This window comes from Diadema antillarum, unplaced genomic scaffold, assembly GCF_040938485.1.
Source record: "Diadema antillarum isolate AM-2024a unplaced genomic scaffold, OU_Dant_1.0 seq00002529_RagTag, whole genome shotgun sequence".
Lineage (NCBI taxonomy): Eukaryota > Metazoa > Echinodermata > Echinoidea > Diadematoida > Diadematidae > Diadema > Diadema antillarum.
The window spans coordinates 58610-125072 of NW_027273132.1; the positions used below are offsets into that span (position 1 = coordinate 58610).

A 66463-nucleotide genomic window follows, 5' to 3' on the forward strand; every position below is an offset into this window, starting at 1 on the left:
AACTCACGGTGTCGAGGACGTCGAGGGAGTCGGCATCGATCTTCTTCAGCTTGGGCGTCTCGGTCATCACGAAGTAATCGTCGCCGAGTTTCATCCAGTTCACGTTGCAGTTGTCGGGAAATTCCAGCTTGAAGAGGGACAGGAGCCGCTGGAAGAGGGTCTTGCATGGGTCCGGATGGCGGGCCACCGTCCCGAAGCCGCCGAAGGTCAGTCGCTGATGTTTGAGGGCGGCCGCGTACATATCGCTCTAATGGTAATGACGTACAGAAACGAATGTATTATATTCTTAATATAGAACTGTTTTATAATCTCTCTCCCTCACTGTAGACAATAGACGTTAATAGAACGATTTCAATCCTTGCTACTATTTACGTGCATTTTTAACGATCACCGGGCAGTGTGGGTGGACTATATTTCATATTAATAGTCGCATAATATGTTCAATACTATAGTTTGTTATTTGGTAGTCATGCTTCATTTTCTTCTTAAAGCTGAGAAAAGGGGAGGGATCTTCGGGAACGGCTGGATATGGTAAGTACACTGTTTGTGAAACTGCAATAAATCCCTGTATCATTTTTAAATAGGAGAATCGTTCTTTCGAACGAAGATTGATTATGGGTTTAACTATACTGTATAGCTTTTGCACAGAGTTTGAAAATCAGATGCACTTTCTATACGCGGCAAGAGTTTTGGTGTACCCGGAGAAAGCGTCCTTGATACTGGATCCGTCCCCCCTCGTGGATAATAAAGCGATGAAGAAAAGCCAACCCATCGAAGAGGTGGTCCATTTTGTCCGGTCCGACTTCAAACATGCCTGGCCCGTTGCGGAATAAATTTCCCCTCAGCCATGGCGGTACCTTACCTGATCAGATAATAAATATTCGACAATATCAGTAATAAACATTAATCTATACAGTCATCTTTATAGTCATTTCTTATATGCAATCTTGAGAAGAAGATAGTGGTTATAAACAGCACATCTGCGACACCCGAACAATAATCACGCTACATTACCATCGAGCGATTATAAGAGCAATCAAGAACCAGCATTATTTCTCAAGCGCCATAATCAAGATATAGCATCCAATGTAACAGTGCCAGAGGAAACAAATCAAGCAAGCAAGATTCAAATTAGGGAGAAAAAGAAGTTAAAAATGGTGTTACCCCCTATTTTTCTCCATATAGTCTTCATTTCTTTCTCTCATCTCTCCCTCTACCTCTCTCCCATCTTTTCCTCTCTCTTTGGGTGTTCATATTTTATGTCCATACAGGGACCTGTTTCATAAAGCTGTTCGTAAAGTTAAGAATGACACTACGAACGACTGGAATATGGAAAGCCAAGTGGGTTATATCGTAATCATCGCTAATTTCAATTGCTAAAGTTGAAATTTGCAGATGATAATGATTATTCTTACATATTAACGCGCGTTTTTCGTTGAAAGTGTATTTTTCCCCAATGTAGATGAAATATTAACCTATAGTCGTACTTAAGGGGGGAAATGAGCACACATATTGGCACTTCATATTCCAGTCGTTCGTTAAGTCATGCATAATTTTACGAACAGCTTTATGAAAAAGGGCCAAGGTCTGATGTCAGTCTGAATGCAGAAATGAATACTGGGATTAGAAAGTTATCAATGCACTCGGGTGAGCAAACGAACGCATCAGAACCGTACTAACATGAGTAATGTAGGCCTACTATCTCTTTGGCAGGGAAGGCTTTCAAAATCCATTTAGGCCTACACGACGTGTAAACATGCGGGCATGTACGGTGTGCTTTTAATACAGACTGACGGCCAATAACCCTGTTTCCATAGAACAGACTGCTCCTTTTTTTCCAAGAAATTTGTCAATAGCAAACATTCTGATGGTCATATTTCCACGATTACAGTATGCAGTATGCTGGTAGACCCTATATATGATTACTATAATGTTACGGTGAGAACACGGTATGTACGTAACAACATTGTGTGCACATGACAGTGATGCAACCACTCGCAAGCCTTTGTAACAGACCGCTTGTAACAAACTGTTGTAATAAATATGATTACAAGAGAAACAGCTAGACAGAGGGTCGCCACACTAGCAAATGACCAGCAGGGATGCCAAGTTCAAAAAATTTTTATGAGTGAGATTTTCATGACTCGGCATCTCGGCGAGCGAATGTGCGCGCGAGCGAGGGTGTGGGAGGGGTTTCCCCCCCTGTGGCCTCCCACGGTAGGGAGCTTTTTCAATTCTTAGCTCTTAATGGTGCGATCAGGTTTTACTTATTTTGAAAGACAAAAGGAAAATATACCTTCGATTGCAACCATCACTCTAATCCTTTGAGATATGCTCCTTATTATAGGCCCAAGTGGCAGACTTCGCCCGATGCGCGAGAAAAATGGGTGCCATGCGTGAGATCGTGAGACGGCCCCTAAATGCTTGAGTCTCACGCAGAATGCGTGAGACTTGGTAGCTCTGGACCAGTGTTTCACTACTCTCCAAAGAGATACTTTGGAGCAAGAAGGTACAAGAGATGGAGTCTCAAAAGTCGTATTCCCTTTGAACTCACTTTGATGCCGCCACTCAAAATATTCAAAGTACAAATGTGCCAAAATTGGACCTGCCCCAAGACTCCATGACATTTGCTCCTGCGACAATATTGTTCCAATTAAATATTTGTACGCTAAAACCAAACATAAATTCTACACACCAACACAAACTAAACCCTAATCCTAATCCTCACATCAAACTAAACCTAAAAGAATATCACAACCCTAACCCTAACCCTATACAACCATGAGTCCTTGGAGAAAATAAGACCGGAGCAATTATCGCAGGAGGAAATGTTGTGTCACCCTGGCCAACAGATAGGAAGACAATAATTTCCATTCATTTCTCATTGCATTAACGATTTAGACACTCTTTAAAGAAGATATGAACAGTTTCATTGCAAACTGGGCCAAGTGCCATTTTGAAACATTTTAAAGTAGACCTATATGTCCATCATTAGATAGAGCTAAATAAAACCTTTCCGGTGATACTTCACTTGTTTAACATAGCAGGGAGGGATGATTAAAAATATTCCATATTTTCTTACTATTTTCTTTGGTGTTTTTTTAGCGACTTTGATCACAAATATCTCAACTTATCAAGAATGGAGTTAGCTCGTTTTGCGACAAAACTCTTCATATTATGTCTTTTTGATGGGGATTTACTTTTCGGCATCCCTACACAATAGGATGAGCGATGCATAATAGTAAAGACACGGTGATGCCAGCGTAGAAATGGTGTAAAGATTAAGAATGAAATGAAAATTACTCGATTGACCATGCCTGGTCACGGATTTTTATATCAGGCCCAATTCATAGAGAACTATGCTTGGAAATTATACCCTGTCGGTTTTATTTGCGGAAATTAATCGCAAAAGGAATAAAATCGGTTTTCCAGGAGTGCTATATATACAGTTTCAAACACTTTCATTTCATTTTCATTTCGTTTATTTCATTTTGTTTAATTTCATTCCCGACAAATATAATTGTAACATTTTGAATACACATTCAGCATGACAATGCAATGAAAAACACACAAAAAAACCCCAACAACTGTGAACTGAGAAACAATGTTGCAAATTTCATGACAAATATACCGAAAGTAAATTTTTGGACATGGAGGGAACCGCTAAAGAGCAGGGCTTATAGTTTCCAGTCCCCGCATAAAAATATCTAGTAACGAAAATGACAGAACTATAGGCAAATTGCTTGAAACAAAAGAAGAAAACAACGACAGAAAAGAGGTACACATAATATAGAAACATAAACTTACATGAGAGCTGGAGGCAGAGAATTATTGAATAAATATCAATGAATGAATAAATAAATAAATATATAGATAAATAAGTAAATAAACAAGTAAATAAATAAACAAATAAATACATAAATAGATAAATAAATAAATAAATAAACAAATAAATAAACAAATACATAAATAAATAAATAAATAAACAAATAAATAAATAGATAATTAAATAAATTGTCTTAAGTGCAAACAATACAAGTCACTAATCTTTAAAATGTTGTTTTTTTTCACGAAATAAAACATCAGAGTGGCATCTCCAGGGTTCAATATACCAAAAAATACGAAGAGCTTTTTTTCTGTAATAATATTCTTCCTAGGTATCTATTATGACAGTTTTCCCATGGGAGTATATGCCATACTTTAAAAGGGTAATAACAAAGTAGAGTATCAAATGAAGAGGGTGTTTGTGGAAGACAAACTTTATCTTATAACACCCTTTTTGATATTCATTTTACAGCACACGCTTCAGATTATGCTTATGAATACAAATAATTATGTCTGGACCGTGGACGGGGTTGTTTATAATATTGTTTATATATTTATATCATATATTATACATTTATATATATTATTTATTATATATTGTTTATATTGTTTATAAAAATTTAATCATGTGGGGGAAATTTTATTTCAACTAATGAATAAACATGCAAAATATACCCGACATTATGTTAGAGTTCGGATTGCTCAAAGAAAGATGGCGGGCATTAACACCGATCATCAAAAACACACAAGCAGACAAAATGAACTTCGCCTATACAGAACGAACGTGACCTCCTTGCAATAAATTAAAGCAACGATATCTATGGGATATGCACAGTGAGTGCATGAACCAATATGCGTGTGCATGACATGTTTGTGGAGTATGATTTTGATAACCGTTCTGTCACATGAACGATTTTTTTATTTACTCTACGACCATTAACTCAGAATTAACACTAAGATAGAGACAGGTCAAATGAAGTTGAATGAACGTTCAATCGTCAAGTTTTAGTTGCGTTAATTATTGACCGGCAAATCATCCATAACACAAGGCCGCTGCTTCAACTTTTTCTTCCTCGTCCGACGGATTATTTTCATTACGCTTTCCTTTGTTCATTGACCATGCACAGCGGGGGAAAAATCCTCTTGCTTCGCAACTGCTATACTCCCTGCGGAGATGAATCCGGTGCACAAATCAGCGAAGCCTTCCCAGGTTCGCCTACCGAAACGCTGATCGTAATCATGGTAATGAGTCCTCCGAAGAAAAAACAAAAACAAAAACTGACATGTCTGTAAGACACAATGATTCCCACGAACGAACAATGACAGATTTTGTGCTCTTATGAATAATTCCAAGGGACAGCGAAGCCTTATGAATGCAAAGCTACGCAGAGGTCTGGAGCAAACGTCTTTTCGCAATGGAATAAAATACATGTTTATTTCATACACCAGTATAGGCTATATAGGGCCTCACATCGTATGATACCAGTACAACGTAGACAGGGCAGTTTGCGGGGCTCCACACAATACTTTGCTATTTTCTATGATATTATCAGTACCACACCTATCTACATGTTGTATGTATATACATGTATATATATATATATATATATACCGGGTGTCCCAAAAAAAGCGGAACGGTGGATTTCAGTACCTTGCGTTCTAAAAGTGATATATTTTTTGACATCATTAGAAAGAGCATCTTCTGCAGAAGACCATGATACCAAAATCATTAAATTTGGTTGCGCACTTTTTATTCTACGCCAATTTCTGTAAATGCAGTCATTTTCAATTTTTTGCGACTTATGAGATAATAATTTGGGCGCGACTCGCGTTCCATACGGTGAATTGTGTTAGCTCGTTGATCCATGTCAACAAAAGATAACGCTTTCATATTGGGAGCGCACACACACACACACACACACACACACACACTATTTTTTTTTCCTGGCCCGTGTCCAATGTGAAAGCTGTATCTTTTGTTGACATGGATCACCGAGCTTACACAATATTCACTGTACGGATCGCGTGTCGCGCTCAAATTATTATCTCATAAGTCGCAAAAATCTGGCGAAATTTGACAATCACTGCATTTTCAGAAATTGGTGTAGAATAAAAAGTACTGAACCAAATTAAATGATTTTGGTATCATAGTATTCTGCGGAAGATGCTCTTTTTAGTGATGTCAAAAGATGTATAACTTTTAGACCGCAAGGTACTGAAAATCCACCGTTCCGCTTTTTTTGGGACACCCGGTATATATATATATATATATATATATATATATATATATATATATATATATATATATATATCCATATACATGAATATTCTACATACATGTACGTATATATATATATATAATATATTATACTATATCAATATTATATCTCGGTCTCATGAACGTTCGGGCCACTGAAATCTTCCAATCTATTTTTTTTTTTTTTTTGTGGCTCAAGATCAAATGATAATAAGGACAGGAAAATCAATTTGATGGACAATGAATAGTTATTGTATAAAAGTTATAAAAAGGTATACAAGTTTTGTTGTACTCATTGGGCACTGACCAAAAGAAGAAGGTGAACTAAAGAAAGGTGGCACCTTCACGTACTGTATATTATTATTTTCTCTCTTTTTTTTTGGGGGGGGGGGGGGGGGTGGGGGGGGGGGGGTTGTCTCTGCCTTGCATTTCATGGACATTGAACATGCATAACATGTTTGCACTCTGTGTGATCCGCTCGGGGCAGAGATCTCGTATCTCTGGAATGTTATTAACATTACATATGATTTGGCACGATAGGAAATGGGAACAAACATTGATAGCAGTGAATCAAAACACCTCCCACTTTTATTTCCGATACATTCGGTGAACTGTACCTCACCGCTTGTTTGCAAAGCACTTAAAAGTTTGGGTGGCGGTATAATGATAAATCCCCTTTTATCGTCACTTGCGATTCACTCTATTTCGATCCATCACTTTTTAATTTATTCTTGTTCCATATTCCACATTTTCGGACATATCTTATATTCCAGTTGATTAAAAAAAAATACGTTCTACATAACAGGCAATTCACTCAACTCGAAGGTGCAACCATTGATATGACTGTCATATGCCTCCACCTGAAAGATCTGTTAGGATCAAATTCACGATATATCAGAACTGAGTGTCATTTATAAATTACACATTTTACTGAGGACCATTGAAAAACATTGTGTTGTCAACTGAATGACTGCCATGAGTGGGTATACGTATTATGAAATTATGTGTATCATTGTACGTATTATAATTACATAACTTCAAGAATATTCCTTGATGTGCAAAAAAGACCAAGTAAGGTAGGCATATCGTGGCAAAGGTTTTGTTTTGCTTTTTGATGATTGATTCATATTATGATTTAATATCGTTATAATTGTGTTGTCAACTGAATGTTGACTATGTACAAAACATTATGACTATATGTACAAAAACGTGCCCACCTAAACGCAGCCATGTTGATGTTGGTGCTGATATCATGAATATTCTCGCATTCGTCGTCTTGGCAACGTGAATTATAGTGCCCTGATTTACGTCATAATGAATCGCTGTGGCTCAGCGTCTTTTCCATTGCATGCAGATAATTATTCAGTCAGATGGCCTTCAGTGTTAGAGACCTTTGACGACCTTAACGGCACAGTCCCGTAGAAAATGATCCAATTTCAAAATTCAAAAGTAAACCTATTAAAATTAAAACGATTGCATATTGCAGTGCCGACGAACAGATATATCGATAGCACCTTATAAACACGCTGTCGATAAAAAACACAAACGAACGAACAACAACAATAATAACAATAATAGCAGCATTCTGCAGCAACAACAACAAAATTGGTCGATTCCATGTCTGTGATCAGGGAGGTGGGAAGACCTCCCTGCTATGATGCAGTATTCATGGCATATAGCCACCATGCCATGACTTATGCACCTCAGTCTTGCACGGTATAGGACATTTTTGTCCACCGATGATTTGTATTCATTATCATGAAGATCATCAGAGCAATGTTACGTTTGAGTTGAGTTTGAGCTTATTTTTATCTCTGGAAAAATGAGCAAAGAAAATGGGGTTCCATCGGGATACGACCCCGAGATTTCCGGATTACTAGACCGGAGGCTCTACCGACTTAGCTATAGAAAGCCATCCAGTGCATTGTTCATCCCAGAAATCCTTAATTCTCGATGCTCGGATGGTCAGAAGCTATAGATATAGCAGTGTGTATGTGTGTCACACACACACACACACACACACACACACACACACACACTTGAACCTGACATAAACCCGAAGGATAATTCAACTTGGGGATAAATGCAATCGTCGAGGGATCACCGAAGTTATACAGCTTTTTAAGTATGTAACAAACGCAAAAAGAAGGAAACTGATCAGAAATGAATATAATTTATTAGTCAAAAAATAAACAAAGAAAGCGATTCCATCATCCATTATTTTATTTGGACACGGCCTCACTTCAGCCAAAGGCTGTTCTTCAATGAGTCCGTTAAGAGGCAAAAACGAAGTAACATATTACAGCATTTTATATATACATAGTACAAAATCATAATGAGATAAGAAAAAAATAATCATACACTGTAAAATCAACGCCATATTCATTAGTAAGCACGAGTAACAGACTATATTTTGGTAACATTCATCGATTTCATTTCGACAGATACAAATAAGGAAAGAAGACTATTATTCATACTGTACTTGTACTGAAATAATTTGATTTTTATAACCTTAGTTACTTAATGGCTCAGCAGTGCAGCAGCGGCACCATCGTAACATCTATGATATCTGGCCGTGGTCACACAGGCAAAAGATCGCGAAGTTGAAGATTGCGATCTCGAAGTTCTGCCAGTGTGGCCGCAAACTTCCCGCCACACTTCTCGCGAAACTTCCCACTCAAACTCGGGATATTTCCCCCACCCCGCCATCTTCTCGATATTTGGGCAGTGTGAACGCTAACATTAAGTTTGTCTAGTCTACCACCTGTTTTGATAACATATTTTGAAGAAAATCATCATATCATAAAGTATTATTATTGTTATCATCCCCATCATCATAATTATCATCATTGTAATTATGGCAAAAAACAAAGTCATAACGTGGCTGAATTGAAATTGAGATTATTAACGGCGATCGCTGCATATAAAATTTTGGCCACCAAGAAGGCAGTGTGTTTCTGCAATTCATCTTACAAATACGAGCATATCAAGTGACGCTACAAAACGCCATGACCCAGGGTCATAATGACGGCAATCCGGGGTAAGGCATGGTGCCTCAAGTAAGGGTTTAAATGTATGATAAAACATAATATTTTTCTATTTTCCTTTAACAAAAACAAATTCATGACATATCTGTACGGCTCCGAAAACAAAACAAGTAGCATCCCTGTTGGGTTCTCTCACGGAGGATATGCAGTTTGAAGTATTACATAGATTTAATGGGTGTGCTCCGCTTTACTCCATGTGTCTCTTAAAATGGGGTCCTTGCTTGTGGCAGTATAAGCGTCTTGTGTTCATTAGTCATGCCCTATCATTCTGTGGAGGGGGGGGGGGGGGGACAAGAGTGATAGTCAAAAAGAGAAAAAATAAAGAATTACGGATACGACTGTTCGCTCAGAATGGTGTCTCTTACACCCCTACCATCAATAATATCGTGACTATTGCTCATCAAAATAATCATGTCGACCTTTGCATTCAAACATTCAGAACCATGCTACTTTAATTCATCAACATCGATAGGCTACGTGAACACAAATAAACATAGTCTGAATGCTTTCCACGTATACGCATCGTTCTAATACAAATCCACACCATCTTACCACCTCCCAGATCTTACCATTTATGTTCCATCTAAACCAAGGCTACCCATCTCTTTTTCTCCCTGGAGAGAAACATTGAGATTTTCTAGTAAGGAATATGAATGTGACACGACGACCGACGTATCTTACCGATAACATTGGCGTCAGTCGGTTCGGTTGTCTCTCCCTCGATCGAACGATAAATCTTCGAGCTCAAAGGAGCTTGACCATCGCCTGACTTGACCTCCTCGGTCGATGAAATCCCTTTCTCCGGATGACCGTTGTATCTGGCGACATTTTCGTCAGCATCCATGATGGATGTGAGGTACTTGGGCACCACAAGACTTGTGTTCGACTTGATACAAGGAGTAGGAAAGCGCTGATGGCAGGCAATTCGTCAATCAGTTGCAGTAGAAAGCGTGATTCCTATATGGAGATGAACATCAACCACGCGTCGCCCCTCATTCTGACCGCGCCAGTACGTTGTTTATGGTTTTATTTGTTGTTAAACGCCATCTATAGGCACTGTTTAAAGAGCTGACTCGAGCTCGGTAATGAAAACACCACACCACAGTGACTGAATACCTGGAGTGTCCGGTTATTTTTGCAAGAGCAAATGCGTCTCAACAACGAGGTGCCGCGACAGAATTAGCCTTTTGACAAGGCCTCCTGGCTGAGGCTACGACAGAATATTATGATAATAAGTGTCCAGGGGGCGTCCAGGGAAAGGAGATGCATTTGGTCAACTCTATTATGGCAAGTCAGCGGTCAGTGAGCAGTTTCCGATCGAGTTGGCTTTTAGACTGGTTGTTATTCGCTGTGCACATCTCGCAACACAATGGGTTGAAAGAGTTTTCTTTCCTAATACAGTGTACGAAAGGATACAGAACACAGAGCGAAGTCGTCAATTCATGTGCAGCCGCTTTGTTCCGGTGTGCTGTGATCAGACATGAAAATATTCTATTCTATTCTATTCTAAGACACAAAAGAGAGAGCTGGGATCAGGTTTTCTTCAGTCACCCGAATAGTATACCACTCCCTGTTACCGTAAAGCCCAGATACTTTTGTTTTTCTGTTTTAAAGGTCCTATATACCTCTGGGAGCAGTGATTTGAAATATATAAAAAAAATCAAGATATTACATTTGATGCATATGTGTAGGTCAGTTGTATCACAAAACATTATACCATGTAAAATGTGAACAGTAGTATAATAAAAATGTTTCCAGACTAAACCATCTACAGTTATGGTTCATTGAGAAAAGTACTGATATCTCCTTATATTTTAGGCTTTATTTTCCTCAAACTTTCAATGATGTGTTCTACTAATGTTGCTGCTTTCACTCAATCCACATTGCTCTTTGTGTTTGGGTTCCCTTTAATCGAGCTTTCGGCCTGCCACGGCCTTCGTCAGGATCTACCAACAGAACACACGTTGCAGTAATTGATTAGATGGCATAATGGGCCGTGATGTAGGCCTATGCAATAATTGCAATATCATATTGCGCAATATGTATTGTAACATATAATCAATCATTTACAGCAACACAAAAATACAATCCAACATCATCTCACCATTCTATTGATGAGATGATATTAGACTGCATTTTTGTATTCAGTGTGTGTTGTGTACATATCGTATGTCCCAAAAAAATTACAACGGGACCTTCCGCAATGATAACTTTAAAAATAGTGAATCAATCCAATTATACAGTTTCAGGGTATGAAACTATAACTCATTGCCCACATCTTACAGAAAACCCAATTCGATTTGCTTCAGTGGCCAAGAGAAATTAGGAATTTTGTTGAGCATGTCAAGAATCTCTTCCCTCCAAGTTGTGTTCACACACAAGAGCATCCAAGTGCTAAACTTGGAAGAATCAGACTCATGACATGCTTTACAACAATCCACATTTCTCTGTGACCGCTTAACCAAAAATTGAATGGGGTTTTCTGCAAAATAGAGCTAAGATGTTATATTTTAAGATCCTGAAGTAGCATTTAGACAGTCTAATCATATTGGGTGTTATCAATGCGAAAATCTGATTGTATTTTTTTTTTGGGACATAATGTATAATATACCAGCTTCTGCCAATGATTGGAAGCCGTATACATGTACACTGTACTTCACAACAGTCATGGTTTTCAATACAATTTGTGCCGTGAATTTTATTCCAATACATCGTTCAAACTTGGACACATACAAACTTATTGATGGTTGCACCTCTATCTTGAGTGAATAGGGGATGGGGGTCATAAAAGTGCAGAATTTGTCATTGTACTGTCATCCAAACATAAGTATTGTTTTCCAAACAATAATCAAGTTCTATTGAACCATCTGAGTGTATCGGAAAGTGGGAAGTGTTTTTGATTCACCGCTATCAATGTTTGATCGCATTTCCAGTTGTGACATTATTATAATCATGTTAATAACATTCCAGGGTATAACAGCCAAATCTATGTACAGATCTGGTAGCGTGCAAACATGATGTATTCAGCGCGAGCCTAGGGCGGGGAAACGGATGTGGGGGCGCCCCCGCTAAAAACCAAACAAAGAAACATACATGATACTGCCTCCCACCTTCATGTATGTTTGTAGTGCTGTTTTGGTATGTATATCCACTGATTGCAATGACACTTTCTACACGTCTGTCCTCCCTGACATTGATTTTCCCTTCACAACTAATTTTGAACGATTATATTTTGGATAGTATTACGAATGAGAAAATTTTACGTGTCAAAAAGGCTTTTGATCTTCTTTTTTTTTTTTCAAATTAACGAACCTTCAGAATAACGAACTTTTAAAATAACGAACTGTACCACCCGAAACACAATGCTTGCACTTCCACGCCTTATTCTTATAGGCCTATTATGCGCTCGATAAAGAATCATCTTATACCATTTACGAGCTGAAAGGAATAACTGTTGATCGCTAAATCCTCCATTTAGTATTCCAATTAACTCACAGATTTGAGTTTGATTTTTTTTTAATAGTTTTGTGCAGTAACATGCATTCTTTTTCTTTTTTAACAGAATGAGTGGTACAATAATGATCGCAGGTCCCCTAATGTGTAGCTTACTACTTGTTCTCATCTAACATTCCTCGTACATTGGCCGGGTGTGACTAGTGTATAATAGACACGTGTAAACTTATTACACAGGCATGGGACATGTCACTGCAGCGTCGTTGAGGGGGTATTTGCCTTGGCATTTACGATCACTCGTCATTTTTCTTCAGACATACATTGTGATTCGATTTTTCCAATAATGTGTTAGGTTATACCTTTGTGCAGGGTTGAGTGAACTTCTCTGATACATAAAATCGACGTTTCGCTGTTTTTGTTTCTGGTCATAAGAAAGAAGTGACGTTTGCAATAAATGCTGAAGGCTTTTTACTTGAGACTGTAGCTTCCAGATATTCCGTCGCTGTTCCCACGCATAAAAACATTTACAGTACTGGCGTGCATGTTGTTCACATTATGTTTGGAGCTCAAGGAATGTGACTGTGCATTATTTTGACATTCTTTTGATCAGAAGTCTACGTCTTTTGTGAACATTCTTGTCTATACCGGTATAATAATAGTGTCCATTGTTGTTCATGTTTTTTTCTTATTCGTCAGTGGATGCAAATGATTAGAGATAATGAGAAATCGTGATTCTAATCATTTAATTAGTGACAGGATGAGGGTCTTTTATTTTTTTCACCATTCATGCTGCATCATTCATGCCTATTTATAAAAGCATTCATGGGGATCGATGGGAAGAGTAAACACGCGCGAAAAGAAGGAAACGCTTATTGCTCAGCAGGCTGTCAGAGTACGCATAAAAACCAATGCATCAGTATTCTTCACTATTACAGAGTCTACTGCTAATCATATAATTTCGTCCTTTGCCAAGCATTCAGAATCACTACTGCCAGCACCACGCACCACCACCACCACCAGCATCATCATCATCATCATCATGATTATCATCATCATCACCACCACTATCATTCTTGCTGGAAAGACATGTAGGCTTTTGACTGTTAGTGTCAAACACAGTGTGTTTTATACGTACGTGTGTGTTCATGATCGGCTTTGTGAAAACACTCGCATTGAACATTGTTCAGGAGGATTTCAGCACTGTAATGTGGTATTTCACGTATACACAGTTCACATATAGTAATGTTGTTTCACATTATATTCACAGTGTGTTCACAATGTTAAAACGCTTGAATTTGTAAAAGTGTGGAGAGATTTCACATCGTGTTCACACTCTGTTCCACATTGGTGGAACACTATGTTCTCTCCAGTAGGGTACCATCATCATCATCACCATTGACATTGTCGATGTAGATCAAGATAATAGGCTAGTCTAAATGGTAACAATTAAAATTTAAAGGAGGCCTCCGGGTGATTTTCAGACTTTTACAATTTAACAACCTATAAATCATTGTTGCTGAGTAGGCCTACAGAGTCTCAGAATTTATAGTGATAAGATTAGGGTGAGAAATAAGAATGTTTTCAAAACTGATAACAAATTGCAATGAACAAGGATGATGACATAACAGCTAGCCTAACCATAAGAATGCATGAGTTGGGGCTCAAGAAGCAGAACAAAAGAAGAAGGCATGCATAGATTTCATACAGGTGAAATTAGCTACATTTCTGAAATTATGTGAGGCTCTATGCTCTGTATTCAACGCTGTTCAGTGTAATTTATATTGTTTAAGATTTTTCTATTCAGAGTAGGCTTGACTTCTCTGCTCAAAGACCACTATAAATTCCACAAATCTAAAAGTGGAGCAGTCGATTTTGTACTACATGACGTGATAATCATTATACATGTATAAATGAAAATCGTCTGGAATGCCTCTTTAAATGGGAAACGCTATTACATTATGAAATTATACTCTTGCGCATATTATCGTCAGACAGATTTATACCATATCTTCCACAGCATTCCAGCTGTTGCTTGGTTGCAAGCAGGGTTTATCAAATCGCTTGTCTATCAGTGGAGTGAGACACTTCATTAATAGATTTTTGCAATGCATTGATTAATAATATTATGTCGATGTAACGGAAAACACGATATCCAGCGAATCTTACCGACTACATTAGCGTCAGTCGGTGCGGTCGTCTCTCCCTCGATCGAGTGAAAAACCTTCGAGCTCAAAGGAGCTTGACCATCACTTGGCCTGACCTCCTCGGTCGATGAACTCCTTGCTTTCTCCGGCAAAGAGCCGTTTCCTTCAGCATGATTTTTCAAATGACCGTTGAATGTGGTGACATTTTCGTTGGCATCCATGCTGCCTGGAGTGAGGCATATCTCGATCGGCACTCAGATTTTAGTGCGAATGAAGCTAATATACAGGAAGCGCGCTTTCTGGAGAGGAAAATTACTCGTGTGTTAACCGTCGTGTCGTGCCTCACATGGGCCGCGAGAGTAGTGTCCAGCGGAGGTGTCGCAAGAGAATGGGAACAATACACTATCCAGGGGCCGGAGATGTGTCAGCCGTATGTATGGAAAGTAGCTGCCGTCTGTGAACGGATCTCGATGACCATCAAGCTGGGTGCCTTTTTACCGAACTCTAACTCGCGCGCACACGCATCACAATGGTTTGAATCATAATGGAGCTGTGCGTTATAAGAAATGTATAATTATAGCTCCATGGTTTTGAGCATGTTTGGATGTCGGTCATAGAAAAACTTGGGAGGGGGAGGGGATCTTCTAAAAGAGAAGAAATATGGCTCAATGGATTATGTAATGAGTGAAGTGCAGAGGTATGGCAGTGCATTCCTATAACATTAACAAGACATGTTTCAACCCCCCCCCCCCCCGCCGAAATAATGTTATTGTTCGGCTTTTATTGCTGATTTTTTAATGCTTATGTAATGTATATACTTCAGCCATATGGGTGCATGGGGGGGGGGGGGGTGCTTCAGCATGCCTAGCAATTGATTTATGTACTAACATCAATGCACCTGATTTATTGCATATAATCCAAAGAGCCATCTTTTCTTTTTATTTTGGATTGACAAGTCCCCCCCCCCCCCCCCCCCTCCCTTATGACCTACATTATAGTTGAAGTATTTAAAAACTGAACAGGGCCCTGTTTTATGAAGAGTTAGAATTGACTATATTGTTGATTGCAACTGTAAGTCTATGGCAGCCTGGGTGGTAAGGAAATTTAAAATCGTTTTTTATCTTTTGATAAAACGGGGCCCAGATCTTTTTTTTAATCTATGTTTATTGAAAAATTATACAGAATCACACTATTTACAACAATCAACTTGATTAGAATAACACAATCACTGAACAATGTAGAGGAATTGCATGCAGCCAATTTATTCCCGTGTGTGCCGTGATCATTATCAGACATGGAAAGCAATTTCGGAAAAGAAAAAAAGAGACCGAATCTGGTTTTCAGTCAACCATTGGAATACATGTACGTTGTACGACTCTCCGAATTAAATGTGCAGGTGCCTACCGTATGGCCCCGATGATTTTGTTTGTTTGTTTTCATAGCAGCAATATTACCATAACATATGTTCCAAATCTGTCTGTACGCCTGCCAAAAGCTGTCATTTATTGTAATCATTGTAATCCATCGTGCTACACTGACAAAGTTTTGAGGGGGATGCCAGGGCCCTGTTGCAAGAAAGTTGCAATCAATTGCAAATAATTGCTAATTTTGGAACAACCATTCTGATTGGCTCAGGGTCTGCCCTATTAAGAAGACATGCATGCAACAATGATTTTGATTGGCCAGTGACAATCAGTTGCAAGTTGCGTTTAAACGCAAAGTTTCTAGCAACGGGGCCCAGATCACTTAAACGGTAACGTTAGAGTTAAGAAAGAGTACAATTTTGTAACCACAACTGTGAAAATGACTGTGATCAAGACCGGATTAGAATCAGAGGGACGTTATGAAACTCTGAAATTTGCTAATTTTTGCAGAACAGTAATGTTCTCGAGGTTGAATATGCTATTATGAGTCAAGCTGCGGTCACAAAGGTTCGTACGAACGATACGTTCGTACGAATGTCACTGTTCGTACAAATTCTGGAGTTCGTAGAGATTCGTAGATGGGGCACAGATTCTTACGGCCTTCTTATGCGAATTTCGTACGAACGCTGTTTAATTCGCAAGAACAACTTAAGACCTTTTAGAGAAACGAAATGATTTTCAGTTATACAATGGCCCTAGAATTCGTACGTTTTTCGTACGAATGCCTTGACTTATTCTTTCGTCAGACCTACGGCCATCTTACGATTTCTTTTTCTCGGAAGATGGTCGCAGGTACGTGCAACTCACGGCACTCTCAAGTCATTCGTAAGAAGATTTTACGATTTTTTTTTGTGTGTATATTTTGTCGGGTTGTTAAAAAAACGCTGTAAGTGTCCTGTCGAAAATACTGTAACAGTTGAAAGTTTTTGGCCTATTTTATACTTCAAGATGGCATTAGCGCCAAGGAGACTACAACTGCAGCTGCATCTGCAAGTAGCTTTCCCTCTATCACTCCTTCCTCCTCATCTCCCTCCTTTCTTTTCTTCCCCTTCCCCCTTTTTCCCTTTGACTGCCTTCCCTTTTGGTCCCATATTTAACAGCGATGCTTTCTGGTCGAACACCTATAACAGAGTGAGGATTTGAACTTCGCGCGTTTGGCTTTAAAATACCCCTAAAACTCAACAGTTGCACATTCATTGTGTATACCTACGCCTTACGAGTCCCTTACGAACGCCTTACAAACTCGAAGAGTTGTTCGTAAGAACGCCGTACGAATCTCCGTTCCTAAGGCATTCTTACGAAAGATGTAAGAGCCCTCTGCGAACGACTTAAGGCGTTTTTACAATCATCGTAAGAATTTAAGGCTTCTAGAAGTGTCTCTCGACCCTACAAAATCTTGCGTAGTTGTAACGATGTTCGTATACGATGTTCGTACGGCCGCCTTACGAAGAGACCATCGACCAGGCTACGAACTTACGAACGGTCTACGAACGGTCTACGAACGTTGGTTTCGTACGGCCTTCTTAAGAAGATCTTACGAAATTGTCTAAAAATCGTTCGTATACGGCGTTCGCAGCAGTTCTTAATGGTATTTGTGACCGAGCCATAGGTGCACTGCGCTATGTCAGTCATGGTAAATTTACTATTCTTAGACAACTTACTTCAACCACCCAGTTATAGCTGAATTAGTTCGGTTTGGGTGCATCTTTTATGCTAATGTTAATGCAAACGTTTCTCGGCATAAATGGGTCTCCCGCTTTACAACCCTGGGGTTTTCCCCGAACTTGCCACAGTTGATCGATCGAGGGGCCATTATGCTTACCTGGTACATAATACGGCGGGGTTGTGATTACAATAACATTATTAAAGAGACCGAGCAAAATTCACACAAAAAGACGATGATTGTTCTGCCAGCCTTTTTTCCCTTCTTCTTCATTCTTCTTCTTCCTTATCATTATCCTCTTATTATTTTTTGTTCTTTTTTTATCTTCTTCTCCTCCTCCACATTATTCTTTTCCGTCGTCGTCTTCTTTTCCCCCTCATTACCATTATTATCATCATTTCATGATTTTATGACTATGGCTATATACGATTATCTGCATCATTATCAGAATTATTGTAACTTGTGCCAGGAATGTGTTTATACAATACATATCATGATGGTGATCTTATACTGTCAATTGAAATTGCTGTTTAGTTGCATGGTGTGTTATTTTGTAGGCATATATATGCTGATGTGCGAGCAGATATGAAATGGCTGTCAAAATACAGTCAGTTTGCTAACCTGAAGAAAAATATATACCACTATGTTCTCCTCGAGTGAAGTACATGTATATAACGGAAATCGATGCCACCCATGACATGTGTTGGAAGAAGACGCATCAAACTCCATGTGTGGTTCTGTTTGAATGGCAAAGCTGTAAACATGTTAGGCATACTTTGTACAAAAGGCAGCAATTTCCGGGAATATATAGTTGTCTTGATATCGTTAAGGACTTTTAGGAACCCATCGTTGCTACAACAATGGCTCATCGACGGTTGTAACAGATTTCCATGAGGGGGCGGGGGCGAAGGGGTGGAGTTGAGGGTTGATTGTTTCTGCTCGCTGCAGGCCAGTATGTAGAGGAACTGATTTTACTCTTTCTGTGCCCTTCTAATCGATCTCTCCAGGTCCCACCTCCCTCATCTCTCTTTGAGAACCCGCGTCCCGCTACGGTACACCACACAATGCCCCCTTTGCAGTGGGGGCGTTCAAAAGGGAGGAGAAATCGAACAATAGTGTATAGTCCTATACGGGTTTCACGCGACATAAGACCTTGAGCAAGCATTGTCTATGCGGAAGCTTTGCGGCGCTTTGCGGCGAGGAGAGGGTTTAGCACCCTCGCCTTCTCGCATTTGATGAAAAGGCGAGAGGCAAGATCTCGTCTGGTTGACTTTAAAGGCATTACATACCATTTGCAGAGGAAACAAAAACTCAGATTTGGTCCTTCAAAATACTGTAGTTCTACAATGTGAGTTAGGGATGGAAATCACTTTAAGTAAAATGCTAATCAATATAATCAATGTTAAGTATTGTTAATTCAACTTAGCTGCGAACAATAGTTATTAAATATTGTTTCTAGACTAAACAATCTGCAATTATGGTTTATTGAGAAAAATAGTGATATCTCCTTATATTTTAGGCTTTCCTGCGAATTTTTTATGTGGTATATAAGGTTTTGTGATACAACACAGACCTATACACAATTATATATGCATCAAATGTGATATCTTGAACATTAAATCGGACTGCTCCCAATGGTTAAATACCTTTTAAACGGACTGTACAGTATGCGTGTTGAGGTGAGGATTCAGCTTGTAATGTTTTGCGAGACATTAGAAACCACATATGAATTGTTAAAGAGCATACAATTCTAAGGGGAATCAAAAGATTATTTGATGAAAATCGGTTTTGAAATGGCAGAGATATCCAAAAACAATCAAAACAAAGAGATCCTATAAAAGTCGAGGACTTTCACATTTTTGAGGATCGTTTTTTTTTTAATATCTCAGCCATTTCAACACCAATTTTCATCAAATAAACGTTGAATCCTTCTTGGAATTACATGCGCTTTCATATTTCACAAGATGCTACTCATTATTTCACCAAAAATGTTATCAACCTGACGTTAAGTCTCAACCAAAACTATACAATCCCTTTAATCTCGGGTCCGAGAATATACTACAGAAAGGAAATATATGATACTTCTGTAGAGATTATCAGAATGATATGGAACAAAGTCACATAAATGCCACAAAAAAGACTATGTAGATATTGATTAAAAGCGAAATAATATTCTCCATGCACTTGACGGCATGAAGACGAGGCTTGCCATGCGTCCATGTGTTTGGTATTGCTGGCTGTTTTATTTGTTTATTACTTACTGTCTTACTATAAGCGTATGATATAATGTATACTATCATGATACATGTATTATATATATGTCTGGTTTTTTCTTTTCTTGTTTGATACATTATTTCTGTATATCTGCATGTTTTTATAGGAAATTTTTATTGTATATACTATACGTGCTTTGTATGAAGCGAATAAAGAGTATAATGATAATAATAATAATAATAATAATAATATATATATATATATATATATATATATATATATATATATGATATATGTAATATCTCATTAATTATGACATAATAAGGAATATTCTAGAAGTTCACGTTAGTTTATGATTAAAGATATCCTGTATTTTTTTATCATTTTAGCTATATATGTTTTTAGCGGCTTTAATCACACATATTTCAACTTAATAAGAATGGAGTTAGTTCATTTTGCGATAAAAGTCTTTTGTCATAATTATATTAAGAAAATATATATACATATGTTTATATATACATATATAATTTGATATATATATATATATATATATATATATAATATATATAATATATATATATATAATATTATATATATATATAATATAATATAATATAATATAATATAATATATATATATATATATATATAATATATAATATATAATATATATATATAATATAATATATATGTATATATATATATATATATGTATATATATATATATATATATATTTGTCTCTATCTATTTCGGTGTATCTGTCTGTCTATCTATGTAGTCTCCCCATTAATCCTAATCATATATTCCTTTTTATGTTCCCCTAATTCTTTCTTGATCGGGCAAACTTCTAATCATTTTGTAGGGCCTACATTGTATTTGCTCGCTCTATCTTTCTTTCTCATTTTCTCTTTCCGAGTGTTTTCTTGAAGTCTGGAGTGTCTCCAGGTCAGTGCACCGTCAATGCTAATCTATATAGATTCTGGACTGTTCGTATCTCATAATACAGTGTACTTTTTTCTCTCTCTCGAGTGACACGCGACACAAGCTGTCATGCATCTAGCAGAATGATCAGGAGGGTGGGGGAGGGGGATCAGTCGTTTTCTTTATATGATTAGCTATAATGCACTCGCTTTCAAATAGCCGCGGTGTCAAAAAGGGTCTTAAAGGAAACCAAAACCCAAAGAGCAATGTGGATTGAGCGAATAAAGCAGCAACATTAGTAGAATACATCAGTATCAGTTTGAGGAAAATCGGACAACCGATGCAAAAGTTTAAAGTTTGGGTGTTGTAATGACTGGATAAGGAGACTGCTACACTTCATGACGTCATGTGTGGCAACAGTATAAAGAGAATATAAAGAGAATTACACAAAAATTCATTTTTCATGAAAATTACACATTCCATTAACTTGATACTGACATTATTGTCATTATTCCCCCCTGCTTTCTGAAAGCTATAGTGAATTAATTGCTCTTTCCTTACGCTAGAAAAGTGAAAACATATTGAATTTTCTTTATATTTTCCTTATACTGTTGTCCACACATGCTGTCATAAACTCAGGTAGTCTCTTTATCCAGTGGTTCCAACACCAAAACTCTTAAGATTCATATTTTTTTTTTTTTGCATCGATTGTCTGATTTTCCTCAAACTTTCACTGATGTGCTCTACTAATGTTGCTGCTTTCATTCGACCAATCAACATTATTTTCTCTTTGGGTTTTAGTTTCCTTTAAAGGGTTTATTCGGTGCAAGTGCAAGCATGTTGACATGTGTTGATTCATAGTACTCTAAAAATTGTGGCGAAACAAATAAACCTAAATACGATCATATATTTGACGATAATATTTCAATTATTTTTCTTCGGATTATGAGTTTTATGGGTTTATTATCGGGTTACAAAGAAGAACGCCATGACAAGCCGTCACAAAGAATGCGAGAAGCCCTGCCAAGAAGTAGGAAAACAATGCCCTCATGCGGCAAGCCTGTGTTAACCATCAAGTCTATTCACCCGATCTATTGTAGGCCTGATACGTTTTTTTTTTCTTTGTACATGTAGGCCTACAGTGACGGATCCAGGTGTGCGCCCCTCCCCCCTTGTTTTTTGTTAAAACAAAAGAAATAAAAAGAAAAAAAATGGGGTGTGTGCACCCCCTTTAATTTTGTAAAGGCACCCCCCCCCCCCCCCTCCCCCTTTTGAGGAATCCCTGGATCCGCCCCTGCATGTACTCCATCTCTTCGGGCAGACTGAGATCAGTGCCTGATACCGGAATTGATCTGTATGGAAAGCAGTTCCATGTATTATACATGATTGTATTCCCTACATGTCAAACATTTCCTGCCTATGACTATGTGATCTGATATGGCTTCATATAAATTCATATATATGCGCATGTACCAGGTATTCCATATTGTACGTGTCACATGCTAATAGGCAAACTTTGTGCTTTTCACGTGCTAAATAACCTTCACATGCTAAAGCAAACTGTTATGCATATACACATGAAGTTGTATCCCACAAAATGTTGCACAGATTAATCAGACTTTATATGCTTTGTCTACAGGTTTGTTTACTTTGTGTGTGTGTGTGTGTAAGTTCAAACACGAATGATCTTGCATAGAGTTCTTCGCTTGTGGTGGGTGGGATGGGAGTGGGGGTATGAAAGGGGGTTGCTATCAATTTGTAGCTTGGACACTCAAATGTTGATATTGTCATTTTGATGTGTTTTTTGTTGTGTGTGGCTCCATTGTATATTGCATTTTTTAATGATTTGTGTATGTTCCTGTATCATGTCATGTACATGTAATTGCTTTTTTTATCAAAGGAATGGTATAATATTGGTTGAGGTGAGAATTCAGGGTTCAACTTTTGCCAGATACATAAAAACCACTTAATGAAATGTTAAATGCATACAATTCTCAGAGGAATTCAATGTTTATTTGATGAAAATCGGTTGTGAAATGGTTGAGATATCCAAAAACAAAGAAAGACAAAGGGACCCTAATAAAAGGTGGGTCCCATCTTTTATTAGGACTGCTGTGTTTTGGATATTTCAGTCATTTCAATACCAATTTTCATCAAATAAACTTTGAATTCCTCTTTGAATTATAAGCTCTATCATATTTCACAAGAGGTTTCTCAATATCTTTAAAAAAAAATCAATATCAAAATATGTTGGAAACCTCAAGCCCCATCTTACAACTGAAACTGTACCATCCCTTTAAAGATGCACAGACTTGTGGAAGAACAGCCTGAGGCTGAAGAAAGTGACTGTGTAGAAATAAAATGAATGAATGAATGAAATTTTAGACCTACAGATAATAATCAAAACGTTGCTGGGGCGATAAGACCTTGTATCTACAAAATGTCAAACGTTCAGGAGAGCCAAAAAACATGGCGGCCAAAGCACTATTGCGAATGGGATAGCCTTTCCTTTGACATGCTGTGGTGGCCTCATTTTTGGTGTAAGACAGTTGGGATTTGGACAGGACATCACTCAATCCATTATTTGACCATAAATCCAAAAAAGTCATTTTCACCAAAATTGCAGATTCAAGGTCTTATCACCAAAGCGACGAAAAGTATGTGTGCACATGAATTATTATTGTTTGGTCACATGTCTGTGCATAATCACTACCACATTTCAAAATCTTCTCCATTCAAGTAACCCATGAAATTTCACAGATATCACTTCACTGGTGGACAAATCAGGATATTATTATGATAATAGATATTATGTGTACGACTCACGTCTGATTACTTGTATGCATGTATTTAATTCCTTACATTTCATGAAACAACTGTACAGACTGTTTGTACATGAACAATAAGATTTTAATTAGGTACAAGCTCATGCTTTTGTAATTTATACATGTATGTACAGTGCAATCATCACGCATATTATGTAGTACAATGTACATATCATCAGCAAGTACAATTTGCAATGCTATGCAAATACACAATACATTGGTGTACACTAGCACACATACATGTACACACACACACACACAGACACACAAACACAATAGAAACAAACCAACAGGAAATAAAACATACACACGCATTTCCATGTAAGACAACTGCTCTGATATTTCACTCTTGACTATGCAATTATTCCATAGGAACAATCGATATAAGGTATTTGAAGTATGGCAGGATATACAAATCAATATGTGGTAAGTCCTACAACAAGAAGCAACATCACCATCAACAGATACATGTAGATCTAGAGGGATGCTATACTTGTTTACTAGCACTGCCGTATCTGGGGGGACGAAAAGGCATTTTCTTTTTTTTTTTAAAGGAAAAACTATATGTATTTACCTTTTCTCCCATAGGTAAATATACATGTATGTGTAGTACATAATTTAATTTGGGAAAAAAGTAATTTTCCATGAAACCTGAAGTATTTTGGCACAACACTGTATAAAATACTGCAAGTAACAAAGAAACAATTAGCATTGGTGGAGCTATATGTAGAGGTAGGGATGTTTGATCCTAGAATCACTTCTTGCCTGCTCGGATAACTAAGGCTGCGTTTATCTAAAAAAATCTGAGGCAGAATCAAGATCCTAAACGCGTTTGAGGCATTTTCAGGGGTTAGATAAATGTCACCGTGTTTTCAAACGCGTTTATAAACGCCGTTTTGAAACGCCTTTCAAAGGGCGTTTTGAAACACGTTTAAGACCACGATCGCGGTTCTGTGAGTAGATAAACGCAATTTATATCTCAAGGTCAAATCCCAGCTGTTTCCGGTTGTGCTCTCTGCCCATTATTTGTGTGTGACTGCTCAGGAAGAGGAATGTTTGGTGTTATGCAGTTGACCTTTACTTCCCGGGTCAAACGGCGCAAAGCAGCAGCTGCTGCGCAGTGACACCACTCGAATCGCGATTGTATGATGGTTAGATAAACGCGGCTCCGCGAGAATCGTGTGTCAAACCATGTTTGCAACCACCGTTCCAAACGCGTTTTGAAACGTGATTCTCTCTCAGGTTAGATAAACGCAGCCTAAAAGTACTACATAATATTCAGACACCTGCTTCAATGAGGCATGTGACAGCCTACACTTGATATGTAAAAGTATATTAATGTTCATGCACACACCTTTGAATGTTCTGTGCAATCATGGTAAAGAAGATTTTCAGATTTTTACATTTGAACAACTATAAATAAGTTATACTGAGTACAGAGTTTCAGGATTTATAACGATTAGTATGAAAAATAAAAATGTTTTCAAAATTTACAACAAATTGCAATGAACAAGGATGATGACATGGTAGCCTCACCATAAGAATGCACGAGAAATAATGAATATCGTCTGGAATGCCCCTTTAAGAGCATGTGACAGTCAAAGCAAGTTTTTCATTTCCTCAATCGAATCCACATGTTGGGGGGGGGGGGGGGGGAGACATGTTGCAAAGGGGGATATGATGTAAAGACTACTGGTACAATGTACTTCATATTCGGCCTACGATATGCATGTATGGTGCAGAAGATTGTATCTGTGCAGGTAAGGTTCACAAACCAGTCATCTACAATTTTAACATTATTTCATTCAAATATTTGTAAATGAACATTTGTTTCTTACAAAAAATAGGCCTATGTGTGGGCATTATTTACACAGGTACAAAACATCCATAACTGGGTATGAATGAATCTAACTCTAACCCAGATTCCTCCTACAATGTTGCATTCAACACCATTATAATAAAGATATCGCATTTGTAGACCCGCATGTCATCCTCTCCTTATTTGTTACATTTTGTTAGTCACAAAAAATTGCATATATATACAATTCTTATTTCCATGTATGGAAAACTAAAATATTGTTACTTCAGTTTAATCACAAAATTAGAAGCTATTGACCCTACACTGTATATGCTTTAGTTAAACTAGATTTATTTGAGCTCTTCAATGTTCTTTTTAATACTTAGATAAGAACCGGACCTGGATAAGCTCGTTCTTTTTTTTTTTTTTTTTTTTGATGGTTTTGACATCATTCCAACCAATCTCTTGTGACTTTAGGAAGGAGATTGTGTAGTCAAAAGGTAGTACACCAGTACAAGATGGAAGCTACTGTTAGCATCAAAAGAAAATCAGGGCAGCAAAGGTCTATCTTGCATAAAATTATAAAGAATTATACAACACCTACAATGTACGTAGCTATCTGAATTGTTGATTGCTCATCACGTGACATGCAGTTACACGTACCATTGCACGTTGTCATAGTTGAGCCATACAGTTTTGTTCGAGCAAAAATGGATAGCGCACGACTGACGTCATCAATTCACATTGACTTCTGTGTTAAACTCATGATCAACTCGTAGATTATGCACCACTGCATGCCCTTGATGTCATAATAATAATCACACCTATGATGCGTGCACTCAATCAGTTACAAGTGCCCATTCAGCCACTCATTTTATACTTGCAAACTCCAACCGATTGCTTTTGCGTATGACCGACTACTGTGCCACCCAGTCGCCTTCCAAGAAAAAATAATGTCTCCGGCGACACTTTGTGGCGGAGGCATAAAAAAATGGTTGCCATTTCTGAACTAAATTCAGGAATCAGGGTGGACCACATCTGTTGACATCCGAGGTGTTGTGAAGAGTAAATAGTGTACGGTCTTTATTCATGAAATGGAATAAGATTTCGCACTTGGTGAAAGATGAGGTGCACTATTCAACGAGGAAAAGATAGAACGTCCCACCTTTCAGCTCATGCAATATCTTATTCCACCGCACTTCTGACCATTCACTATTTTTATACCAGTAATGATAAATGGGAAGAATATGTGTGGGATGGCCATCCATCATTTTAAACACAATACTTCGAAAATCTTCATGTTCCCAATCATTTTACAAAGAAATACATCTAAATTATCATCTTAAATTACAACATGTACATGTATACATTGCAAAATTGTTCATGGTTTTATAACGTATTCTATTATAAAGATTAATCTCCAGCATCTTGCACATCACAGTACTTGAGAAATTGGGGCATTAGAATCTGTTTGGTTTGGATGTCGTTGCTTTCACTAGACCCATATGGATTCCACAATTTGGATCTCGGAAGAACATTGCCCCTCTCAGCTTAAGTCCAGATATAAATATCGCACAGCATTCTCCAGATGCCCAGCAAAGCAAAGCATGCTGGCATGATGCAGCAGCCGGATGTGACATGTTACCATGGTGACAGGGAAGGCATCCAAGGATAGCATGGTCCTCCTTTCACTGTGTCTCATCCATGTGCTCCGTGACTCTGGCCCCCTGAGATGTCTTGTGCACCTGGGGGATGATGCCCTCAAAGTTCGGCTTCGGGTCGTACGTGATGGCCGTCTGGCTCGCCAGCAGCTTGTCAATGATGGCGATGTCCTCCCCGCGCTGTTTGATGTCTTCTTCCGGTGTCCACGACATGTCGTACTCCAGCTTGTAGCATCCACAGTATATGTGTGGACAGGTGCTTCCCCACTCCTGTGAGAATGCAAATAGTAGCACAAGGCTTTTAAATGTAGACACTGAACACTGAGATACATGAGCTGATTAGTTTCAAGTAAGATACATTGTATCATATCTGCACGGTGCTCCATGATCACCCCACATACATATATCTGTAATATGGATCCATTTTTTTTTTTTCTGTGAAATACATATAAATCAGGGGTGGATCCAGAATTTCTGTAAAGAGGGGGCACCTTTACAAAATTAATGGGGGTGCATGCACACCCCATTTTCTTAAATTTCTTTTGTTAAAAAAAAAAAAATAAGGGGGGGGGGGGAAGGTGGGGCGCACATCTGGTGCGCCCCCGCCTAGATCCACCACTGATAATCCCAGATAAAATGTGATACCTTATTCTATGTTTGCCATACATACATAGAGCATTGGAGTGTATCAGTTTCTTTTGAGAATTGCTATCCAAGAGGAAACGAAATTCCTGGATTTGCTACTTGTGAACGCTAACACCTGATGTAGAAAAATAAAACTGAAGAACTAGGAACTCAAATCTGTGGTCAATGTGTTTCACCATGATCTCTGACTACCGATGGTTAATAAGATTAAGGTAGGGAGGTGAATTTTATCAAAATCCACATTTATGTATTGATTTGCTTTATGTGACCACTAGGGAAGGGATAAATGCTTGTACAAGCAACTACCAGGGGCAGCTATTAATCCCCTCAAAATTACAAGGCAATGCCTGGTGGCACAACTGCTACAGACAGAGGGATTGAACCAGGGACCTCATGACAAATGATAATAATGAAGATGATGATGATAATAATAATAATAATAATAATAATAATAATAATAATAATAATAATAATAATAATAATAATGATAATAATAATAAACAGTGCTTATATACAAATGTAGCACAAAAAACATAGTATACTGTAAAACGAGGAATTTTCGCGTGCATTTTAATTTCGCGAATTTCACGAGCGCCAAGATTCGCGAAATTAAAATGCACGCGAAAGTTCTTGTCTACACTACATGCATTGAATGCCAGTGGCAGTTCGCAAAAATTTCATGCCGCAAAAAAGGCCGTCGACTCCAATTCGCGAAAAATTCATGCCGCGAATATATCATGTTTTACAGTATATGTCCCTACTGTACATGCTCACTAACACTGTTATCATTTTTATCAAGTAATTGTTGATGCTGCTAAGTAGGGCCTACTGTCATCAATTTTGCCAGTTTTGTGTAACAATGGCAATCACGCTCTACAAATTCTGGATTGTTAACAAAACAAAAGAAGAAAACAAAAAAAAAGGTATCTAAATCGCTCCAGAAACTTATAATGCAGAAATTCAATACCTTGCTCTTGGTTGACAGTCAAAGTTTTGCTACAAGTATGCAACAAGATATCAAGAGCACTACTGAGTGCCATACTAACCTCGGGTGACAGGATGGAGAAATACTTCTGCCCTGATTCTCTTTCATACAGGAAGTACTTGTGACCGGGGCGTTTCTTGATGTTGCAGGCGGCGTGGTGGAGATCAGCATCGCGTTTAGCCTCCTCCAACACCTTCTTGGCTTGCTCCTGGAGATGGCGAATCTGATCGGCTATCGTCATCAGCCTGTTTCCCGCGTTGGCTCGCACGAATTCATCTGCCTGTGAGGAAGTGAAAACATTCAGTATCGGTCTCTTTGTTCCTTTGCTTAATAAAATCAACTGTACTGTAATGACGAAATAACGAGAAGCATTCTTTGAGCTTAAATGGGCCTAGAACTGCAGAACTTCTTTAAAAATTATTTCGTGATTGGAATAATTGCACTTCATGGCAAGTCACATATACTCTCTTATTTTCCTGAATTGCAGTATGTTTTCCTTCTATCTAAAAACAAACTATATGTACTCTGTATTCTTGGTCAGGAGAGTGATATGCAACCAATAATTGCAACGAAGCACATTTGTGACTTCTCATCAAAAGTAATGTTCCTGTCAATGGAGTACCAACATAACTTTTGATATCAACTTGTAGCACCCGTAATACTGGTACCTTTAAAAATGGTACTTAAGTTTGCATAATCCATTCTACCTTGATAGAAACTAGATAACTGCATCAAATTGAGAGTGTGTAGGCTATTCTCTTACCATTCTTTTGACTATAATTCTTCTCATCATGTAGAGACAAATACAAGTGGATTCTTTCTTCAAAGTAAAAAAATCGACATGTATTTCTAATTTTAAAAAAAAAATCAAATTGGTTGGTCTCAATCAGTGTGAAATCAGTTATCTGTGTGATTCTAATAGCATAGTGTGGTATATTTTGAGGAATCGATTTTCTGTGAAACAGAGCTAACATCATTTCACGGTGAAAATACTCATTCAGACTGAACTCATTTAAACACGATAAAATAACAAACATGGCGTCTGATCTGTACAGCACTGCCAGAACACATCCTATCACAAGAATCATATTGTAGGGGCTGGGAATGACTGGATGATGTTCCCCTTATTATTGCATCACAATTGAGCTGACCTTTTGAACTTGTCGAGCCAGGTCTACAAGGTCTGTTGGATCCTCTGGTGTGTTTGTTCGTTCGGAATGGACCAGAACTACTCCACTTGGTCGTGCATTGCTCTCAACGAGTGAAACTGAGGGTGATGAGTTTCAATTCAAAAGACAGACAAACAAACACAATATTATGATGTCTTTAAGGTAAGAAGTGCAAGAACTGCAATTATTATCACATGAATCACTGGAGTTACAAAAGAATGACTCAAGAAAAGTTAAACAATAACGATAACCGTACTGGTACTACAAAGACCCAACTATAAAGTGACATTTCTTTGTGACTGCACATCATCTTTAATGATAACAATTTTCAAATATCTGTACACTCACTAGAATCTGAATTTTCAAGGTCAACTCAGGCAAGATCAGAGTCTCCATGTTACAAATGGTACTGGCTAATCTGCATTACTAATCAAATCCTTACAGCATTCACTTCTCATAAAATCAAGTAGGTACAGTGTAGTAATGCATGACAGCTGCAGCTGCCATCGTAATTCTTATGAATAAAACACAAATTATTACATCTTGATGTGAATTCTGCCTATTTTGACCTTCTGTTTTAGACAAACTTTTATTATGCCATGGGTCACTGTCAGAGAGCACACATACATTAATTATACATGAGAAAATAAACGGAAAGATGTTAACTCCGCAAATGCCATGGGTCGTCAGCAGCACACCAGGGATCACCAGTGTTTCGGCCATTTAAGTGCTGTACACCTCCCCCTGGCTGGCCGGTGCTGCGTTGGGATCCCCTTGACAGCACCCCCATGGCATTTCAAAGAGAAAAACAAAAAACAAAACAAAACAAAACAAAACATCACAAAACAAGACAGAAAAGAAAAAGCTTGGCATCAATCACCTCTCCTCACTCCCGAAACACTCTCTCTACACCCCCCTATTCCCACCACCCCCCCAAGCCTTCCCTACTATCCATGCAGATCCTGTCTCCGCTGCCCCACAAATTCTCCTGATCCACCTTTCCCCGTCCCTACCACCTATTCCCATCCCTCTGACCCACATCCTTACCGATCGACCAGCATATCCCCTGCACCCCACCTCCACAGTATGCACCTCCGCTCTCCACCCCCTTTTCTCACACTCCTCCCTCCCTCCCTTGAACTTCATCCGTGTCTAGGCCACCAACTCCTCCAACCTATGGAGGCCATCTTTGACCTGGGTCTCGTTGCCAGACACGATTGTGAGATCATCCATGAAAGCCCTAATCGACGGCACAACCACATCTGCAGCCAGCATCAACCCTTCAATTCTCGGGGCCACACATCGGGTTAACACTTCCATCCCAAGGACAAACAGCAGCGGCGAGAATGGACACCCCATGGGGATGCCAATTTCTAGCGCTTGCCATTCTGTTGTGTAAGTCTGGGTCGTGAATCTCATCCTGAACTGGCTGTAGTAGCTCTGCACCATCTCCCGGATCACCCTAGGGACCCAGAAAAACTCAAGAGCAAAGCTGAGATACCTGTGAGGAACTGATCCATATGCATTTGCAAGATCCAACCAGATGACATCCACATCCTCCTTCTCACGTTTGCACCTCTGAATTGACTCCCAAATCATCTGGACATGCTCCGTACACCCAGGGAAACCTGGTATCCCTGCCTTCTGTATAGAGGTGTCCACAAACTTGTTCTTCATGACAAATCCTGACAACCGCCTTGCTAAGACACTAAAGAGGATCTTACCATCCACGTTGAGAAGCGAAATCGGTCTAAACTGGCCAATGCCTTTGGCATCCCTCTCCTTTGGGATATATACCCCTTCTGCCACACACCAGCTGACTGGAACAATCCGCTCCCGCCATAGCACCCTTAGGATCCGCCACAGCACCCTTCGGACACGAGGACAGTACTTGAACAGCTTGTAGGACAAGCCATTCTGCCCAGCTGCACTGCCAGCTCGGGCCTTTTTAACCACGGCTTCAACCTCCCACAACTTCAACTCACTCAAGTCAAAACTGACCTCTGGCTCCTGTGGCCTCAATAGCCCTGCCACCCCAGTAAAAGGCTCCTCTCTCCTCTCATCACAGTATGTGGCCTTCAGATGCCTCTCGAGCTCTTCCTTCGACACCTCCAAACTTCCTGAAACCCCTTCCTCAAACAACCTCTTTGTGAACCTGTGCGGATTCTTATAGAACTCCCTCCTCTCCCTCCTCCTCCTCCTCCTCTTCCTACACTGATATTCGGCCCTCCTAACATCCCCATACCTCTTCTTCAGGTCCTCATACAAACCCTTCAGACTAGCCCTTTCTCCGTCTGCCTGCCTCCACCTACGCCGCAAGCTCTTCTTCTCCGCCCTCAATTGGGCCATCAACCGCTGTCTCCTCGACCCTGATTTTCCAAAATCCCCCTCCACATTCCCCCCACCTCCACTACCCACAGGCTTTATCCCAAACTCTTCTGCACAAGCCCCATAACACAACCCCTCAAACATACGCATCTTCTTTTCAACACTCCCAGCCAATTCCACTTTCAAAACTCCCGCAAGCTTGATGTCAAAAAGCTCCCACTTCTCACTTCTCGCCGGTGGCCATGCAATCGGCTCCTTCCGCTCAAACACAGCATGTAGAGCATGCTGAGGGTCTCCGGCTCTGTGGTCTGAAACCTGACTGGGACCTCCCACTGTCTCACCCAGCTCATTGCTGGTGCAGTCATGCCCTACTGCCACTCTTCCACAGCTCGTTCTTGCTCTGTGAACTGCCACACCTCTCTTCCCCTTGAACCTCCTCCCGCATCCCGCACACACACCCTCTTGATCTTTGTTCATTGTCGTGAGTCAAAGTACCCGCCCTTTCAGAATCCAGTATGGATTCTTATTCAGCACGACTCAATGCGAAAAAGCGGATGAGGCGGGTGAGTAGCCTTTCAGTCAAGTGGGCACACACTCACCAATAGGGGTGAAAACCCCTCCCACTGCCACCCCTCAGCCCTGGCGCACAGCCCTACGCCGCAAATGGGCCACACTTAAAACCGGTAACTCTGAGGGGCCGGTTATTTGCTTGCCATAGCCATCAGGGTAGCCTTCCCTGATGCCCCACCTATCCGGGGTGTCACTGCTCTATTCGCAGTCGTCACCTGGCCTCTCCCAAGCGTCTCAAAAGCAAGAAAATAAACGGAAAGATGTTAACTCCGCAAATGCCATGGGTCGTCAGCAGCACACCAGGGATCACCAGTGTTTCGGCCATTTAAGTGCTGTACACCTCCCCCTGGCTGGCCGGTGCTGCGTTGGGATCCCCTTGTATATGTCACAGACAAAGTGAAGACATCTTTCTCAATCACAATACTAACGGCAGGTGCTCCCTTGCTCTATTTGCATTTTATTTGTAGTTGTAAATTTACAATTCATTCAGTTGTACTGTCAAATGCTTTGCGATCAGGTTCAGTTTAAACATATTATGTAACACTTAGATGATGTCAGAGTAGACAGAAAAGTTTGTCTGTCTGGAGGAGTTTTATAATTTTTTTTTTCACATTTATGGCTAATGTTCCTAGTTAGTGGCTCTCCTCGGGAGCTCAGTATCGGTGTATGTATAAGAGGGGACTCATTGTTCTTCTTTATAATATTTGAATTTATTTGGCATTTATCATTCCCCTTAGAAGAATATTTACGCCAATTCCATGAAGCCAGATGTAGTCTCCGCGGCCCACCCATGTCCCACCACCCGAGCCACGGCCACGACAAGAAAGATAAATTTACAGACCGATCTCGCCAAATTTTGGTCAATCAATCAAATGTGAAATGTCAGCATTACTGGTCAGACTCGGGGCCGGGTAACAACTTAATTAAAATACATTATGTGATATAAGTTTATCTACATGTTGACTTCTAGTTTATCAGGGCGATAAAGTAGGAAGTATTCTACGACTTCCACACAACATGCTTTGAAATTATAACAGTATAACACCATCGCCCATACCACCATGCAGTTTACACATTTAGTCTTGCGTTCACTTAAACCCAACGACATGGAGAGTGGGTGGGACTGTACAGTGTAGCGAAGGTGGTGGCACGCCTATTAATGCATTACACTTTTGAGTCGAAATACAAAGGATAAGAGAACTTACCAGTTGTAACTTTGCTCATGATGATTGATTTATATCTGGCAATGGCAGCAGTAAATTCAGATAAATTGTCTGCTGGTGATTGCTGTTTAGAGAACGTTAGTTGGTGCCGATATCGGGATTGATAGTGCGAACGCCGCGAATGATATGACAGACGAGATTCCCAAAAGTTGCCCGTACAGCTCACAGCCGTATAAAGCGTAACTGTACATATTGCGTAAGATGTGAATTAGTCTTTAGGAACGGACTTCTTTACAACTTATAAACATTATGACATGAGATTGCGAATAATCTGTTGAAGTTGTTCCAGCTGTTGCTAACTGTTTTACTTGAAAACGATTAGATAAGCCCTTAATCATATATTTCGCTGTAAGGAATGGGTGCTTGATCACAATATAGAGCTTATCAATGCATAACGCTACATCAAGTACTCATCAATGAACCCTATAATAGACTAACTGCATTGCCTAATGTTTGATAGGATCCCTGTACCACACGTGCCTGATCGCGTGAAATGGGAATATGCATTGTACAGTACGGAATTGAGAACTGATTATCATTCTGATAATTCCATGGACAAATACGAAGTTGCAAAACCAGGATTAACAAGACTACACAATCATTTTGCATAGTCTTTAGATGGACTGCTTTATATCATTTTGGGACCAAGTCTTCTTCTATTGTTGGGGACTAATTTGACACTTATGAAACGCAGAGAGTGGTCGACCTAGCAAGTTACTATCATCCGGCAAACGCTCCTGTGATCGTCTTAGTATACAGAAAAGTAAAAAGAAAAAAAAACGAAAAACATGCATTGGTCGAGAACCCTTTCCCATCAAATCATGTATCAGCTATGCGAAGACAACGATAACCTGCGAAAGTATTCCATATACAGTCTAGGCCAACCGAATGTGAGTGCAGATAATGGGAGACTTGTGGAGGAATTTTTAAAAGACCGTTTCGATAAATGTATTCAAATTCTACGAATGCTTTGTTCACAAAAGTTGCCCTTAACAACCACAGTGCGAGCACATGCACTGATGGATCAATCGGGGCTTGCCCTATAAGTACTTATCTATACAGTGGCGGATCCGGGGGGGGGGGGGGGGCGCAACCGGCGCACGCCCCTTTACTTTTCGTTAAAAACAAAAGAAATAAAAAGAAAAAATGAAATGAAACCCGGAAGTGGCACCAGAAATAATTAATTGCGCCCCCTTTACAGAATTCCTGGATCCACTGCTGTACGTACGAATCCCAACATTTCTAGGAACTTAATTAGTGTTTAGCAGGTGAATGGAATGCTTTGATCGTTATGGATCGAGATAGGAAGAGAAACATTCATGATGTAATACATCAGAAGCAGATATGAATTCATTATTAAAATATATGTGGTTATATGACCGATCACTGCTTCTTTAAAACAAAGCACACACTGAAAATCTGTAGCTTAACTGTATATTATTTCAGATCCGTTTTTTTTTTTTCAAATGAAATCTCTACATAATCTGCCACCACCACAACCCCCCCCCCCCCCCACCCCAATTTCACTCAATCCATTATCGTACAAGTTGTGATTTGAACATGGTGCGAATTGTCACTTCGGATACGCAATAGTCGTAATGTTGTCAATCAAACGAACACATACCTCACACGACGAACACATATGGGAAAACAAATATAGTATTAAAAACATAATGAAACGAAAGAAAACATTAATTCACAAACGCAATCCATAAAATGGCGCACATGTGCCATTGAACATAATGACTTGTGCTTCACATCAACCCTGAAATAGAGCAAAGGACTGTAACGCGCATTTTATATTGAAGCCGGAGGAAGATCGGATTGCGAGAGGCCGTCTCAGTTGAACATTCTGTTCCTTTCTTCTATTTATTGGCTTAAAAAAACAACTAAAACCGTCACCTGTGAATGTAGGGTGCCTTGTATCCGTATCAAACCTGTCTATAGCGGCCACACAAGGGAGACGGAAAAAAAGTATACCGTTATAGACACGTGGCCGCTTTAGACAGGGTCTTCAACAAGTTTTTTTTTTTTTTTTTTTTTCAAGGGGCATTGTTTTCAGCGGCCCTATTTATGACAGGTGAACGCTGTAGACAAGTAGCTGCGAAGACAGGTTTAACTGATACGTGTATATTGCGGAACGAATAAAGGCCATTCTAAACAATTATGTATTAATTATGGCCTCATCGACCCTATCAAGTTGTCATCAAACAACCATTCCTTCAACATTCGTCAATCTTTATGTCCTATATGTCTGATTCAGCATCTTTGTTTTGATGATAAGTGATAGGCCTGTTCATGCGTTCAATGGGTCCAGTCGCGATATACTTTCACAAAAAGTGTATTTGCATTACTAGTATGTTATTGTCTTGTAAATGTTAGCAGCGTGCACAAAGCACTGTATATAGGCCCTATATGACGATGCAGGCAGGCTGTTTTTTTCCATCCACAGGATGTATATTGAACATCCGCCTGTGAACTTCCATCGCGGTACGGTGATACACTGACTTGGTGTAAGGAAATATAACAATGAAGTCATTATCTTTCGCAGAGACCAAAAGAACAACAACATATAACAACACACTAAACAACAAACATAAAAATTTGGGGCTATGAAATCATCCACTCCATCAGTTATATTTTAATATATCGTATAGATTTTGATGCAACATGTTGCATGCTTTTTGTTTTGCAACGTTCTGTTACATAGTCGAAACCTAAATATGGGGTGACAGCTCCATTTGGCTTCATAGTGGGAGACAATGAAATCTCACTCTCACACACACACACACACACACACACACCCAAACACACACACGCATCCACACAATTAAACAAAGAAAGAGCCTGATGGAATGTTTTAGCTTCGATTTGTTTGACAAGCCAATTTTCCGGTTTGCCGGAGCATCTAGGACACGTCCAATATCCATACTATATTTTGCTTGCTTTTTGTCAAATCATGTGATTATCAGTACACCAACATGTCTTTTTTCATTGGGAGTGTGTTGGAATGGAAGACCTTTCAACTAATGACGGCATACATAGAGCGAAAAAAAACAAACAAACCACGAGATTATGACGGAATAAAATTGATACGTGTGTACGCATGTCAAGTATCAATGCCCCAAGAGATCTCACTGAACTAGAATTCTCACTAATTCCATACACCCGTCATCATTTTTTTCTCTCTCTCCCGCTAGGCCCTCATCCCCCCGCCCCCATCACCCCCCCCCCCTCTCTCATGAAAACATTAGGCCCTACGTCATTTCAAAACATTTCATTCATGAACGGAGGCGTCAAATTAATCTACGGACTCGCTCTCGTGACAGTAGATAATGGAGGAAGCGATACTGCGAGGAAAAGATTTCCCCGTGGTATACTACAAAACATGAGTCACTATGTTGTCAATGCATGTACCACATCATACAGTCGTTCCACGCATCCATAATTCACCATCAAGACTAAAGGGGTGGTATAAGGTGGAGATGGGGATTTAGTTTTTAACTTTTGCGAGATACAAACCACTTATGAAAGTTTACAGAGCATAATATTCAAACAGGAATTCAAAGTTTATTGGTTGAAAATCGGTTTTGATATGGTCGAGATATCCCGACCAAAAACAAAACAAAACAACAACAGAGTAAAACAAAGCAATCATTATTAAAATGTGGGTCCAACCTTTCATTATCATTGTTTTTTGTTAAGATATCTCAGCCATTTTAAGACCAATTTTCATCAAATAAACTTTAAATTCCTCTTGGAATTACAATCTCTTCCGTATTTTCTACGAGGTCTCTCACTACCTCGCAAAAAAGTCCGAGACCCGAAGCCAAGTCTCAACCAATACTATACCATCCCTTTCATAAGGGCCTTTGCGAGAAAGCTAGAAAATACATAGGAATTAAAGTTTGGAAGGATGACAATGGAGTCCACTCAGAAGACCGAAAGGATTTCATGCTGAATATCTTAGCATCTTTATTCATAGATATTTAAATAATTTCTATCATGCTACATAAATGAATAAAAATGTTTGTTTTTCATTGCATTTAAGGCTCAGTTCCTCAATGTAACATTTCTTTAGTAATTATGTGCAGTGCACTCCTGCAGTGGCGGATCCAGAGGGGGGCGCACCAGGCATGTGCCCCCTCTTTATTTTCTTTTAAAACAAAAGAAAAGAGAAAAAAATGGGGGGCGTGTAAATTTTGCAAAGGCGCCTCCCCTTTACAGAATTTCTGGATCCACCCCTGCTTCTGTTTAATGAATACGGTTATAACAAGATCTCGGAAGCAATGAAGTAAAATTCAGGGCCCAGAACTATCAGACAGATATCTATATACAGTTATTTGTTCGGATATAACGAAATTTCGATACATAACAAATACTCTGCTTGTCCCTAGGACTTTGCTACATAGTTGCCTGTACCTGCAAATTATGCACATCAAATTTTTGCCCCCTGTCGTTCCAAAATCTACTAAAACATTTGGGGAGAAAGAGCCTTTGCATAGTGGGCCTTCCTCAAGGGACAGCCTTTCTGAAGACGAGAAAAGGTAAATCACCTGATTCTTTGAAGAATCGAATCAAGACTCCCTGTATACACATTAACTTTTTTTGTGTGTTTTTGTACATGGGGCATTGGACAGTGTGTACATCAAATTTGGTGGAAATACTGTATAACGAGGAATGTTAGCGTGCATTTTAATTTCGTGGGCGCCAAGATTTGCGAAATCAAAATGCACACAAAATTTCTTGTCTACACTACATGCATTGAACGCCAGTGGCAATTCGCGAAAATTTCATGCCACGAAAAAGGTCGTCGGCTCCAATTCGCGAAAATTTTGTGCCGCGAATATATCATGTTTTACGGTATGGACTGAGTCTGGCCATGAAGACTAGCATTCATCTGGTAGCTATAGCTGAAGTGTATGAGCTGTGAGTTATTCTCCCCTATTCTGGATGAGAAAAACACATACAAACAATAATGTACACACTATCAACTTTGGTGGCCTGATTGGACCACAAAAACTTCAGTGGCCCCAGAAACAAACATTTCAGCAGCCCCATCAGGCCACTGCTATAAATATTGAGTCTTAAATGCTTAAAGGCATAATCTACTATTTGCAGATGAAACAAACAAACAGCATTAGTGCTTCAAAATAGTACTAAAATGCGAGTTAGGGCTAGAAACCACTGTAAAAATTTGAATCTGTATAATCGATGTTAAGTGTTGTTAAATACACAAAATGTGAACGATAGTTATAATAAAAATGTTTCCAGGCTAAACCGTCTACAGTTACGGCTTATTGAGAAAAACACTGATATCTTCTTGTATTTCAGGCTTTATTGCGAAAATTTTATATGGTAGGATGTTATGTGATACAGTGTACAACAGACCTACTCATAAGCTTCAAACGTGATATCTTGAACATTTTTGAAATCACTGCTCCCAAAGGTAAACAGGACCTTTAAATCCTTGTGTCAATTCTGTATTCCTTGAGTTGTTCTTTGTCTACTGCACCTTGAGCATTCTGCAGAATGTATTTGGTGCATTGCCATTGCAAATCATTTAAATGATCGATATTGCATTATTAATGCTCAGAATCTGAGTATTACAAACACTGATTTCTTTGTTTACTTGTCACATATCTGGTAAGGCACTAAGCAAGCAGCTACAATTCATACAGTACAACATATGAGCAAGTGGCATGAAAATGTTATTTGTTACTACTGCTTACAATGAGAGAGAGAGGGAGGAAAAAAAAAGAGAAACCTTATAGGCAAGACAAATTAAGGTTACTTGTACACTATGCAATTAAAATACAATGTATTAATCGAATGATTTTCCCATTCAGTGGGACATTGAGAGATAGAAAAAAATTTGAATTCAGGCTAGTACTGTCAAACTTTTCTTGGTACTAAGTCAATAAAGTTCACTTAATCAGGGTTTACAGAGTACAACATAATCACCATCACTTTAATTTGCATATACTGATGTATATTTTGTGTGTCTCTGTGTGTGTGAAATTTCTACAATGTACAACATTCTGTTTCAGACAACTGAATACATGTGGAATGGTTCTTCAATTTATATTCACTGAAAATCATCACATAGCATGTAAAACAAGATTTAGGCAAAATGGCAAGCATGAACCAATGTGAATACCCAAATAAGCAATAAAATATCGAGTTATCCTTATGCATATAATTACTAGTATTTATACATATACGAGACACTCTATATTTCAAAACTAAATTACCATGAAGTTTTACTTCACACTTCATGCACTGTAGCTAAATTCCACAATTCCGTACTACCGCTGTCAGGCCCGTACCCCCCCCCCCCCCATTGCCCCCTAAAATAAAAGAAATACAAAGAGAAAGATGAGTTGCGGAATCCCCGTTTGAAAAAAAAAAAATTAAAAGGGGCTTGTGAGCTTGTGTGTAGTGGCACCAGACAACCTTTTTTTTCTTCTTTCTTTTGCTTGTCAGCCGATGAATCCCGGAAGTGGCACAAAAAACGCAAAAAATTGCACAGGTGAGCTTCTTTGGTTTTTTTTGCTTGCTCGTTACCTGATTAAACCCGCAAGTGGTCCATTTTTTCCAATTCTGAACCCCCCCCCCCATAAAAATCCTAGTTTACAGGCCTGACTGTTAACAAAAACAACAGTTCAATTTGAAACGAATGTGGATAGTGGAAGTCTGGGACCCCCTCTAGTGGTAGAAAGTCAGTGTTTTGAGAATGCAAAACAATAAGTTTAAGGGAACCCAAACCCAAAGAGCAATGTGGATTGAGTGAAAGCAGCAACATCAGTAGAACACATCGGCGAAAGTTTGAGGAAAATCGGACAATCAATGCAAAAGCTATGAATTTTTAATGTTATGGTGTTAGAACCGCTGGATGTGGAGACTACGACAGGTTATGACGTATATGTGGACAACAATATAAAGAAAATATAAAGAAAATTCTGTAACAATTCACTTTTCTAGCATAATGAAAGGGCACTTGACTATTAAACCGCTTTCAGAAAGCAGGGGGAATAATTGCTAACCTTAAAATATGCCAGTATCAAGTTGATGGAATGTGTAATTTTCATGATGCCCCCAGTCTTTTTAGGGCTAAGTTGTAATTCCTAGTCAGAGTGTGGTAGGATGGTATCAGAGGTCCAAGGGCTAAGTTTTTGAACACCACTGGCATGTTTCATACAATACACCTGTCAAAAGAAACGTTGACGACTTTCAGCTACAATTTTTCAGATACATGTATTTTATATTCAACTACCCTACAATGCACACACACACACAAATAATAATCAGAAATAGGAACAAACTGTTTCTTTCCACCCAAGGAGACAGAGAGACATTCCCTGATTGTAAAACAACCTGTATACAGCAGGTGGCTGCTATAGAAAGGTGGCCACTAAGGCAGGTATGATTGCACAAAGTATTTCAATATCTGACAATGATTTTTTTCAGCTCGTTTCTCTTAAAATCTGCTAGGCAAGGTCGAGTTGAGCCGAGTAGATCTGGTCCATGGTGTGCTGTATCCTAGCAACCACCGTCTCCTGGGCGTCAATCCAGTGAGGAGATGCCTTCCTGGCGGTAAGCCTGAGGAGATACACGGAAAACATGTATTATCATCTCAGTCTCTCGTCAATCATCAGCTAAGAATGATAAGGGGTGTTAAAGGGGATGGCTAGTAACTGATCAGTGGGAATCAGTGGGAATGCAGGGGAGTGATTGTTCCAATCCTTGTGGGATTCATTTAAGAGTACATCATATATCTATTGTTGTGTGAAAATTATTTGCTTTAGAATTGTCTCATATTCAAGTAATGTGCAGTTTAATGTTAACGATCACCCCGTCACTGTACAGGCATGCTAACCTGGAAACAGTAAACTGCACATCAATATGAGACCATTCTGAAGCAAATAATTTTCACACAACAATAGATATATAATGTACTCTTAAATGAATCCCATGAGGATTGGAACAATCATCCCCCAGCATTCCCACTTATTCCCACTGATCAGTTACTAGCCATCTCCTTTAAATTGTCACTAAAGCCATAGTGTTTGAGGCACCTTAAAGGGATGGTACCGTACAGTATTGGTAGAGATGAGAATTGGGCTTTTAACTTTTTGCGAGGTACCAAGAAAACACTTATGATAGTACAGAGCATACCATTTTAAGAGGAATTCAAAGTTAATTTGATGAAAATCGGGTTTGGAATGACTGAAACATCCAAAAACAAAGTAAAACAAAGTAAAACAAAGCCATCATGGGTCCCACACTTTATTAGAATCATTCTTTTTTGGATATCTCAGCCATTTGAGAACCAATTTTCATCAAATAAACATTGAATTCCTCACAGAATTACATGCTCTTTCATATTTCATAAGAGGTTTCTCATTATCTCACCAAAAAATTTTAGAAACCTGAAATAAGGTCTCAACCAAAACTGTACGATCCCTTTAACACCCTTCTCATTCTCAGTCGATGAAATGCACTAGCAACATGAGACGTGAAGATAATGTAGCAGCCATAGCGTACCAACGTGATGATGTCATAGTCTTTTGTTATAGCTTGGGTTGGAATCAGGTGCGTACAAACACCTGGGCCTCACAGGTGGGGATGTTTAGAGCCAGTTTCCATGCATAGTGATGACTGGCTATTACATCACACTTTGGTATTCTATGACTTTCATATCAGCACCCGCATCTAAAGGAGGTTCTCTGTTGTCTATTGTGATACCTCAGCGCACTCCCATTATAACGAACACGGTTATAAAAAAATTAAAAAAAATTCATGCTGCAGTGTTATCAGTTCTATTTTATTTTTTCAATTGTTTATTTGTTTGCTCATAACGAAATTTCGATATAACGTATAAAAGAAAACTGCCCGTCCCGAGGACTTAATTATAATGGGAGTACACTGTACATCGCCTAGTCATCAAGCACACACACACACACACACACACACACAAACAAATGATATACGTAAACAACATGCTTTGCTCATACACAAAATACCAGAATATACTAATATAGCATAGAAACACAATTAGATATAAATGAACACTGTACGTGTACAAGACTTACTTTATATACACACAACAGTCATTTTTCTTCGATCTTTAGCTATCTTCAAGTTCTGTTAAGTGGTTTCTTCTTCCAGCGCAATGTAAAATTTGGTGTGGTCTAGGAATATCTCTGACAGCAATAACTACATCCATCATGGGAATTAAAAATAAGTCCTGCAGCAGATTTTAATGTCCTCATCTTAAGGGCATCAGTAGTTGACCCACACACAAAATTATATAACACCTCACCGCTGCAAAATTTAAATAAATTTATGCTAAGCAATGATGATGATGAAAAGAGCAGGATTATTCAGGCACAAAAATCTACTCGATAGATCTCTACACATACAATCTAAACTTGACGATTTAAAAAAGAAGCACATAATTATTGCCAACCTCTTGAGACTCCTGATAACAAGGCTAACCATTTCCAAGTTCTTGTCCAGAATGAGTTCCCGCAGGTATTGTACAATATAGCCAATGTCCTCCTCAACTGGCTCTGTGTAAAAGAAGAAGAAGACAAATATGAAGTGCTTGCATCATGACTCCATAAACACAGTGATGTACACACAGATCATCAAATTCTTCTTTTCAAGCACTGTCTTAAAGGGTGTGTACAGTTCTGGTTGGGGTGAAGATTTAGCTTTTAACGTTCTGCGAGATATTCAGTAACCACTCAATGAGATGTCAAAGAGCATGCAATTCTAAGGGATATCAAAAGTTTACTTGATGAAAATCGGTTTTGAAAAGGCTGAGATATCCAAAAACAAGGTGAAACAAAGAGATCCTAATGAAAGGCGTGGTCTGTGGCTTTTTATTATTATCACTTTTTTTTATATCTCAGCCATTTGAAAACCAATTTTCATCAAATAAATGTTGAATTCTTCTTAAAATTACATGCTCTTTCATATTTCATAAGAGGTTTCTCATCATCTCACTCAGGAATGTTCAAAATATGAATCCCCACCTCAACCAGTACTGTACAGTCCCTTTAACAGACCTTCTACATGTAGCAAAAATGTCACAACGTCCGGAGAGCTAAATTCCTCGCCTCGAAAACTGAAACAGCAGGAGATTACAATAGCAAAAAAGCAAAAGTTACTGCGACAACATCCGAGCAACAACCGTTTTAGCAGGCAGGGTGAAAAAAAAGATTACCCGAATGCTGCCATATCGAAACTCTAGTTTGAAAGGCTCTGTTAAAACGGGGCTTCAGATGGTATCAATAGCTTCAATAGGAGCTCAGTTGTGCAAACACTGACCTCCTTGAAATTTAAATCACATCCTTTTCAAGCAGCCATGTAGTTAGAATTATGAAGAGAATACATTACTTAAAGGACAAGTTTACCTTCATAGACATAAGGATTGAGAGAATGTAGCAATATTAGTAGAACACATCATTGAAAGTTTGAGGAAAATCGGACAATCCGTTCGAAAGTTATGAATTTTTGAAGTTTTTGTGCAGTAACCGCTGGATGAGAAGACTACTGCAGTGTGTGAAGAACTTAGATGTCACATGCGTACAACAATATAGGAAAATATAAAGAGAATTTCACAAAATTTCATCTTATGAAAAAAGTTCACATTCCCCCGACTCGTTACCGACAAATGTTATGGGTAATATTATTCCCCCTGCCTTTAGAAAGAGCCAAGTCAAGTGCTCTTTTATTATGTGAAAAAAAAGTGAAAATATGTTGAATTTTCTTTATATTTTCTTTATACTGTTGTACGCATATGACTCACAAGCTGTAGTAGTCTCCTCATCCAGCGGTTCCAACACAAAAATTTTAAAAATTCATAACTTTTGCATCGATTGTCCAATTTTCCTCAAACTTTCACTGATGTGTTCTACTAACATTGTTGCATTTTCTCAATCCTTATGTTTATGAAGGTGAACTTGTCCTTTAAAAATTCAGGGCCTATTTGCAGGTCATGTTCAAGGTACATGAGTAGATACACAGGTGACTCCCGTTATATCGAAGTCCTCAGAGCTAGCAGTTTTCTTTCATTTTATTGAAATTTTGTTACAGCTGAACAATAAAGTACATAAAAATATGAATAGTCCTAGGACCAGAAAGTTTACTTTGCTGTAATGAGACTTTACATTATTACAGTGTTTGTTGTAATGGCAGTGCACTGTATTTTGATAAATAATTTCTTGTGTGTTACCTGCATGTCATCATTATGCAACTCAAGCTTTAACCTATGAAAGTGTTATACTAAACAGACGAACAAACAAAACACAAAATAACACAGGCATGAGCCTTCATTGAATTTTCATTGTTTGCAATTTAGTTGCTATTTTGTTTTGCTTGTCTATACAACTCACATTACAAGGAAATGTGACAGTTTTACCCTAAGCAGTCATGGCAAAAATTCAGTTTCTCTCAACATCCTCTTTCCACAATCTGAATTACCCTGTAGATTAAATTCCTAATGAGATTATGAAAAAAACAAAACAAATTCTTGTAACTTTTGACCTCACGCACCTTCTGTTGAGTCAATCCACTCCTTCAGCAGCGCCTTGATGCTCCCAAGCTGCACTGCACCGCAGAGATTGACGACTTCTTCCTCTCTCGACGTCCTCTCTCCCCCTTCACTGCCGTCCTTCTCCGAGCCATCATCCACCAGAGCATCACTCACACTATCATTGCTAGGCGACGAGACATCTGGGGAAATCCCCAGACCAGGTTTCGGTGGCGTCAGCTTTCTGTTGATGACCTCCCGTATCCCTGGTTGCCACCTTGGTTTGTTCACGTTCGCCTTGTTGCGAGGGCTGCCCTTTCTGCATCACACGGACATCAAGTCTTTTATTTAACTGGAATATTTTGTGACTTCAAATTGCATAAGTTGTCAGAAGGGGCTATCTATGCGATCTTGCTACACTCAATTACAAACTCACAGAATCAAGGGTCAAATTTACACCCTCTTAGGATATTCCACATAGTATCTGACATGCTGCAAAATGCAATCTATAAAGCACAAGTAACATACTACAAGGAAATCCTGTAATACTGAGGCTGACCGGCCTAGCTTTTTCCGAATACCTCATTATAAAAGATACCTTGTTGTAGACATAATAATAAAGAACCAAGCGAGACACAATAATGGAAAATCTCAACCAAAGTCACCTTGTTCGAAGCAGTAAAATGTTGTAAGCAAGTCCTTTTGCTTTATGGCATGGTTTCCCCATACCATTACATACACATAACAGTGGTCTATTTCCAAGCTGTCTGAAGATGAGATTTGCACAAATAAGAGCATGTTTGCACTTTGAAGACAAACTATCAGATTCTATAATATCAGTTGCATTCACAGACAAATAGCAGGATTGCAATCCAAATCTTGAGATTTTTTGAGCCAGTTCAGGCCAGAAATATCCTGCTTATTGCTGATAATTTGTCGACCAAACTGCGCATGCCCGAAATCTATCAATATGGTGGCCCTTGCCCTTGTGTTTGGGGGCTGTTCAATCATGCATGCTTTGAATGACAGGACAACAATTCTTCAGAATTTTTGCTCCAATGTTCACACACAGGCAGCAGTGCAAATCACTGTGAAAATTTCAATATAATTGCAAGATTTCTTGCAATTTGGATCATGATGTTGTGAACACGCTCTTTTGTGGATTTTTATGTCCACACAGGAAAAAATCTTGACATTTGTATCCCCCTAATTTGCATCAGCGTGAATTCCACTATTTTGGATGAGTCTACCTCGTTACTTCACATGTGACTCAGAGAGATCATAGCAAACGACTGGAAAAGTTGGGGAAAGACAAAGCCATTCAAATCTCCAACACAGATACGTAAGCGCAGTGATTTCATTGAGAATACAGCATGAAAAACAGAATCGTTGGTTTGAAGAGAAGTTCCCATTAAGGCATGTTCACGTTGGAAGCTCTCAAAGAACGTACAAAGTTAACTGCAGCTCATTAATGATTGAACTTCATAATCCTGCACTACAAATTAATTTCTATTCAGTGAATTACCAAGCTTTTTCTTGAATAAATCTCTGACTAAAAAAAGGGGAGGAAAGTTTATATAGGGGTTTTGACCTCCTCACAAGAACTGGAGCTTTGGTGTATGATATGTCTCCCCATATACTACTGTATATGCCGAATATTTCACGAGGTTTTTTATATTTGCGATTTTTGCGAGCCAGGTGCCAGTCACGAAATTAAAGACACGCGAAAATATTGACCCTGATCCCGATGTGGATGTGACGTACGCATGTACATTTCTCCGTTCAGTACAGGACTCCATGATCACGAATTTTACCACTCACGAAATCATCAGGAATTCCCGATTCGCGAAAATTTAGACTGGCGAAATATATGGCATATACAGTATAAGACATCTCCCGATTACAACCAACTAACCTTGGTCTTCCTCTACGTCTGATCTTGAAGGGGCTTTTGGTGGGGCTTGCCTTGGCCAGAGAATTGGACCCCAAGTGAGAGTTTGTGGGAGCCGCATCCCTTTTTGAGTTTTCCTTGGAGTCTTTCAGCTTGTATGCTGATTTCAACTCATCTTGGAGGTCTAGTGGCAGAGCTTCCAAGCAGGATGGATCAATCTGTGATTGAAGTACCATAAAACAAAATCTGTCGCTACACTGAAACACATCTTGGACAAGTATGAGAGCGTACCATGTGAAAATTGGCTCGGAAGGGATTACTGTCAACAACAGTGGGTCTGTCTAGTTTTAAAGGACAAGTTCACCTTCATACACATGTGGATTGAGTGAAGGCAACAATGTTAGTAGAACACATCAGTGAAAGTTTGGGGAAAATCCGACAATCTGTTCAAAAGTTATGAATTTTTAAAATACCTGTGCAATCACTGCTGGAGGAGAAGACTACTACAGTGTATAATGTCACATGCGTACAACGATATAAGGAAAATAAAAAGAGAATTTCACAAAACTTGACTTTTTGAATAAAGTGCACATTTCCTCGACTTGTTACTGACTTATGTTAGGGGTAATATTATTCCACCTGCCTTCTGAAAGAGAGAAGTGGAGTGTTCATTTATTATGTGAAAAAAGTGAGAATATCTTGAATTTTCTTTATACTTTCTTTATATAGTTTTACTCATATGACATCACAAGCTATAGTAGTCTTCTCATCTAGCCGTGACTGAGCAGAAACTTCAAAAATTCATAACTTTTGAACGGATCGTCCGATTTTCCTTAAACTCTCATTGATGTGTTCTACTAATATTGCTGCATTCACTCAACCCACATGTCTATGAAGGTGAACTTGTCCTTTAATAAGTGGGGGTTATTAACTCGTAGCTTGCCAAAGTTGCAATAGTGCATCATGTGATTCACACAAATCGCATAGAGCAGTATATTTGTCTAGCATGTACAGAGTTAATATTCAATTTTATATACCTCATTTCTAGAATCCTCTCATCTGATTGGTTAAAAGGAGAGTCATGAAAATAACTGTGCCCTATTTTTGAGTTACTGTGACCGGGGCCCGGGCACAGTTAGTAAATAGGTTTGGAGACAGTCGCGACCCCATACACATAGATCGCTCATATTTACGCACCAATGATACGACCGCCGCGCTGTCGATCAGCATTGATTACGAGTGCTGTAAAAGAGACTAGAATCTATATTTTCGGTATCTATTTTTCAGAATCTATATTTTCGGTTTATAAAACAAATAATGACTGCTTGATATTCGGGGTACAGTTAAAATTATGTAGGCCCTCGGTGATGTGAAAACCATAACCATGCCCTCAGCTTCGCTTCGGGCATAGTTACGGTTTTCACATCACCTTGGGCCCATAATTTTAACTGTGCCCTCATAAGCAGTCATTATTTGTATATTAACTCTTTGTATGGTTCCAGCCCAACATGTAATAAGTCCAATGATTAACTGCCAGACATTGTAGGCACTGAAGGCGTACATTACTCATTATACAAATTTGTATTTCAATTACGATTTTAATTTACTGCATGTATCAAATCTATACCTGAGAAAATGATGGTAGAGTCTCAATAGCCTGGTCTAATGCCTGCTTGTTGCCGGTAACATCACCATGGCGATGGGACTGCAACACCTCTTGCTGGATCTCAGGAGGTAGGGATCTTAGAACATCCGAGTCCAGCTGGTTGGAGTGAGTGATGCCAGTGGATGTTGATGGCTCATCCCTACCAGCAATGCTGAAGACACACACAAGAGAATATATTGTTGCTGGGGGTGTTTGGTGAAAATGACTATTTTTTATTAATAGTCAGATAAGCAATTAAGTGATGTCCTGTCCAAATCCTAGTTGTCTTACCCTCAAAATGAAGCCACCAAACATGTCAAGGAAAGGCTATCCCATTTGATATACTGCTTTGGGCACCATGTTTTTTTGATCTCCTGAATATTTGGCATTACATAGATCTTGTCGATATGTGAACAAAGGTTGCCCTTTACGTGAAAGCAGCCCTCGCGATGAGAAAGAAAATAACATTTGCTCTTTACTAGGTTTAAGCAGTATTTGAACTGTGAGAGAAGTATTATGAGATTTTGCACTTCAAGTGCACTGTATTTGAGATGAGAAGGAACTTGAAGTAATATCATAATCAATCTTCCTTTAACAGAGAAAGCAGCATCTCAGATGACACAAACAAGTTATCGAGGGCCCCGTTTTATCAAAATACATAATCGATTATAAATTTCCTTAACATAAAGGGTGACATAGATTTATGATAGAAATCAACTATATAATCAATTATAACTCTTCATAAAACCGGGCATAGATCTATCAATTCACATCTTTTACATTTATCTATCTCATATTTCACTGTCATTTTGAAATGTAACTATCTATCTACTTGTATGTATGTATGTATACTGGATGTATGTACGTATATATGTATGTACTTACGTATCTATCTTATCTATCTATCTATCTATCTATCTATCTATCTATCAATCTATCTATCTATAGTATCTATCTATCTATTTATCCGATATCTCTCTCTCTCAGGTCTATCTATCTGTTTATAAATCCATATCAACTTTTTTGTTATCAATATACAAAGATCATTACTGAATTCTACAGCAGTATCATCAAGAATTGATGCTCTTATATATCATATATTTTTCTATCCGTAAAGTATTTCATATCAATATGTCTGTAAATTCCACTCCAGAATAAAACCCCTATTTTGGAATTTTTTCAGGCTTACTTAAAAATAATAAAGAAATAGAATATAGAATTTCCAAAAAGAAAGGTAAACTTGCTACTCATTTTCAAAAATGGAGGTTTGACATTTAATTTGAAACTGTATAGTTTTCCTACAAGGTATTCTTGTCAAATTTGATATGTAATGTTTTATGTATCCAATTTGTTATGCTGCATTTTTTTTTCTTTATTATGTGATTCTGTGATTCACTTGATCTTTTATTCTTTTTTATTCTTATTTTTAACCAATAAATACTGAATTAGAAAAAAAAAAGAAAAGCAAAAGAATTGACGCTCTCACAATGAGAAAGGACAATCTGTAACTCACCGAAAAGCCTTAGTTGAGTGGTAGTTGTAGTCTTCCAGCACTTGCCTTTGAATGTCTTCTGGGAGTGCTGCCAGTACTGATGGGTCTATCTGGAGGCCAATTTTGATTTCAATCGTTCTGTAAGTGTTAACTACAGCACTCGCACGGGGGACCCGTTCGAGCACATGTATCCCCCAAACCCATTTCCCATACCCCATCTGGATGACTTTTTGGCCAAAATGTTGTATATATGGCAACTGTCACAGGATACAATGAAATCCAATGAGTAATGAGGCCGGTATAACACATACAGTACATAAAATATGCAGAGACTCCAACTCTCCTGCTTTCGACGGGAGATCTCCCGCCGAAAGCCCATTTTTGCAAAATCTCCTGTTCTCCTGCTTGAGATTTAATTTCTCCCGCTTGAAATGATTTCTTACTTTGTGTCATCGTATGTTGAAAAATAAGCCTTAGATAGCATGAAATAACATCTAGAACCCTAGAGCAGGACCCCGGCAACAAGGAACTTAGCTCTTCGAGCACATCAAGTTGGAGTCTCCCGTTTGCTAGGGGTTTCAGGCGGGAGAATCTCCAGATCATCAGGTGCTTGGGGTTGGAGTCTCTGAATATGACCTGTCATCCTACAGAAGTCAGAACAATGAGGGCGCTGTCAATGAAAAATGTTGTCACCAACAATAACTTTTGGAAGCCTCCATAGGCAAGTTTGAATAAAATCCGACAAGAAATGTGGCTGATAAAGCACAAACAAGAAATGTGACATGATTCTAAGTCCAAGCACTGAGGGTGCAAAACTGAGCAGAGCTTTTCCATTCAGGCACCCCAAGAAAGAGACATGTATGCAATTAAAAAAAAAAACCACATTCTATGTAAGTTAAAAAGACCAACAAAAATTATTACTTTACCCAAAATGTGGTACTGTTGTAAACATATAGGTTGGTGGCAGAGAATCCTACTAAATTGATATTATAAAATGGGTTCAAGAATGTAGCCAATTGGAAGCGCTGAAATGAGTCACGTGCGCGTGCATGATTTCTTACTATTGCACGGCCTTGCAAAATAGCGTAAAGTCACTGATGTCACAATGTTTACACTAGCAGTGCACACTCAATCAGTTGTTACAAGTGCGTTGCGCGCTACTATACGCACTGTCAATCCTGTAAACAACTTCTAGTTCGGGCTGCCAGCCGGCCTTTCTTGTGCATAACATGGGGCGTACGTACATATGCTTATACGTACAGTACTTATATGTGCGGGATTTCCGAGTGCGACGTGCGTAAATGTTTGGGACGAACATCTTCGGACATCTTGACTTTTGAGCAAGTGCTACATGTAGCTGACTGGTATTGACCCACAAAGGTACATGAAAAATGCTGTTAGTTTTCGACCCATTTTATAAATCAAATAATACACAGGTTTGAGTTCGTGACGTTAGTGGAGATGCAGCTCACTCTCGGGTATTTACAATGTAGTGCAACATGTACCCGGCTTCGCCTCGTGCATGTTTCACAATTGTAAATACCCTCGAGTGCCCTACATCTCCACTAACGCACTCTCACCTGTCTATTATTTGTATAATATGAGCATTCTATGACATAAATATTTCAAAACACCATTCAGACCTTAGAAAATCACATTACAGTCTGTCTACCAAAAGTACATTTGTCATATCATCACTATCATTATCATCATAAAAGTACTACCAGAACATGATAAATGCTTGTAATCATCTGTGAAACACCTGTATTCATGGTAGAGAATCCTGGTTCTACACGTACTGTATGTGCATTATCATTAACTAGTGACTGGCAAGAGTAAGGTTCATCTACCTGCAAAGGTGATGGAATGGGTACACCAGAATGAGCATCCCGGGTTTGGTCAGTCTTCTGACCACCACTCTGGGGAGGAGACAGCGGGATGAAGGGAAGGGGAGGTAGCTCCTTCTTCCTTCTCCTTGGTGTGGTCACTTTGGTGTTGTCATGGTGACCCGTACTCCCATCTTCACTTGTTGATGGAGCAGTGGCGTCTTTAGAATGTTCCGGAATGTTCTCAGAAATAGCTGGTCTGCTTTCTGCCGGATGGCTGGCCGTGGCTGGCGCTGCGGAAGTGACCGGTGACCTGCTCTTAGAGGGACCCTCTGAATGACCTTTGACCTTTGTCAGGAAGGCAGTGATGGGTTTACTTGCTGCCGAGGAGGACGATTGTTGAGGGTGGCTGGAGCAGAGTTTGCCTAGCTGAATCCCAACCTGAGTGTTTGTCAAGATGAAGACGAAAACATGCGTCACAAAATTCAGTTCATCTATCTTAAATAGCTCACTTGTCTGTCTCAGGTACAAATTCCTTGTTCTCAAACAAATAACATATCTACAAATGCACTATCAACATATCATTGGCCACTGCTAGGAGAACAACAAACTTACGTTCCAACATGGACATGAATATGAACATATACTGCACTACACACACTAATGAGGGTGCCATGGTCATCCCAAACAAAATGTAAGCCTTGCATTGCATATTTCTGATGGAATCAATTGTACATAAAACCAGCATTACATTAGCAAGTCAAAGCATGGGATGATAACAGCATACAAATCGTAATTTTGAATTAGTGGTGCATACCCTTGTGTAAGTAACACCACCAACAAAAAAACAAAAACAAAAAAACAAAAAACCAGACATAAAACAAACAAGACGGGAATTCCCCTTTGGGTTCCTCACAGTGTCCAGAGCTCACCCACCCCTCTCATCTCCACGGCAGGGATGTGAAGCTCTTGCAGGAGTTTCTTGGTCTCCCTCTGGAGGATCTCCAGCCTGTCGGTGGCCTGGAGCAAGGTGACCGACCGGGCCCGATCGTCGCAGATTCCATGACCCATGAACTTTGAAGTCTCCTTCGGTGCATCGGGGCTTCTCACCTGCGTGGGCGAGAGATGTGGCTATTTGAGATTTGAGTTGTTACACGTACGTTTTTTTCGGAGGTTGAATCTCCACCTTTTCACGTTTGGATTCTGAATGATTGGACATTGAAAGAAGATAAAATAATATTTTGAAGAACCCTATGGTAAAGAAATTGGCCATATGTGACCCGCTACAACAACAGGATCCAAAAGTCAGAAAAATAACATGACATTATTCCCTTACTCTTCCACTATAATTTCATATATAACACGAATCATAAAATAAAAGCACTCGGTGCAGATATATCAATGATTTTATTAGTGCATGTCGAATGGTTTAGGAAATTAGTGTTTCGAGAAAACCTCCATCAAAGTTTTCCTTCCGACGCTTTAATGATCACAGGAGGCAAGACAGTTTCCACCTCTTGACAATAGAAGGTATGCTCCTAGCAACCTCCGCGATGTTCATTCAAGCTTATTGCCAGCGGTCTACGCACGACCAATCAGAGTCCAGGATGCAATGCACTGACCAATAAGATCACTTCCTCGTTGCTAGGGGCGGAGTCTAGCTGCGGCGCTAAATCTAAATCTTCGTACATGTTTCTGTTCCGTTGAAAGTCAGAAAATCATGGCCCAGAAAAATGCTAATTTCTTGCCTTTCGTTTGATCAATTAGCTTTGAAATTTTGGGAGATGATAGACCATACATTAAACATGTACTACAAAATTATGCCAAAAACAGAAATCCAATCATTTTGACCGATTTTGATGATCTGACTTCAAACTCAAATTTCTCGGCTAAGCCATCAGCGACTTTAGGATCCTTTTGTTGTGGCAGGTCACATATTATTTCACTGGCAGTTTCAGCTTTTGTCTTTTTGGCTTCTCTATTGTGCAAATCTGTCTGTCCTATGACACTGCCTAAAACAGAAAGAAGTAGCATGTTGACCAATCACCACCTACCTTCAGCTTAAGGGTGATGCTCCTTGCTAGCATGTCGATACTCTTCAGTCTCTGGTGAACTTCTGACGTGAGTTCTTCCACAAACTTCACAGCATCACTCTCCTGAATACAAACGAGACAGAGAGAACACCATTGCAAGACTTTTCACAAAACTTACACCCAAAGAAACACCAAAGTGTAACTACTTCTGCTTTTTGTAAGAGGTAGTTTGACCCTATATTAACTGGGGGGGGGGGGGGTCAATTTGACCCCCCCCCCCCGACATTTCGTGCCACGATTCCGCAACGCGCAAAGATTTTTTCACGTCGTTTCATGACTTTTTTCACTGAAGTCTCCTGCATATTTTGAGACCAAATTTGTGACGTCCGGGTACACTGTTCTGAAGTTACGTAATGTTTTGCATATATGCATGGCAACCCGAAAACAGCTCAAATTCATGATATCGTGTGCAATTCCAATGCAAATTGTTTTTTTTTTTTGTTAAATTGATATAAATCAGCTTATTTCAACTTTTAATCATAGAAATTAATCAATTCTAATGTAGACAGGCTTGAAGAAGTCCCCGCAACAAATTTTGGCCAAAAAACAATAGAAAACAAAAGGTAAAAAAAATGAAATATATAAGAAATTAACAAAACAATAAAAAGCAAAAGAAATTGATTTTGATTGTGCAATTTTTTACGAGAAATTTGTTTGATGTGTCTTGAGGAATTCTGACACAAAACTTGAGCAATCCTTGAGCCTTTTTAAGGAAGTTACAGGTGAAACTATGATTTCATGCATAAATTTGCATAATTAATTTACCAAAATAGAAAATCAATATTTTTCTATTCGTATGACCATGTAATCCTGTAGATGACATCCGGCTCTACGTTCAGGCAAAATTTTGCGGCGATTGTGTGATCGGCAGCCGAGATCTGAAGGGGGGGGGGGGGGGGGGGGTCAAATTGACCTCCCCATAAAAACTTGGTCTCAAACAGCCCAGTTAAAATAGGGTTAAATCATGAGCATCATTATCATTATCGACAGTGTGACAGTATCATTTGTTTTCACAGTTTGTTTTCTGACAAGATGAATTTCTGTAATCACACAGTAAAATCATATCCCGTCTCAGGATTGCATCAAAGAGAGACAGAGACTGAAACAAGACTACAAATTCATTCCCATTATTCTGTTATCTTTCTGAGAAGTGAATTCATACAGCTGTATCTGTGTGGGGATGCTACCAATTGAAGGCTGAAAATGAAGAATATATATATTTTTTAAATTACCTGGTTAACATCACACTGTCTTGATGTAATATTGACATGAATGTAGTGCTTTTAGAATGTAACATGTTTTTACATTTGGCTGCCCAACCTTCAAAATTGTCTGTGCAATACTTGCTGGACTCTGTTACTTTTTGTTTGATGTACATGTATGTTGTCTATTTTGTTATTTCTATCATATAGTATCAAAACTACAGGAAAACAACATATCAACACTTTGCTCTAATGAGCTTTGCCGTTACTTGTTTGAATCTTATGCCGTAGTTCACTTCCGCTGACACCGACTTTCTCTCCTGCTCTTGTCTGATTGGCCGATTGTCCACGCCGCGGCAAAAGTTGAAGAGGGACTGGCCCGTTTTGGGGCCAAATTCCTTCTGGAGGGCCGGGAGAGAAATCTGCTGAAGGTCGCCGCAGGTTTTGATGGACAGGCTCTCCATTCTGCGACTCGTTGACCAACCAACACCTGTGTGGAAATATAAAAAGTTGCACAACCACACATATACTATTAGAGAAAGTTTATTCCCCTTAATTCACTAATGATACATTAAATTGCTGAAATTCCTTTCCCCTAAACCAGACAACGTACACTTGGTTATTTGCAACAATCACCAAATGCAATCATGAGACTCGTAATGACAAGATATTTACAATAAAGGCTACAAACATATCATCTGCATACTGTTCCCAACACTCAATATACACAAGAAGAAGGAGAAGAAAAACAACAATAACAAGAACAAGAAGTCCTAGAAGAAGAAAAAGCAGAAGAAAATGAAAACCAAGAACAAGAACTAGAAGAAAAAGGAAAAGAAAAAAAAATAAGGAGAAAAAGAAGTAGAAGAAGTAGAAGAAGAAGTAGAAGAAGAAGAAGGAGGAGAAAAAAGAAAAAAAAATAGAAAGAGAAAGCAAAAACGGAGACTGCCAATTTCACATCTAGAACAGTTACTTGCAACATTACCTGGTAGATCCTTCACTGGTTGTGTCTTGATGAAATCGTTGATGGCATGTGATTCCAGCAGGAACTGTCCGTTGGGTTTGGCTCTTCTTGTGGCCATCCTTGCCAACAGAATGTTGGGTGCTGAAAAAAAAAAGGAGCAAAAATGTAAGAATGAGTAAAAGAGAGAAAAAAAAAACACAAACAAAATAATTAAAGATCAAGTTCCAAATTAGAGTCCACTCTTTCAGAATCTGCCCCTAACTAAAAATCTATGTCTGCAGACTTCTTGTAGGTTTTGTGGTGCAGGGTCACATATAACTTTGGGACCTGAATTTTGATTGCATTGTAACAAGAATTTCATTATAAATGTGTTCGTTATAACTGGAGTGCACTGTAATGATTTAAAAAAAAATGTGAACTCAAGTTAAAAACGGTAAAAATGTGACATGCCACGAAATGGAAAAAAAAAAGGAAAATGTAGAAGGGGCCTTATCACAGAAACGTGCCTAATTCCGAAATATCCTTTACAATGTTAACCTTTCATGTGTAAGGCCATAATTTGCCATTATTTTGTTATTTCACTGATATTTAGTGACCAAATGGTGATGACAGCCCAGTAAGGAACGAAAGGAAGTGCATTGACTTGGTTTGGATTTGGGAATTGAAGAAGCGTACCGATACCAGCCGAGGCGTTACAACATGTCTTCTCTTTGATCTCTTCTCGCAGCACTCCCGCAATCTCCAAGGGTGTGGCACCTGTCTCTCTAGCCAGCTCCGAGATGTCTACAAACATTTCATCGCAGCTGACAGCCTCTATGTCATGGGTGTAGCTGTGAGAGAGTATAAATCGGTTAATGGTTGACTGATATATTTCATTTTATTTCTTCTTTCAATCTCCCCTTTATCAAAAAAACAACAAAACATTCTTGTTTTAGTACAAAATCATCCTTTTACATTGTATGAAGGCTCTGTTTTCAACAGTTTTAAGAGCAATATACAATTTTCAGAACAAAATGCAAGGACATGACATAAAATTTGCACTCCCTTGAAGTCATATGTCTTTACCTATGAGGTGGATATTCATAATCTTCTACAAAAAGACACACACGAATTGAAGCATTTTAGAATTCATATTCGAATACAAACTACAAAATATCAAGAATATGCAATGGCTGCTAATATTATCACACAATACATTTAATAACTTTAAATAATGACCACACCTTTAAACTTTAAGACAAGAAAAGCTGATGAAAGCGTTCCACTCCTCACCTTGCTATGATGTCGTATAACATTTTGGAGACCCGTCTATACCCTTCAAAATCATAGGGGATGGCTTGAAGATCCGGACACAAAGTTCTGGCTTTCCCCATAGACATTCCATTCTTGACTCCGCTCTTCCTTGCTTCATAATTACAGGAGGCAATGTCTGCCATGGAATTGAAAGTTTCATGGTCGGGCTTGCCTGAGCTCTTTCCGTCCCTAGAGGATGCCTCATTCTTGTTTTCTTCTTCTCTGTTTGAGGTCGTAAATTTTTCTAATTGCCTTTTTTTGCCTGATTTCTCGGCTTTGTGGGCATAATAGGCCTTCTCGTAGTCCCGAATTTCTTGGTTGGTCTCTGACATTCCCTGCCCCCTGCTGTGAGTCACGGCGACTGGTTGACCAATGAGGTGCGGCCGATTGATGAGACCTACCGATACAAAGAAGCAGTCCATGTCAATATGCATTATCATTTGTCCCTTTTTCTGCCCATGCTGTTGTCCTTCGGGCCTCTCTGCTTCTGCTTTTCTGGAGTCATCCAGGCTGCTGTTCCAATATTCACTTGCTTTTCCTCCAGGAAACATCTCTTTCGTCGTTTTCATTTGAAGCAGCTTCGCTCTTCCAGGAAAATCCTTGCTCCCGCAGCGCTGGAGTTCATTGACGTGGGCCTTACACTCTGCCCCCCAAGTGGAGATGTGATGCAGTCTCGAGTGGCTGTAGAATTCTGAAAGGAAGTTTGGATCTCCTGCCTTCGCAGAGAAACCGCCCGCTTTCCCGGGGGGTTTAACGGAGCTGCCGTCATGCGACCGGTCCAATGCACTCTCGTGAACTGAAGGATCTGGTGCACCTGTTCCGCAAACATCTTGAGGAAGAGGAGGATCGTTCTCTGTCCTTTGGGTAATCTCCTCTCGGTTTCCACTGTGAGGGTTACTCTCGCTACCCACTGGAGTGAGGTTTGGAGCTGCTGGCTGAAGTTTGAGAAGGGTCTGGTTCTGTCCTGCTGATCTGTCCTTATATAGTTCGTAAGTGTGATATGGCAGTAACCGTCCTGCTTTGATGCTGGAAATAGATAAAATCAGATCACATGCCAACTACTCCAATAGTTTTGTGGGCATTATCCATATACTGATACTGTATAAGCTATTATTTTCATGAGGGTTTAATTTTTTGTGAAATTCCGATGCGTAGAATAACAATGCAAGGAAAATGCGAATTTCACAAAATATGATTTTTTGAAAAAAAAACACTCATTTCCATGACTTGTCACTGACCATGACGTATGTTAAGGGTAATATTATTCCTCCTGCCTTCTGAAAGAGGCAAGTCAAGTGCTCTAAGTATTGTGCAAGAAAAGTGAAAATATGTTACAATTTTCTTTACATTTTTTAAATACCAGTATCATTCTACATATGTGACAGCAGAGCTTACTTCACAAGTTGTAGTTACTTAGTCTTCTCATCCAGCGATGGTGGTGCTGGAACTTCAAAAATTCAAAACTTTTGAATTGATTGTCCGATACCGTACTCCTAAACTTTCACTGATGTGTTCCATAATATTGCTAATTTTTCTCAGTTCACATGTAATGTATATAAAGGTGAACTTGTCCTTTAACATACCTATCAGTGATCCATTCTGGCCTCACAATTTTCTGGTGTGTCAGCTCCTTTATCTTTGTGTAGGGCAGGTTTGTTGCAATGATGTGAGTGACCTTTGACATCGAGTAGTAATGTTGGTATGCCCCACCATGCATCATCATCAGCTTCTTGAGTTCATCTGAAGATGGTTCTGTGATATATATGAAAAAAATATTATGAATATGATCCATAATAATAGTGAAGTTCAAATCAATTAACGTTAGATCTAGTGCCTAACCCTGTAACTGCACCTAATTTGTCCCTCCTCCCTCCAAACCAAACAAATGCACAAACACATAGATCTTGTACAAGTTGTAGGAAGCAGAAGTCTACTTGCACAAACAAGCAAAATAGTGAATCTCGGTACTCATAATCAAGAATTATAAGATCATAACATATATTGGAATATGAATAGAACGCTCTACAACTATAAACTGTCATCGTTGTCATAGAGATCTTATGTCGCATTTTATCTAAACATTTTGACAAAGGCATACATCAGACGTGCTTAGGAAGAGTTCACTCAAAATCTTCTGGGCCCTGTTTTATGGCGAAGGCAGCAGGTACCACACTCGACACGGTCATCCCGCCCGAACAGAAGTCGACCAAACACACATACCGCACCGACCGTAAATATGGTGTACGTACCTGTGTACCCGTTGACGTGAATGGAGACCCCGGAAAATATGTTCGTGGACGATCCTGCAATTTCTCGGCTTGTTCTGCCATCGGAATGGAATTGTTCGTCTAATTTCTGAATCTTTGCTGTCATGTAACCTCCATGCCGATCTACAGGAGCACTGCGAGATCTTGGTTTGCCAGCTCCAGCGACGGATTTCATCTTGCCCGCTCTCCGATCCGCTACCAAACAGCTGCAACCAACCGACCTCGGTACCGACGCGACCGGCTTGTATCTTACCGTGCTGCAGCAGCATGCAGTGCTGCAGCTGTGAGGCTGGCGGCGCCTGCCGTCTAGGGAGCGAGCTGGCGCGGAGCTGACTTGTGCGAGCGATGGTACAATGTTTGGGAGTCGCCGAGCACGACTGGCGACAGTGGCAGTGGAGTGGAATCGCCTCAGCCGCAGCACTTGTGTACGAAAGAGTTGGGGAGAGAGGGCCGCAGCAGATTGGACAAGTTCAAGCACGTTTATTGCTTTTTCGGACGTGTAAAAACACACAACATGCCGGTTTCGTTTTTTCGCTTGGAGTTAATTCTATGGTAGCCTTAAAGATACAAACATATTAAAAATACGGCAAATTGAAAATAATCATAGATCTATACAGCAATATATGGAAATTCAAGCTAAGAGCATGAATAATAATTAATATGTCAATATATAAGTTTTAATGACACCCCATTAGGCCATGCATTATATATAATGATAAAATAGCCAGCCAGCTAGAGACGCAATAAAAAAGCTGCATTCTTTTACTTTTCTGAGAGTGAGGCAGTACACTCGGCTCTTCGTGTGACGTAGATATGTGAACACGATACCGGCGCGCGGTGTTGACTGCGCGTACAATTTTGGTGTGGATCGAGCCTAGCCTAGCTAGCTAGCTACGTAGTTTGTATAAACGTGTGCATAAAACTCAGCCCATTGCGCGGTGCGGTAGCAGGTAGCAGGCGACGTGATCTCTGGACTGTTGTCAAAATTTGTAAATTGTGGTCATAATTTCCTACCACAGTTGATCGATTGCAATTATAGGCCTATGATGGATTTGTCGAAACCGCCAACGTCAAAGACAAAACAACGCTGTGTGGGGAGGAGGTGTATGGTGTTTGGTTGTAGCAATAGTACTTGTCGTACACGTACCACTGAAGGGGACTACTTTGTGCACGGTATGCCAGGGAAGTTGCCGGTCGGGACAGGAACGTTCACGCCGTACCAACTGGCATGGGTGGACTTCATCGGAAGGCGTCGTAAGTTTGTTGTCAATGATGCAAGGTTTGTTTCTCTTTGCTACGTATGATGACCAGGCACGTCTATTATAGTATATTAAATTTTACTTTGATGACAACTATAAAAAAAAAAGTTTGTATTTCAACCATCATAGAGCGTGTTTCTACTGAGCGACGAAAATTCGAGGTGATGCCAGCCGATGTGTGGTGATACCGGCCGATGCCGGCCGATACCGGCCGATGCGTGGTGACACCTCGAATTTTTCCTCAGTAGAAACAGATCTGGTAGTGGCCGATGCCGGCTGATGCGAGGTGCTCCGTCGTCCATCTATTGAGGTGGTCGATGCGTGGTGACGCGAAGGACGATTCTCAGTAGAAACACACCGGGTAGCGAAATTCGAGGTGTATCGGACGTCTAGAATTTCTCCCCGCGCTTTTCAATCGGTTCATCGCACACATGTGTACAAAATACGTGTGTACACACAGCGACCGTGTTCGCATCATGCTTTGTTGGTACCAACTCGCTTGTGTATGTGTTACAGGCCCTATACGTTACGTTACATGTGAATTGTGGCATTCATCGCCTATTGTTCGCGTGATTAACAGCCTAACTTATTGCATTACTAAGCCCTCATCACTTACTTGATTTTGCACCGCGTTATTTCATTTTATATTGTCTCTAATCGCGAGAGTACCATATTAGTGTGTCGCAGCCTTGAGAAAATCTCAACTGGACCCTCGATCTCCAAAGATTTCTCATCAGTCAGTGGCAGGATACCAGTATGTTAGTTCGGGGTATATTGGATGGGAAGACGAAGAGAAATGGCTAATCAAAAAATAGCCGACGCAGTTGTAGCAAAGCAGGCAGGGTTCGGATCGTATTAACAGGCAGTGCGCGCGTGACCCAAATCTGTGACTTAAAAATACCTGACTTCCGGAATCGCCGCATTTGCACGTCACCTTTGCATCACCTCGTATTTTATCGCTCAGTAGAAACAGCTCGAGTGGTCGTAAAATACGAGGTTCTGCGTTGGACAAAATTCGTGGCGATGCCAGGGATGTGAGGTGCTCTCAGTAGAAACACGCTCTTAGTTAGCTACTACTCTAGGCTCCCTAACAAAAAAGTCCTGTGGTACTCCCTGTGGTACTTGTCGCTACCACACTTACACAATGTACCACACACTTGCAATGTATACCACAGGATCTGTGTGGTACTGCAGAGACTCCAACCCCAAGCACCTTCTGATCTGGAGATTCTCCCGCCTGAAACCCCCAGCAAACGGGAGACCCAAGTTTATGTGTGCGAAGCGTGAAGTTCCTTGGGTTATAATTGCTCTCTGGTGCTATCTAAGGCTTATTTTTGCAACATATGATAGCAATAAGTAAGAAATCCTTTCCAACTGGAGACATTGAGCCAGGGCGGGAGAAATTAAATCTCAAACGGGAGAACGGGAGATTTTGCAAAAATGGGTTTTCGGCGGGAGATCTCCCGTCGAAAACGGGAGAGTTGGAGTCTCTGGTACTGTACCACAGGCTTGTAGGGTGCTCCCTGTAGTAAAGTTTGTCAGTACCACACAATGTACCACATAACCACAGGAACTGTGTGGAACTGTATCACAGGCTCATGTGGTACTCCCTGTGGTACTGGTCGGTACCACACAATGTACCACACAAATATATGTTAACACAGGAACTGTGTGGTACTGTGTCACAGGCTCGTGTGGTACTCTCTGTGGTACTTCTCTGTGGTAATTGTCAGTACCACACATACACAACACAAGCATATAAATGTCTGCACAGGCACTGATGTGTGGTACAGGATAGTACCGCAGGACAGTACCACAGGACAGTACAACAGGTCTAATGTCCTGTGGTATTTCGGGACGTACCACAGGAGAGTACCACAGGACATCACCAGGGGAACTGTCCTGTGGCATTCATACATTACCACAGGACAGTACCACAGGAAATTACCACACGAATTGTGCTGTGGTATTTTGGGACGTACCACAGGACAGTACCACAGGAATCCCTGTGGTAAATTGGGACGTATACCTCAGGACAGTTGACAGTACCACATGAATTGTCCTGTGGTATTTTGGGACATACCACAATGTAGTACCTTAGGACGGTACCACAGGAAAGTACCACAGGACAGTACCACACGAATTGTCCTGTGGTAAGTTGGGACGTACCACAGGACAGTACCACACAAATTGTCCTGTGGTAAGTTGGGACGTACCACAGGACAGTACCACACAAATTGTCCTGTGGTAATTTGGGAAGTACCACGTCCGAGACAGGACAGTACCACACGAATTGTCATGTGGTATTTTGGGATGTACCACAGGGCAGTACCACAGGACAGTAACACAGGAAAGTACCACGGGACAGTATCACAGGACAGTACCATACGAATTGTCCTATGGTAATTTGGGACGTACCACAGGACAGTACCACAGGAATTGTCCTGTGGTAATTTGGGACGTACCACAGGGCAGTACCACAGGACAGTACCACACGAATTGCCCTGTGGTATTTTGGGACGTACCACAGGACAGTACCACAGGAATTCCTGTGGTAATTTTGGACGTATACCACAGGAGAGTACCACAGGAACTGTCCTGTGGTATTTTGGGACGTACCAGAGGACAGTACCACAGGAGAGTACCACAGGAGAGTACCACAAACAGAACAGTACCACACGAATTGTCCTGTGGTAATTTGGGACGTACCACAGGGCAGTACCACAAGACGTTACCACGGGAAAGTACCACAGGACAGTACCACACTGTATTGTCCTGTGGTATTTTGGGACATACCACAGGGCAGTACCACAGGACAGTACCACACGAATTGTCCTGTGGTATTTTGGGACGTACCACAGGACAGAACCACAGGAATTCCTGTGGTAATTGTGGACGTATACCGCAGGAGAGTACCACAGGAACTGTCCTGTGGTATTTTGGGATGTACCACAGGACAGTACCACAGGAGAATACCACAGGAAAGTACCACAAACAGGACAGTACCACACGAATTGTCTTGTGGTAATTTGGGACGTACCACAGGGCAGTACCACAGGACGTTACCACAGGAAAGTACCAAATGACAGTACCACAGGACAGTACCACACTGTATTGTCCTGTGGTATTTTGGGACGTACCACAGGACAGTACCACAGGACAGTACCACATGATTAATTGTCCTGTGGTATTTTGGGACGTACCACAGGGCAGTACCACAGGACAGTACCACAGGACAGTACCACATTATAGTACCACAGGACAGTACCACATGAATTGTCCTGTGGTATTTTGGGACGTACCACAGGGCAGTACCACAGGACATTACCATAGGAAAGTACCACAGGACAGTACCACACGAATTGTCCTGTGGTATTTTGGGACGTACCACAGGACAGTACCACAGGAATTCCTGTGGTAATTTAGGACGTATACCACAGGAGAGTTCCACAGGAACTGTCCTGTGGTATTTTGGGACATACCACAGGACAGTACCACATGACAGTACCACAGGAGAGTACCACAGGACAATACCACAGGAACTGACAGTTCCTGTGGTATTTTGGGACATTACCACAGGACAGTACCACAGGAACTATATCCTGTGATATTCCTGTGGTATGTGTCCCAAAATACCACAGGAAGATCCTATGGTACTGTTCCACACAGTGGAAGTACCACACAGCAAATAAAATGCATAGTATCACACAGTCGTGCCACATAGCAATACCACACAACAATACCTCGAGGCAAAATCACACATATACAATAGAAAGTACCACAGAAAAATACCACAAGATATATATTTTTTCTTAACATTTTATATCACAGGACTATCACATCAGGAGAATATCACACAGCAGTACTACAGAGGAGCACCACGCAAAAAAAACTGTAAGGCAGAACCAACTGAAATAACAAAAATATAAACAAAAAAGCACATATTCCTCAATTAATTGATAGATGAGTTATGCTGTGAATTATAGCAATTGATTTGCCATTACTTAACCTGTCCTATACTCCTACAGTATTACCTATTTCGTGAAAGTGCTGATGTAAAGCGTGAGGCATTTCATATGGACTTCTAGCTGTGGTACTCCTGTGGTAAAAATTTTACATAGCTCATGAATATTCATAAAAAGCACTCTAGATTTAAAAAAAAATACATTTATAAATGACTCAAAAAGTCAAAGTATTAATGATGGGACTTACTTTGAACTTTATTAAAGATTGTCTAATTATGTTATGTTATTCCCAACATCATAAATATTGTTATGAAAGTGTAATTTCATATCTTGATAATAAAGTGTAATCTAGTGGGTGCACGTCACGAGACCGACACCCACGAGTCATACAGCCCGCAAGTTATACAGCTCACAAGTCATACAGCCCACGAGTCATACAGCTCACAAGTCATACAGCCCACCAGTTATACAGCCCACGAGTTCGACACTGAGTAAATAAAGCCCACGAGTTCGACATCAAGTAAAATAAGCCCAGGAGTTATACGGCTCACGAGACCGACACTACGCACATAAGGCTCATGAGACCGACACTAAGCAAACAAAGCCCACGAGACCGACACTACACTTAAACGGTCCACGAGACCGACGCTACGCATACAAGGCTCACGAGACCGACATTACGTAAAAGAGGTTCACGAGACCGACACTAAGCAAAGAAGGCCCACGAGACCGACAGGATGAACAGCGCCACCTATAGACCAATAAATTGTATAGGGTGTCCTGATAATAGCATAGGAAGATATGAGAGATGGAAAAGAAGAGTTGCCATCTCCGGCAGGGTGTTTCCCCATCAGTTCCCCCCCCCCCCCCCC

At 39.7% G+C, this 66463-nt stretch overlaps 3 protein-coding genes across 3 annotated transcripts in view; all 3 read right to left on the reverse strand.

Annotated features, from left to right (window-relative positions):
• LOC139714920 (retinal Mueller cells isomerohydrolase-like) overlaps window positions 1-14947 on the reverse strand; it is a 22620-nt gene extending 7673 nt beyond the window's left edge. Inside the window, exons 1-4 of the mRNA XM_071626567.1 lie at window positions 14843-14947; window positions 9811-10039; window positions 699-862; window positions 8-247 (exon numbers count right to left, since the gene is read on the reverse strand). Coding sequence (XP_071482668.1) covers window positions 8-247; window positions 699-862; window positions 9811-10039; window positions 14843-14947 — 738 coding nt within the window. The remainder of the gene's footprint in view (window positions 1-7; window positions 248-698; window positions 863-9810; window positions 10040-14842) is intronic.
• Window positions 14948-27259: 12312 nt separating this feature from the next.
• Window positions 27260-34153, reverse strand: LOC139714921 (uncharacterized protein C1orf50 homolog). The gene is made up of 4 exons (XM_071626568.1): window positions 34135-34153; window positions 30014-30129; window positions 28924-29142; window positions 27260-27502 (listed from the first exon to the last, which is right to left on the reverse strand). The coding sequence occupies exons 1-4, from the start codon at window positions 34151-34153 to the stop codon at window positions 27260-27262; spliced, it is 597 nt and encodes a 198-aa protein (XP_071482669.1).
• Window positions 34154-41565: 7412 nt separating this feature from the next.
• Window positions 41566-60663, reverse strand: LOC139714922 (DNA repair protein REV1-like). The gene is made up of 15 exons (XM_071626569.1): window positions 60350-60663; window positions 59684-59852; window positions 58080-59126; window positions 57483-57637; window positions 56829-56948; window positions 56113-56333; window positions 54603-54704; window positions 53485-53658; window positions 52573-52989; window positions 50744-50832; window positions 49213-49402; window positions 47610-47803; window positions 45718-46013; window positions 43625-43727; window positions 41566-41754 (listed from the first exon to the last, which is right to left on the reverse strand). Exons 1-15 carry the CDS (start codon window positions 60540-60542, stop codon window positions 41643-41645), a joined length of 3582 nt encoding a protein of 1193 aa, XP_071482670.1. The 5' UTR covers window positions 60543-60663; the 3' UTR covers window positions 41566-41642.
• Window positions 60664-66463: the final 5800 nt, after the last annotated feature.

Bases quoted from the DNA above. Each gene is read 5' to 3' on its own strand.
- LOC139714922 (XM_071626569.1), bottom strand. From the start codon at position 60,542: ATGAAATCCGTCGCTGGAGCTGGCAAACCAAGATCTCGCAGTGCTCCT. The intron at 57,638-58,079 runs GTGAGGAGTGGA...ACTCTCTCACAG, and splicing joins TTATACGACATCATAGCAAG to CTACACCCATGACATAGAGG. The intron at 56,334-56,828 runs GTAATGTTGCAA...ATTTCCACACAG, and splicing joins ACCAGTGAAGGATCTACCAG to GTGTTGGTTGGTCAACGAGT.
- LOC139714921 (XM_071626568.1), bottom strand. The intron at 29,143-30,013 runs GTCAGCTCAATT...ACTTCCTCACAG, and splicing joins TGGCTCGACAAGTTCAAAAG to GCAGATGAATTCGTGCGAGC. The intron at 27,503-28,923 runs GTTAGTATGGCA...GCATTCTCACAG, and splicing joins TCTCCATCCTGTCACCCGAG to GAGTGGGGAAGCACCTGTCC.